Below are 72,089 nucleotides of genomic sequence, written 5' to 3'. Positions count from 1 at the left end.
CGGTTCTGTTCCCCTCCCTCCTCAGATCTATTTCCTTTGCACTGGCACCACTTTCAACTAGACTATTCCTTCTGTATGGAAATTAGACTTTCAAGAATTATACTCTATATTCTTAACAACCTCCAGAAGCAAAAGAATACTTTTTCTCACATACTTCCCAGAAGACAAACAAGCAACACAAAAATCTGAACACTCCTTGGTTTGAATTGACCCGGATAGGATCTCCTGTGCAAATCTGGAACTCCATTCACGCCAAATGGATGCAGAAAGGGCTCCCCAAGCAGGAAGAGGGTCCACTGGTACCCTAAAGGGAGGTGGACGCTAGAAATGCAAAAATCACAGAAAAAACTTCTGGTCGGATCACTGCAGTTTGAGGATGAGTGGACATGAAAAGCATAAAAGAATTTGCCTTGGTTGTCTGTCCAGCTTCTCTTCTCTGTCTTTCAGTAGCAACACCATTTTTATTGTGCAATATGGTTTAGTGGAACTGCTGATCATGGCACCCTGACCACAGGGTGAACATGTGACTCAAGTTAGCCAATCCGATCTGGTCTCCTGGGAAATGTAATCTTTAGCGCTGAGGTACAGAAGGTGGTTGGAGCTGAGTCAGCCAATGTAAAGGGATGGCCATGAGTGTTTGTTTCTAAGATATCCAAGGTACCTTAGAGGCTTTGGCTCCTGCCTTTTCAAAACGTCTAGATGCTCAAATTTTCCTTCAATTCTATGGTCTACCCAATGTCCACTCATTGTTTTTTTGGTTTGATTTGGTTGTGTTTTTTGCCACTTACATTAATCAAGGCCAGTTTCTGTTGAGTGCAGCCCCACTCAACTACCACTGAGCTAGCTGTGTAGTCATGCATAGTTGTACACAGTATCTGAGATGTTGAAGACTGAAGGCACGTTTTTGTCAAATTCCATGTCCAGCCCTGAATGGAAATAATCCAATAACACTGTTGCTTCTTTGTAGAAGGAGGACTAGGAGAGTCTTTGGTCCCCAGATGTAAAGTATATTGACTGACCTCACAATTAGACTTGTGCTGTAAATTTCTTTTGATATATTTATTCCTTAGTGTGCTGAAAAGGAAACTTAAATAATCAGAAATAGGGCAAAGCCCTCAGTCTTTTTCTATTCATGTGATCATATACACATTAATTAGATGGAGTGTCTATTCTATGCCGAGTATTGGGAAAGGCACTGGAGTTGCCATCTTGGGCAAAAATAGACCCAATCTTTAACTCAAGAGGCTTTACAGAGAGAGTCCAAAAAATTTTAAATCATGTACCTTATATTAGTTTCCTAACACTGCCATGATAAAGCACCACAACCTGGGTGGCTTAAAACCTCAGAAATCTGTTCTTTCAGAGTTCTGAAGCCAAGCTCCCTCTAAAGGTTCTAGGACAGAAACTTTCCTTGTCTTTCCAAGTTTCTGACATTTCTTGGGTTGTAAACACTTCATTCAGTCTTTACCCCTGTCTTCACATCATCTCCTCCTTTGTGTGTTCCTGGTGCCCTCGTTTTTTAGAAGGATAGCAGGTATTGTATTTAGAGCCAACCCCAAATCCAGGATGATTTTAACTCAAGATCCTTAATTAATTACATCTGCCAAGGTCCTATCACCAAATAAGGTCACATTCTAAGGTTCCTGGTAGATAATGAATTTTTGGAAGACACTATTCAACCCACCACACAGCTTAATACACAATTAGAAACTAAATGAGACAAGGAAGGGAAAGAATATGATCTTACACAAGGATAAAAAAGACGTGTGAGGTAGAATGTGGATATAGTAGATTTCAGTCGCTATGTAACAAACTACCACAAACTTAGCTGTTTAAGACAGTATCCACTTAATGTCTTAACCTTCGGTAGGTCAGAACTCAGGCACAGTGTGGCTGGATTCTCTACCCAGGATCTCAGGAACTAAAATCAAGGTGTTGGCCAGACTGAGTTTTGGTCCATAGCCTCTGGGGAACAATTCACTAATAAGCTCCATTCAGATGGTTAGAAGATATCTGTTCCTTGTGGTTGTAGGACTGAGGTTCATGTTTCCTTGCTGGCTGACAGCTGGGGACTATGCTTGACTCCTAGAGATTACCCACATCCCTGGTCACCGAGTCCCCTGCCTCTTCAAAGCAAGCAACAGAATATATTGTGTGTGTTGAAACTCTCCTGATTCGAAGCTCTTTCTTTCAGGAGAACCCAGTCCCTTTTTAGGGTCTGCCAAATTTGGGGTAAGCTCACCAAAGTTAGGCTTTCCATTTTAAAGTCAGCTTATTTGGGACATTAATCAGATTTGCAAAACCCCTTCACAGTAGTACCTAGATTAGTGTTTCTCTGAATAATGAGAGGAGGTCCACATGGCAAGAGGACAGAGAATCAGGTGAGAGGTACGGGTATATGGCCTGGGCCATATCATCCAGGGCCATGTAAGCCACAGAAGGACTTGAGTCCTACCCTCTGGGGGTGCACTTTATAGCCATAGGCTAAAAGAGAATCTCTCTCAACCATCTACGGAATTTGAAAATCTGAAAAAGGCCAAACCTGCAGGGATAATAGTCAAAATATTTACTAACTGATTAGGCAGGGTTACCAGCCTTGGGACTGGGCCACACTCCCTTCTGTAGACCCCGCCTGCATTGCCATTAACCTTCTGGTTGTTATTTGTAGGGAGGTCCAAGGGAAGGGGACAGTAGAGGGCCCTTGGTAGAGTGAACACATAATTTATCACCCAAACTAAAATGGCTTTAAGAGTGATAAAAGGTACTCTATTAATAATACCAGGATAACAAATATGAATCAGGATTGTCCCGGGCAAGCAGGAGTTATGGTCACTTCAGTGAGCAGGTGGGGGGAGACAGAGAAAGAGAGAGAGAATCTCAAGCAGGCTCCCTGCCATCAGTGCAGAGCCCGACGAGGGAGTCGATTCCATGAACTGTGAGATGGTGACCTGAGCCGAAATCAAGAGTCGGCTGCTTAACCAACTGAGCCACCCAGGCGCCCCTAAAAAGGAAATTCAAAAAAACATATGTTAACAAAGTAAAGTCTCATCCATGCATATTGATTACATATTGGCACGACACACTCAGTCAATAGGCTTGAATTTGGTAACTAATCTGGCACTAACTGTCACTCTGGGATATTGTTCTCACACCCCAATTTCCCCTACTTTGAAAGTCAGTTTGTGCTATTTGCCCTAAATTCATTCCACGCAAATTCCATTTAACTTGATTTATGTACAAGCATCTCTTTCTTTCTCAATGTGTAAATTGCAAAAATATTTCCCGTGGCTGTCCAACGTGACAGCAGTGGGGAGAAATCCGACAAGACAAATACAAATTCTGGAAGGAACAATGGTGAGAATTGTGTTGAGGGATGCCCTGTCTTCAAGGTCTAAGGTGGTGTTTTTCCTAGAGCGTAAAGCCTGGACTGAGTCTTCGGTTCCTGTGCACAAAGGCCATTCTCTGTAGGAAGTCAGACAGCTGTCACTTAGCTCTGCTCTAGGCAGAGAAGAGAAAATCTCCACGGATTCCACAGGGGAGCATTTCTCGCTCTTCGCCATTCATCAGCTTTTTACCCATTCCTTCTGAGGGGGCTCAATTCCTGCCATTCTTGGGAATTCTTGGCTCCTGAAACCAGCTGGTGGCTCTTTCTCTCTCAAGTTACAGATTTTATGTCTTTTGTGTGCATCACGTGGTGGTTTTTTGTTTTTTTAATCACATAACAGCCCTGTTCAGTAAGTGTCTGTGTTTCACAGTGTCCCGAATTTGTGTGACTTCTCACAACCAAATCCTCGGGTATAACAAATTGAGCTAATCAGCTTGAGCCCCTCACTTTGGGAGGCCCTCGCTGCTCCTGGGACCAGGTGGCTAAAGTTTCACATGACAGGAATGCAGGGTCAGAGCTGTCCACTGGTTAGAAAACAGATTTGAGGCCGGTGTCCATGCAGTTGGTGAATCACAATGACCCTGAGGGTAGCAGCCCCGTCCATGTGTTCCATTAGGACACATACTCTTATATTCTTTTTGCCTGAAAACCTACCCTTGAAGTTCACCTTAACCTCACTATTTCCTAAAAAGCATGGGGAAACCAGGCTCGCTGTGGTCTGCCCTGTGCCTGGAAGTCTTTAGAAATATCTCGAAGTATCATTGCAGCCTCTGTCCAAAGCAAGTGTTGGCAGAGTTTTTCTGTAAATGGACGGAGTGTAAATATTTTAGGCTCGCAGGCCATATGGTCTCTGTAGCGATTGCTTGACTCTGCCATTGTAGTGAGAAACTAACGAATGTGGCAGTAAAACTTTATTGACAAAAACAGATGGTGAGCTGGATTTGACCCAGGGGCCATGGTTGGCTGACCCCTGGTCTCAAGCTCAGTTTAACCCAGTGTCCTACCAATATGTAAGCACGTGAAAACTGCCTGATTCAGAAAAGCTTTAATTTTATATTTTCAAGCCCTTTTCTTTCCTTTCCTACATTAGTAACAACATGTTTTACAGGGTGCTCATAAGTCTGGCCTCAAAGGGAGAAAAATGTATCCCTATTTATCCATAGTTCATACTTTCCTACATCTACCAACATATATATTCTACCAAATATATATATATATATATATTTGGATCCATTTGAAAATGCAAACCTAAGTAGAGAAAATTGCAAGCTTTAAACATGTGTTGCATGCAGTGAGGGATGTAAACTCATTACTGCTGACCTGATTTGCCATGCATGTGTTGAATAATCAGATGAAAATTTGTATGAATGAAAGCTTTGTTTTTGCTGTCTTTTTAATAGTAATTTTCTTATGATGCTGAACTTACGGGACAATCCAAACTTCTTTTCTATAGAAGTGGCTGGCATGGTTTCTAGATTTCCGTAAGTTCTTGTTACTAGATTATAATAGAGAAGCCTATGGTGGATCTTTACTAGACCTCCACGGTGTTGGAGAACATTCTTAGTGTGAGTCTGAGAATCAGTGTAAGTGAATTGCTGACTTTCCACAAAACTCTCCAACAACTTGGTCTCTCTCTTTGTCAGCCTGAATAGCTAGAGATTCCTTGCCATGGAAGTGAAGAATTCCAGGATAGCTTTCCCACACACTGTCTTCCTCATACGATATTGCCCTATTTGTTCTCTGCCACCCTTGACCTACATAGTTTGTCCTTTTACCTTTTCTTGCACCTCTCAACTCCCCGTTTCTAGACTTTTCCCTCCCATATTACCCAGTTCCTGTGAGATGCCTTTCTCCCTACCCAACAGGACCGCCCCTCCACTTGGAGAGCTTTCCTCAAATACCTGACTGTCCTTTAACCTTTTCATCATAACTATACATATGTCAAAATTCTCTGTATTAATTAACAGTCAAGATTGGAATGGGACTTAAAGGGGGAAGAGTGGGAGCCTCTGAGCTACGTGTTGATGTAACAGTGAAAGAACCACACGGGGATTCCATTCGTCACTACATTTCTCACTAAATTAGCCCTCACTGTGGGGGATGCTTAGTCCCAGGGTCAAAGGTAAGACATCCAAGTCACCCCTGCCTCCAACAATCCATGCATATGTCTTCCTGCCAGTGAGCAGGCCAAGCACAGAACCTAAAATCAGCACAAACAGCACCTTCAAACACAAAGCACAAAGGCCAAAGATATTTTGAACTCCCTGCGGGTAAACGTGTTCCTGAGGTCAAATGGGTTTTCTTTTGAACATTGAAATTTAACGTTTCTCAAAAGACATAGAAGAAGTTGTAATATGAAAAGAATTCCATAAATAAAGGTTATTAAAATGCCAGAAAATAGTCAAATGATAGTCATACAAAACAGAACCCTTGTTTAAATTTTAAAACAAGCCGCCTTCACCTTAATAGGAAAAACATGTGTTTGTTAAGCCCATGGGCCCAATTCTGCTTTCAATGAAAGACCAGAATTCCTGCTTAAGTCAATGAAGTATGTGTGTGCGTGCGTGCGTGTATGTGTGTGTGTGTGTGTGTGTGTGTGTGTGTGTGTGTGTAAGATGGGTGTTTGAGGGTAATGATGGAGAATACAGGAACAAGATAATGCTTCAGGGAAGTTTTGGAGCATGGAGTGAGGAGGACCAGCCTGTGTTCAGCCAGTACTCATCATACCAGTATGACCATACACCGGCTGTTGAAATCCAGTCTCCATTCTGATTGGTCAGTGTTCATGCATTACGGTCATAACATATTTTTTATGTCACACTCAAACAGGAGTCTCCTAAAATTTCTTAAGCACCCTGAAGCCTAATTTGTCTACCAGTTGAAATTTGCTAGAGGTCCCAAAAGAGACTTATTATTTAAAAAGTGGTCATAACACCATTTTATAGAGACTATTTCCCTTATTCTCTTTCTGAATCATATATCTGTTACCTTTTTTACACTGTCACTTGTTATGGATCCAGAAAGAAACACTGCGTTTTGGATGTTTAAATGGCAATACCAAAAGTTTACTTGCGTGAGATCAAGGAAGAAGGCGTTTGGAGTAGATTCATTTTATATCATTTCATTTAGGTATTATTAATAGTTTTACATCAATTTAGGCAATGAAAGTTTACATTTTAAGAAAGTTAACTATTCTAAAAATGAGGACGAATATATATGCTGTCTTATATTTAGAGTTGATGCCACAAATATCCTAACTCTCTAAGTAGCTCAGTCAAAAAAAAAAAGGCAGGGCTTGATAGCTTAACATCATCAGATATTAGAAAGGTGAAGGATCCTCTAAGGCACAACAGGATTTAGGTCCGGGAACACAGTCGGTCCTTTCTCTCTCTAAATGTCTCTGCTGGGGGAGCCTCTGCTCTTATGCTTCTCCGCATGGTGGAGACATGAGCACTCACAGCTCTGAGGTCACATGCTTACAGCCTTTGGCCAAAAAGCAAAAATGCCTTCTGTTTCCCAGCTTTAGTTTTCAATATCCAGGGTAAGGATGAATATTGGCCTGAATATGCTCTCATTTCTGGTGTTACGTTTGAAGAACACTAAAAAGACAGCTTTCTGTATTAATATGTAACATTTAACTATTATATCCATTAAACCTCTTAACTTTGAAAGATCTGGATCCATTGGCAAATATTAGTGACTTATCCTTAAACAGTACAGTCCATAGCGAAGGATGCAGAGGAATAGAAGACCTATCTGGAGAGGCAGGATACCAGAGGTTAAAGCAGGTGGCCCCTGGGACCAGACTTCCTGGGTTTGAGCCTTGATTTGCTACTCACTGGGTATCTGACTTTGGGATGGGAGCTTAACCACGATGTTAGGTGATAATGCTAGTTACCCCAAAAAGGGGGCTGTAAGAACTAAATTGTAGATCAGTACTTGATACAGTAAGACATACATCAAAATTTCACACTGAGTTAATCTGCCTCTTATTACCCAATGTAGTGTTAAATCATTTGGTCTAAAGGGTTCCTGGGTGGTTCAGTCAGTTAAGCATCTGACTTTTGGTCTCGGCTCAGGTCATGATCTCACAGTTCATGAGATCGAACCCCACATTAGGCTCTGTGCTGATGGTGCAGAGCCTGCTTGGGATTCTCTCTCTCTTTCTCTCTCTGCCCCTTCCCTGCGTGTGTTCTCTCTCTCTCTCTCTCTCTCTCTCTCTCTCTCTCTCAATAAATAAATAAACTTAAAAAGAAATCATTTGATCTAAAGGAGATAGCCAAAGGCAATAATAGTCCTCTTCAGGATAAAATTTAGCAATCCTTAACAAGCATATAATGCCCATTGTGTTCTGAATCTGCCTCATTTCTCACTGCCCACCTCACATGACCACACCGGAATACTGGCCCTTCTCTGAACCAGATCTATGTTGACTCCAAGTCCCTGGGATTTGGGACCTAAATTTCCCTAGCCTGCCTTGTTCTTCTCTGCCCATTTTCCCCAAACACATCTCTATGTATCTTCGAAGTCCTAGTTCTTGTGACTTCCTTTGGCTTTCCAAAGATATGTGGATTCCTTTCCCTGCTTTATCTGGCTCGATTATAACAACTGTCATCTTGTATTTTAATTGTTAAAAAAAATTGTTTTATTCTGCTAGAATGTGAAAAGAGGCAGTGTCTCATTTAATTTCCATTTTATTTCTAGAGCCAATAATGACCAGAATATAGTAGCTTTCAATAAAAGCTGTTGAATAAAGGGGGAGATTCATTTTCTTTTATCTCAAACTTCACTGCATTGAAGCATGAAAAGTGATGGCATTTTTCCCAGATAGGAAAAATATCACAAGACCATTGGGCCCAAGTTCACTTGAGCACAAAGGTGTCACTGGGCAACAGATGTCATCATGCAGTTACCCTCTCAAAATCATAGCCCTTTCTAGCAGTTCACTTCTAAGGGCTTAGTGCATAATCCCACCAGTCCTAAAGGTAATACACTCTTTCATCCAAGAGGAATTTCCCGCTTTGTTTTAACAAGTGCGATCAGCTCCCTGGAAACATTTGCAAATCCCAATCAGAAAGAGAGCTTGTTACAGCACACAAACAAACTGCCACATGCTTGATATCATGTGTCGTACAAAAAAAAAATTATAGGGCTGACCAGCTCAAACATCTCTGCAGTAATATCTCCAACAGATGCCAAGAACCTTTCCTCTTTTCATAATGTGATTTAGATGAATATGTTATATTATTCCTCAGGGCAAAAAAAAACGTTTAAAACTTCCAAAAGATGGATGTATATGTATGTGTTCTTAGGAAGACATAGATATATGTGTATGCCTATCTTGCATACAATTTTTAGGAAAAAAATGAATGATACTTTGACACACCTACAGCTCCTTGCTGGGTTTGTTGTTTGTTGGGGGCTTTCTATGTCTAAGTTATGTTATGAGTTCTTAACCATTTTATCCGACTTAAACTCTTTGAGAATTTTGAAAAGTGGGCATTTTTATCCCCGTTTCATGCAATGGGAAACTAAAGCTTGGATCATTAAAATAACAAGTCGAAGGTTATACATCAAGTAAGACATAGAGAGCAGATTCGAATCTGGTCTCCTCTCACTTCAAATCCTTTTAGCTCTACATTTTCAAATTATTTTCACATACATCTCATTGGAACCTTTCAATAACTATGTGAGGCAGAAACAAGAGACAAGATATAATTCTGTCTGAATGCACATGCACACGCACACACACATAAGACAGAATACTAGAGTTTGATGGACTTAAATGCTCAAGATTTGATTTGAACCCAGAACTTTCGACTCCAAACACATATCGGCTTTACTAACTACTTAAAAAAATTACACTTTCTTTTATAACAAAATCTATATTAAATGAAACTAATATCTACAGTAGCAGGTATTTTTTTATTCCTTTAAGCCATCTATGAGGCCATCATCTTCCCTATGTCCAACATATATGCCTAGCTTCTAGAAAAGGGTACCTCCTAATGCAGACTTGGAGAACGTCAGCTTACCTTGAAGCTAGAGCACAGGTACAAGATCTAGCCTCCTCCAATCACATGCACCTTTCCTGAACTTTGAATCTTGAGATAGAAAGACAAGAAAACAGGGTCCACCTAGAATCCATTGTGGCTGGCCGGACAATGGGGGTGGTGATGCAGAAGAATCATCACCTGCATCAGTACTGAGGGACAGAAGCTCCCTGGCTACCCTGACTGTGTCCCCTAGTGATAGTTTATGTGTGGTTCTGGGGAATAGTTTGCAGTATTGTTCCTGGTTGCATCCCCCAAAACAGTTCTCTGATCCTCTTAGAGATTTGAGGAGCTGCCACTGATTTCCTAATACATTTCTCTACTATTTAAATTAGTGTATTTTTGTTGCGTGCAGTTAATTACACTATACAATGCACCTACCATTGGTGTAAGTGATAGACTTTTTTTTTTTCTGGGGGTCATATTTTATTACTTAAAAAGGTGTAATTTCTGCGTTACATATACTTCAGAGCATTTTTTTAGTAAAGAAAATGCTTGTGTCACAAGGAACTCTACAAGCTAGGAAAAGAAAGGAATTAACATACCATGAAACAACTAACTCTTATTCAATCTTACAGATCTTCTGCAGATGTTTAATACACTTGTCCGTCATTCCTATCGTAACATTTTCCTGAAAAATATTTTATTTCTGTGGGGAAAACTTTAGGCATGAAATGACTGGAATGACTACAGGGTTTTTTGACATCCTGAAAAAATAACTAAAACCAAGACTATTTTGAAGTTAGCAGTAACATTCAGTCACCCTCCGAGATATCTGTTTCCTTAATCTTCTACCTTCAAAAATGTGACCTTTGATCATCTGCTTTTTATATATGGGTATGTGTTCCTTTGATATTAATGTTTAATCATTGAGGGATGCACTCCAGTTGGAAATCTGGAATTTTCTCTCTTGATGTTTTTACGAGTTTTTATTAGAAGCTGTATTTCCCAGACTGTCCTGGCTGAGAAAAGCATCATTACAATAATTTGGCAATAAAATTTAAATATTTCATGAAGGAAATCAATCTTTATTTTGTTAATGAACAGCAACATCGATATTGTTTTTCTTTAATGAATGATTTAGTTAGGAGGCTTCTGGAAATGTCACTCACTATGAATGACTTTTATTGTCCTTGATATTTTAGCCTTAAATCTTGGATGATTAGATTTTTGTTTGTCTGTTGTGTTCTGTTCTGTTTTGTTTTGTTTTGTTTAGGAAATTAAGGAAAAGAATGAGAAAAGAACCAAAAGGGAAGGAAGATATGCCAGTCAGAGCAGCATCAATATACTTCCTCTTAAAGGATGCCACCAGTGGTCCTAGGAGAGTTTCTGTTCATCTTTTGGCTAGACTCTAATATCTGCAAGACCTACCTTGTTCCACCATCTTCCAAAGCTATATCATACCTACCTCTTCCTGTTCACAGGATGGCTGACTTTGTTCTGCCAGCTTCCCGGTTTTCTTCTTTTCCATGGCTTATATAAATCAAATGAATCTCCTGGTACCTTAACAGCCGCACTCAGCTTAGGGACCCACATTCTCCTCCACTTCTTTTCAAGAGGGACAACTATTTACACATTCTTTGCTCAACACAAGTTTCCCCTCCCTCCACCGTGAGCCAAGAACTATATACTAAGTGTCCAATATTTGATGGTGAACAAAATGGACAGGGTCTTTTACAGAATTTACAATATCATGAAAAAGACAACTTTTAAGTAAAATAATATATAAACAGTTACATCAATATGGATACCTGCTATGAAGGAAAAGAGCAAGACACAGAAGAAATGTTGGAAAAGGTAGAGTCACAGAGGAAGCTTAACTGACATTGGAAGATTAATGAAGACCTATCAGAAGAGATCAAACTTAAGCTAACCTCCAAATGACGAGAAAGCCAGCCAAGTTGTGAGTTCGCGGAGGTGAAGGTCTGTGTCGGGCCAAGAGGTTGATGCTTGGGAATTAAAATAAGCCCAGTGGCTAGAGCAGCAAATTAAAGGTCAGTCCACATTGACGTTCTAGTGTAAAGCCGGGGACATACCACGTAGGGCCTGGTAGACCAAAGTTAGAAGTATAAAATAATGCAAAATTTAATAGGAAGCTACAGAAGGACTTTGAGCAAGCAAGGGATATTATCTAATTACTATTTAAAGACTACCCATCATGTAGAGAATGCATTTTGAGAAGAGCTGATTTATCTGTGAACTTCAAATTTGGTAAGTATTATGCAAAATTCTACCCACTGGGAGAATTTCTCTTCCTTGATTGTCCCTCAGGGCCACCCATGCAGCAGGTGGTAATGCTGATGCCAGAATATCACATATAGTCATCTTAAATGAGGCTTTTTCTCTTTCCACTGTCATTTGTTCATAGGAAACTGCTCTTGAGGCCGTAATACTATTTTGAGAGAGAAGTCAGTATGGTAGAAGGAGGCACCGTGGGTATATTAGCCACTTTGTGCCATCAGGACATGCTTGGATCCAGGCCTGTGAATTCAACTTCATGGGATGGGGGGAGTGCCCAAGGGAACACTTGATTTCATGGCTCAGCCAATCAGATGAGGCTGAATTGATGATGGAGACACTGTGCCTGGATAGCACAGTTATCATATGTTTAGTCTCTATGAGGTTGCAATAACAAGTTAGGGTCCCCTCCTAAAAATAAAAAATTGCTTTTTGAGAAAATATGCTTTTGCTCCAAAACTATGGAGTTTTCCATCAGTTCATACAGCAAAGCTATCTTCCACAGATATCTGTCAGAAAGGTAAGGCCACTGCTATCATAAATAATATCCAATTCTTACTAGTTATATGCCATAAAGATTTATAATTTTTGTCCCATGTGTATAAGTCAATGGAGGCAGTGAGGGAAATATCTTGTGCTCTAAGCTCTTCCCATGTTGTGATTCCTAGAGGTCCTCAGAGACCTCCCCCATTGAGACAGGCTTTAGGGAAAGGGACTTGGAGACAGTTTTGTGGAATAGACCCATAAGTGACATACATCATCCTTATCAATCCTATTGGGTAGAACTCAATCATTGGAGTTAGATGTGGACCTAACCATAGGAAGACTGGAAAATGTAGCCTGGACATGTGACCAGGAAGAGAAAATGTATATGGATGAGTGCTATTCGCTATTTGGCAAATACTTGAGCCCATTAGATCCAATGAGTTTTAAGGGATTGGTGACAACATCTTGACTGGGTTCTAACTACATTGTTCTTTATATCCAATTTTGAGCTTTGCCAAGTCAAAACACATCATTTTATCAAGGTTCTGTTTGTAATAATGAGCAAAGGCTGCAAATTGCTGACAGAACCACATACAGAATAAGATCTTTCCTTGGGCCCAGGGTTCTGTTGGCACAAAAACAGTTATACATCAGAGTTCCATTCCAAATCCTTAGACCATTCAATGCCATTATCTGTCACATCCTTGCCATTGTTGGCTTCTATCCAAAATTCAAGTCCTTTTGTTCTCCATTCCCTGCCAAGCTCTCATGCAAACCCCGTTTCATTCAACTCATCATCCCTTTGAGTCTCTCTTTACAAAAGCTTTTTAGGATGCCCTCTGGAATGCACGTTCAAGTGTAAACTCTATTTCTATCATCACCCTCAATTGGTTCACAAAAGTTTCCCTCTACCTAAAACCATCCCTAAGTTCACATTTCCCTCTATTTTTTTCCTTAAGGTAAAAGTTTTTTTTTTTCTTTAAGACTTCTCCCACTTGCTTTCAGTCAACTCAAGTAGAAGCTGCACGTTCTCCAACTCCATGTTCCCACAAGGCTAAGAGGACAGAGCAGGTATGGAGACCAGGAAGTGTGTAGGAATTATTCAATAATTTCTTGTTGCCCATTGTAACTTATATAGCATTACAAATCTGACCCCCTACAGTGACCATATCTCTTTGGGGACCCTCATCCCTGTCATCAACTTACACTCTCCTTCCTTCTTCATATTACTAATGATTTTTCGCAGTAAATCTGTGGTCTATGTCCAGCATCTTAGATGACCCCATGTCCATTTCAATGGTTCTACTATCTTAGGCAAACTGCTTCTTGACATCCTCAGTAATTTTTATCTTCATACAGTTTCCATAAGCTTTGGTGATATTTTTGTAAAGGTCCATGTAATATTAGTTAAATTCCAATATCCACTTTCCAACCACAAACTCATTATTCCTCTCTCTCTATCTCTTGCCCTCCTAGAGATGGTCTGGCTGTGGCACCCATCAATGTTTCTTAATTGCCTTCATTTTCCAGGTTTACTTCCCTTTCCAGCCCATTTGGTTAGGCCTATGACATAAACACTTCCTTGCCCTTGCTCTAAACCCTTATGTTCTTGCTCTCTTGTTTTTCCTTCCTCACCTGCCCTGGAATAGTCTAGACCTGGAGGAATCTAATTGCCTAACTTGCCTTTTCTGTCTCCCAGACGCTGAATGCTGCTAAAGAATATCACTCAGTGATCTTGATGATGAGAGCCAATATTAATTAATAATTTTCAAGCTCATGCATTAACAACCCCAGGAGCCCTCCCAGTTATCCAAACTCATCTTTTCCATGCTCTTCAGCAGGTGTTCTACATTCCACTTCTTTCCTCAAAACTTCTAACCCATTACCTGCTAGCTCAGTCTGGGAAGCTTTGGACCTAGCTAATCAGGAAAGATTAAGATCTACTATTCAGAAATGCCTGGGTGGCTCAGTTGGTTAAACATCCAACTCTTGATTTAAGTTCAGGTCACGATCTCACAGTTCATGTGTTTGATCCCCATGTCAGACTCCGTGCTGGCAGTGTGGTTGGGATTCTCTCTTCCCCTCTCTCTCTCTCTGCCCCTCCCCACTTGTTCTCTCTCTCTCTCTCTCTCTCTCTCTCTCTCTCTCTCTCCCTCCCTCAAGAATAAGATCTACTGTTCATGTGTAGAACTTTAAGTCTTCTCTGAGAACAGAGGAACTTTCAAACCAAGCTGAAAAATTCTGCCTATCTATTTGAAACTTTATTCCTCATTTCCTTCCGTCTCCGAAAGAATATTAAAACCTCAACTCTCCCTCTCTATAGGATATTTCTCACTTACGTTTTACAAAGAAGCTATTTGACACACAAGCAAACATTCACATAGTCATTGTGATGTGCCAGGCAGTTTTCTCAGTACCTTATGTAGATTAACAGGTGACAGGTGTGACTCCATAGCCACCTCATCGGTCTTTCCAAATTCTAGTATCGCCTCTGCTTTTCTATAATCACAGTCGACACAAAACTCTCCTTCTGCCTTATACCCAGTTCACATTAATTATGTTACACCTAAATGGCTTCAGATTCTGTTCATGGTACCAGCTAAGACCAGTGACCAAAGTCCTTTTACCCGGGACCCTGTCCATAGTTGGTCAATAAGACATATCTGCACAAGGACTAGATTAGACTTTTAGAATTAGAGAAGAGTTGCCTTGATTGGTAGATTCTATCCCCATGAGAGAATACAGCTAATATTGAATGCTTTAGAGAGATTATAAGAATGACTCAAGAGAAATGTCCACTTGAGGATAGAGGAGGTCAAGTGAGGAACATCTAATGTTTGAGGGGCCCACTTCTCCTTGTCCAGCTGAAGGGTAGTTGCATATGCCAGAAAACACTCTCAAACCTATATCTAAACCCCAAACTACTGCCTTAAATTCCAGACACACACATCTAAAATTTCCTGAGCTTGTCTGCTTCTCTCCCTCTGTGTTCCTATCTCAGCTAATGACCCCACCATCCATTCCCAATTGCCCAGTCTAGAAACTAAGGAGCCTCTACTCAAGCAGTCACCAACTTAAAAGTATCCCATCTTTCACATATCTTCTCTTCCTCCTCTTCCCAAGCCCTCATCCCAGTTCATCTGGATGAGTACAGAAGGCTTCTCTCCATTCCTACCTCCTGGATAGGTGGCTTTCCTTTGCTGCATCATCAGAGTGATATTCCCAAATTTCAAATGTGGTGATGCAACTGTGATAAAGTTCTCAGTGGCCTCCATAGGTTTCATGATCAAGTTCTAACAGTCTGGATAAGTGCTCAGAGCTCTAGGTGATCTAGACCAGCCTTGTCTCTTTTTTGCCCCTATTTATGACTCCTTCATTCCAGTTCCTTTAATCAATGTGATAGTTCTTATCTCCACTTTGTTGTGTATGCTAAGTCCTTCAACAGGACGTCTTTCCACACCACCAGTGACATGCTAAGTCTTACTCTTGTCTGAATATCAGATCAGTATCCCCTCCTCTGAGAAGCCTGGTTTAAAGGTTCTCCCTTTCCTCTAATGACACCCTCCTATCATTGCACTTCCCCCATTGTATGTTACTAAAAGTTTAAATGTCTGTCTGCAAGCATGCTTAATGCTTGAGGGGGTTCACTTGCTTTATTCATGTTTATGTCACAAATACTTACAAAAAAGGGTCAGGCACACTCTGGGCACTAAATAAATGCTTGAATGAGACTTTTTTTTGAATTGCCATACCACAATGTCTTCTGGTGAAATTGCTGGTGCTAGGCCTCCCCAAATCTGTATAGTTATCAAAGTAGATAAAAGTGAAAGGTTTTAGAAGTAGAAATGGGTCAAATCAATTATTTGAACCAGGGCAAAATGTCAAAATATTTATTATAGTCCAGTTACTTTTACAAAATACAAATTCAATAATGATACAGCAACTTTTAAGGACCTACAACCTTTTAAAATCATCTCATCTTAACTTCATGTAGGGTTTTCACAGACTTCTACTACCAACACCAACAGAAAACAAAAACATGCACATTTTAAGTCCAGGAGAAACAGGTTGCAAATGCCTTGTGTTTTGTAAGAACTTTTGTTTCATAAAATCTTTGAACCTTTAAAAGGTTAAATCTTTAAAATCACCTGGTAAAAGATATACCATTATTCCTATTTCATAGATCAAGAAACCATGACCAGAGAAATTCGATTTGCACAAAGTGACATAACTAATGCGTGTAAAGTGTACTTCCAGTGTTATTGTCAGTTTTCTGTTGATCATGATTCTATATATAATTTTCTATTACTTATTAAGTTTTCCTCCAACGCACAGATAATTTAGCAGAATGAGCAGTCCAAGTGGACTCCTAATTATTAAAAGCAATAAAATACAGTGGTTAATATCATAGATTGCAGAGAGCTGAGACAGGAAGTGCTTTCCTGGCCATATGGCCTGGACCTTCATCACTCTGTACCACTATGCCCCTATCTACAGAACAGCGATGGTCCCTAGTACCTTGCTCACAGGGCTGTTCTGATTGCTGGATAAGGTAATATATATACTTAAAATGATGCCTGTACAAAGTATCATTATGTGATCTTAAAAACCAATGATTCAATGGAAAGGACGACCTATGAGATTAAGGTGACAAGAAATTGAGCTTTCAGGGTAATTCAGTTTTTCCCAACTAAACGATACCACTTAATTGAAAAACTAATTAGATGCTCTTAATCATGTTTGAATATATATATGCAAAATGGGATCACCTAAGTACCTCATCCAAAATGCTATTGGCATCTACTACGGTTGACCCTTGAACGTACAAGCCTGAACTGCGCGGGTCAACTTACACACGAAATCTTTTCAATGAATGCAGTACAGTACTGTGAATGTATTTTTTCTTCCTTATGATTTTCTTAATATTTTCTTTTCTCTAGCTTACTCTATTGTAAGAAGATAGTATACATGTAACACACAAAATAGATGTTAGTCAACTGTACACGTTATCGGTAAGGCTTTTGGTCAACAGGAGGCTATTAGAGTGAAGTTTTGGGGGAGTCAAAAGCTATATGCAGATTTTTTACTGAACCGGTGGAGGGAGGCAAGGCTGGTGCCCCCAACCCCCATGTTGTTCTAGGGTCAACTGCAGTTTTAAGAACATAAAGACTTAAGAATCTTTATGTTTTTATTTTGAGAACGTTTCTTTTTTTTTTCTGGCTAAGTTGGTAGTTAATATATTGGCTGTATTGGGTTTCAAATATTTTAAGCATGTTTAAGAAAGATGAAAATGCAAAGGTTTCATTTATTGAAATTGATGTTTATGGGAAGAAGTAATTTAGTCATAATTTATGTTTAGATATGATAAATATTATAGACAAAATAATAAAAGGTTCTGTATAATAGTTTTCTCCTTTTCATTGCCTTTTTATAAATACACTTCTAAAAGCTACGTGTTAAGGTTAATATTCTATTTCATTAAATATCATGTTTTCATAATGTTGCACTAATTCATAAAAATGGACAAAGTCAAAGATAATATTATCGTAAAATAATAGAAAACATTGTTTTTATAAAAAGTAGGAAGCGTTATTATTACAACCACACAAGAAAATACTCTTATTACAACCTTAAAACTCAAATGATTGCACATTTACTTAAATTATTAAGCAAAAGTAAGCAGTTTTGGAATGTTTATTTAATTTTATAATATCCACAATCGCTTCTCGGCCTTTTGGCTAAGATCAAGTGTAATTTTATAATATCCACAGTATTGAGTAAATGACAAGGATGAAGAAAAACGAATACCAAGATCATGGCGTGAACAAGTCTTAACTCCTTTCAGGGGGATGGAAGGAAGGTGAAAGCAGCTAAGAAAGGAGGCAAGAGGCCAGAAGGAGTGAAGGGAGCAAACAAATATCTGTTTCAAAAGAATATATGAGCTGTCCTCACTGCACAAATATTTCTACCAAGCAACCGTTGAATTCCCATGAAGTCATGGCCAAAACACCCAGGAGGTAGAACGAAGAAAAGTGAGAGATATTAATCAAGACATTCCATCACCAGTAATGGGAAAACAGCAGCATTTCACCCACAAGAGGACCGAGCATTATGAATAGGTATCCTGGAAATGCTTGCAGAACGTTAAGGCTATGTAACTGGCCAGTCCACGAGCACATTTCTTCACCATAGTGATTCAAGCGCACGATCTCCATTGAATATATGTCTCCCTGACACTCTGGAGTCAGCCATCTAAATCTGGTGTATTAAGAACTCTGTTGAGTTGAACATGAAAAGCAGGTATATTAATTGTTAAAAGAGCATTTGATGTTAGCATTCAGGAAAATGGAAAATGGCCAAGCTAGTCTTCTCATGAACAAGGCAAGGACTTACATGTTTTTTATTTCCTCTTTTTCATCTTGATTGCTTTGAAAACACCATTTCCTTTTGATCAATATGTTCCTTCCACGTTGTCCTGCTAGAAAAATCCTCCTTATTCTTTAAAACGTGGTTCAAATGTCACTCTCTGACAAAAGCCTTGTCTCAGTTCTCAGGCAGAGTTAACTAAATCCTTTTCTGTGCATTGTCTACATTTTTATAAGGACATTTGTCTTACCACTGTAATTGTTTCCAGGTTGATCTGTCTAGTAGATGAGGAGCCCTTGGAATAAAGGAATGAATGAGCAAGGAAGTAAATGGAGGGGATGTGTTGCAGTAGGGGAAACGATTACTTTTGGTTCGTTTAATGCCAAAAAAATAGCTTTCTATAATCTGGGATTTCTAACACTTTGCATTTATTTATTTATTCTTTTTTTTATGAAATAAGTGAGGACAATAGGTGGCTCCAGTTTAACTGAACTACAATTTACTCTTCCAACCCCACATATTCATGTTTCTTTCTTGTCGGTGTCAGTAGTGTGCTTTGGATCAGTAACCCTTCCCTCTAAGAAGGAAAGCTCATTCAGATTTTTATTAAGTCCTGACAATTTGCTCTTTAGTTCTCTTTGCTGTTCTGCTTGCCAACCTTGTGAATAGCGGATGCTATGTTTTTCTGTGAAAGAAAATGCTTCACAGAGCAACCCCATCCCACTTGAAACACTGAGCAACCTTTGCTTTTATGTACGAGAAAGAAAGAAATGTTGCTCAACATGTTCTTCCTCCTGAGTTTAATCCAGTTTAATATGAGAAGAAGAAGGGGTGCTTGGCACTCGCAAAGCTCAAGTTATCCTGAAAAAAAATGCACTTTATGGAAATTTCAACTCATGTAAAAACCAAACCTTTTCCTCCTACTTCATAGGCAAGATATAAAGAAATATCTGCGGTCAGAAACATAGGGAACATTTATTTCCTCTTTCTTAATGCAAAGTGAAAAAATAGGAAGCCTTTTTGGTGAGATTATTAGACTCTCTACGCATGGAATCATAAATTTAAAAAAAATTTAACATTTATTTATTTTTGAGAAAGACAGACAGACAGAGCATGAGTGGAGGAGGGGCAGAGGAGACAGAGAATCCAAAGCAATCTCCAAACTCTGAGCTGTCAGCACAGAACCTGACACAGGGCCCGAACTCACCAACTGTGAGATCGTGATCTGAGCCAAAGTTGGACACTCAACTGACTGGGCCACCCAGGGACCTCGGAATCATAATTTTTTTAATGTTTATTTGTTATTTTTGAAGGAGAGAGAGAGAGAAAGAGAAGGGGGGAGGGGAGGGGCAGAGAAAGAGGAAGACACAGAATCCAAAGCAGTCTCCTGGCTCCGAGTTCCAAGCTCTCAGCACAGAGCCCGACGTGGGGCTTGAACTCACAAACGGTGAGATCATGACCTGAGCCGAAGTTGGACGCTCAACCAACTGAGCCACCCAGGTGTCCCCATAATTTTTTTTTTAAATGCTCCCTTTCCTATTCATCAGAAATATCAGGTTGACTTTTTCATACAAACTAATTTGAATATCTTTTTATGGGGTTTTTCTTAATTCCACTTCCAAAGAAAATGTGTAATGTTTAATACATATAGTGTCAAACTAAACAATGACAAATTTATGTCCTTAAGTAATTACTGGTTCTTTTAAGAATTCTTTTTTTTTTTTTTTTTTTTTTTTTTTTTTTTGCTGAATAGTAATTTACCCAGATTCCCAACTTCATAATATAAAAAACGTGAAGTCAGAAGCAAGCATTGGTCCTGCTTTTCTGGCAACCAATAAAATGAAAAAAAAAAAAATCTAGAAACTAGGTGTGGAAATATTTATTTATTCATTCAACAAATATTTGTTATATTTTTTCCTAGGTAACAGATACATAGTAGACACAAGGAACAAAACAGACAAAAATGGGAAAAAAAATCTTTGATGTGCAACTTACCAACTTACTGAAGAGAAACAGAAAATGAAGACAGGGGTACCTGGGTAGTTCAGTCAGTTAAGTGCCCAATTTCGGCTCAGGTTATGATCTTATGGTTCGTGAGTTCGAGACCTGTGTAGGACTCTCTGCTGTCAGTGCAGAGCCTGCTTCGGGTTCTCTGTTCTCTTCTTTCTCTGCCTCTCCCCTTGGAAAAGCAAATTCTTTATCTTATTTTAAGTTGGATTATTAAAATAGCTTTTATCATAAGAATATGCACAAAAAATATAGTTTGGTCAAAAATACAGGAAGTGAAAAAGCCAATCGTTGTCATCTATTTGTTTTAGTCACTTGAAATCTGGACTTTGAATTTGAATTGCAAAAAGAAAAAAGAAGAGAGGTATTAACGAGTACTTCCGAACACTGCTGATCGCATTGAACGGACGGGAGATACCATAACATGGTTCAGATCTGATCGGGTTCTGACAGTGGATAGGTGCCAGAGATAGGTGTGCTTTTGGACCTGACCTTTCTTTTCTGTGTCATGATGTTAAGTGAAGGCTATAACAGAAAGGAAGATTCCACTAGAGAAGAAAACTATAAATCAGGACGATTTTCTCTCAAAATCAAAGGAAAACAATAATTCAACTAAAATGTAATTACAGATGTCTGCCAGTAGAATGATACACTCTAACGCAATGGGCTTTCTTGACATAAACAATGCTAATTGAATGGAGTTTTCCAAGTTAAAGCGAGAACACATTTTGATCCCAATGCAACCTTTTAAGTCATGATGCTCAACTAATTATTTTACAAAGGAAGAAATACGATGAACAGGATTAAATAATATGCGCATACCATGACACAAACAGGAAGCTGCAGGAGGGAAAATTCTTTCGAACTCCACTTTAATTGCTTTATTGAATTTGTTTCAAGTGTTTGGTGAGTGTCTATTACATACTGAATCCATTGCTCTGAGGATACAGCTGAAACAAGGAGAGTGAAATGTAGCTCTCACAGCAGGTTTCCTGCTACTAACAGGAAACAGACAATAAAAAGGGAAACAGATAAGTAAGATGATTTCAGATATTGACATAAAACAGCGTAATGTGAAAGAAAGTAATGGCAGGGGGCTTCCTAGGAAAGCACTGGAACTGTAGACAGTATTTCATATTTGCGGAAATGACACTGGATGTGAACTGTGCATGAGGGGAAGGACCTTAGTAAGTAAAGACTTAAGGGCACAGCAATCTAGGGGGCATTCTTAAAAAAAGAGTGAAGGCAACCTGTGACTTCACAAAATAATATTTAGCATGCTAACTTTTTAATTATCCCAAGTAAGAATGAACTACTTATTGTCAAGATTTCAAACAACAGCAACCTTTGAGTTAGGTGATTCTGGTTCAAAATGATAGCAGAAGTTTAAAAACAGGGGGAAGGGCATCGTGCCATAAATTTGAAGCTCGCCTGTCTTCTTGTAATTTTTATATGAAATAGTATTTCTGGACCATATTTCTTTTCAGGGAAATAACATGCTTTTAAGCATAGCATCAACATTTCCTAATAAGGAAACACAAAGAATACAAACAAAACAAAAAGCTTAAAGCTGAGCAGATCTGGAGTCTTTGGTATCCAGACATGATTTATGTTACAAACAAAAGCAGGGAGCCTGGGCCACAGTACAGAAGTGGAGCCTGATGAACTCGGGGCATTGTAACTCTCCTCAATAAATCACAATTACCAAAACACCAATGATAAATAGCTAGAATTTCAGAGTACTTAATAGCTCTCCCTGTTTGTTGGTTTGTCGACCATTTGATTCTTTCCTTCCGACATTGCTGTTTGGTAGTTCAGCCCCAATTCATTAATATTTAATCGTGAACCCTTGGAAACATCAGTTAGGAAATTTCTAAAGAACTGACTACTATAAACAAGACCGGAGCGCTGGAAAAAATTCTTTTTACTGAATCTATCTTACAGTTGAGGAGAAGAAAACGTCTCCAAGTTCACTTCAGATCAAAGAAGAGATGTTTAAAACAGAAAGAAGAACGTGCAGAAATAAGGAAAGGAACATTGTTGGTTCAGTCTCAACCCGAATGTCTCCAAAAGAGCAGCTAAATCAACCACTGATGTGTGAAGGGACCATAATCCAAGAACAGGTAAGACTATGAATGCTATCAGTAAATCCAAACAATACTCATTTTGTGTCAGGATAGATAATTTTTCTATGATTGTAACTTTTCATCCATCCATGCAGAAGGACTCAATAACATTTCTTAAGTTGTTCCTTCTAGTACCATCACGAAGCAGCATCAATCTCCCAGGTGATAAAAATGGAGACACTGAGGTTACAGAGGATCGAAATAGAAGGAGGAAATGCCAGAGTCAGGACTAAATCCCAAAATCCTCGTGTTTTTTTTTTTTTAATTTTTTTTAAGTTTATTTATTTTTGAGACAGAGAGAGACAGAGCATGAACGGGGGAGGGGCAGAGAGAGAGGGAGACACAGAATCGGAAGCAGGCTCCAGGCTCCGAGCCATCAGCCCAGAGCCTGACGCGGGGCTCGAACTCACGGACCGCGAGATGGTGACCTGAGCCGAAGTCGGACGCTTAACCGACTGAGCCACACAGGCACCCCCCAAAATCCTCGTTTTGAATGTTTTCTTTATAATTACACTTAATTTTTTTTTTATTTTTTTTTTTATTTTTTTTATTTTTGGGACAGAGAGAGACATAGCATGAACAGGGGAGGGGCAGAGAGAGAGGGAGACACAGAATCGGAAACAGGCTCCAGGCTCTGAGCCATCAGCCCAGAGCCTGACGCGGGGCTCGAACTCACGGACCGCGAGATGGTGACCTGAGCCGAAGTTGGACGCTTAACCGACTGAGCCACACAGGCACCCCCCAAAATCCTCGTTTTGAATGTTTTCTTTATAATTACACTTAAGTATTTCTTTTTACACTGTTGAAACATTTTCATTGACCATAATTTTTAGCGTTGTCTTACGACAGTAATGCCTGAATATAAATCTACACTCCAGTAGAATTTCCAGTTCCTCCAAAATGGAACTCGACACCTATTAACAATTATGCAGCCTCCATAACTTGCCCAGATCAATCCTTCCATCACCCTGGATGGAATTCAATTCATAGGAAGAGTCTGCACACCCTCACTCTAAAATCACTTTCCATTTTTGTCCCCACTGACACCCTTGAGAGCTACCAGCAGGAGAAGGTTTTGAATGAACCATGAATTGATATTGTAAGCTGCTGGGATGTGAGGGAAAAATGCTTCAGATGAAACCAGCTCTGAGGGGAATTGTGAAGTGTGGTGTTTCTTATTATCGCCATCAACTCTGTCTCTCTTTTCTGGTTTGTTTTGTTGGGTTTGGCTCAATTACCAGTCAACTTGTTGGAGTTTTTAAACCAAAACATTGCTAATGCCAACGAGAAGACAAAACAGAACAAAACAAAAACACCTGCAAACAGGATGAGCTTTATCACCAAGCCATTGCCGCATGGAATTTTTACTCCAGTCTCCCCTCCAAGAGGTTTGTTCATCCTCCGGGTTTGCTCCTGAATTTTAACCATGCCACTAAAGATAGCAAGAAAGAATCAAAAGTTCATACACTCCCCAACACAGGTGGCTTTGAATGATTTCTGGTCTCTGCGGAAATGGGTCTCTAATCTACATACATGTCACACTTTTGACTTTATGGTCAAGCTTTTAACTTACACATGAAATACAAATTGCGGATGGTGCATTTGTTAAAATAAAATGTTTCCTTCCATGATATGAGATGCTCACCTCATTCTCTACCCTTTCGAGGACATATAACCCCATTAACTCTCACATGAAAACCCAAGCAATGCACGTTTTTAGAATGTGCGTCTTTAGTTGTTTTGATTTTGTTTTGTTCTGTTTTTTCATACGTCATATAACAATTTGTTATATACTTGTGTAAGTTAAAGTGTCCTTCTACTCCTTCTTTTCCTTCATCGCAACCACCCCCACTAACCAAGAGGCTACTGTTAGATATTCCTGTGGATCCTTTCAGAAGTTCTTAGCCACACACCTTTTATTTTACACAATTGCTAGCATACTATACCAAGCGCTCTGCATTTCTTCTGTTTTGTTCTGGGATCACTTCACTTACATACGTGAAGAGCTCATTTATTCTTTTACAAGGGCTCAAGGGAACCCATTCTGAGAACTGGCTCTTGTCCTAACAAGAAACCAAATAAACACATTCTTACTCATCATGATCCTTCCTGCTTCCACTCCGGTTTCTTAGAATTTCCTTCCCAGGCACTGGCCGAAGTTCTGGCCCTACTTTTACCACCATATCCCACCCCCCATGGCTCAAACTGCCAGCATGCATCTTGGCCCTTGTCTCTTTTTGCTTGTGATGGATGCCTAAGTATACAGCCTGTGAGCCTTCCGAAGTATGCCTGGAGTTGACCCTCATTAACTATGGGATTCTCTGAAACTGTGTGATTTGTTAGCAATCACTGAGTTTGTGTGCCTTCTCTATAAGTCTTTTTCTTGTCTTCCTAGAATATTAACCTGGACTGTCAACTACATTTCATCATTTCTTTTTTATTTTTTTAATGTTTATTTATTTTTGAGAGGGGGGAGTGGAGGGGCAGAGAGAGGGGGAGACACAGAATCCAAAGCAGGCTTCAGGCTCTGAGCTGTCAGCACAGAGCCAGACGTGGGACTGAAACTCACAAACCACAAGATCATGACCTGAGCCAAAGTCGGAATCTCAACCGACTGAGGCACCCAGGTGCCCCTCCATGTCAGCATTTCTAATCTCACTTGTTTATCCTGCACCCATAAGCAGCTCCCTTCCATGATTCTAGAGCAAATCCTAAGATACACAATATATTTTTCTTCATCAGCTTTGCATCATTATGTTGCTCCTTTCCTTCTTTTTAAAATATCATTGTTGGGGCGCCTGGGTGGCGCAGTCGGTTAAGCGTCCGACTTCAGCCAGGTCACGATCTCACACTCCGTGAGTTGGAGCCCCGCGTCAGGCTCTGGGCTGATGGCTCGGAGCCTGGAGCCTGTTTCCGCTTCTGTGTCTCCCTCTCTCTCTGCCCCTCCCCCGTTCATGCTCTGTCTCTCTCTGTCCCAAAAATAAATTAAAAACGTTGAAAAAAAAATTTAAAAAAAAATAAAATATCATTGTTGGCTTTTAAGAGGAATCTCTTCTTTTCTGTCACATACTTAAACAATTCCCAGAGCAAAGACTCTCTGCTCCACTATGAAAATGTTGCTGAGAGAGTAATTTCTATGACTTCTTTCTTTTGCAACTTTTTTTTGATGTAATCCTTCTAAAAGCTTTCAGCACCTCTTAGATGTTTTCTGAGATCATCAGAGACACACAAAAAATGTCAAACAAGCAACCATTTGTGGTAGAACTCTGAGTCTACCTCCCTCCTGAAGCTTTCTACCTCCCTATACTTTATTCCCTAGGAAAAGAGAAAAGGGGGTTTTGATCCTTCCCTTTTTCCTAACACTGTAATATTACTTGTTAATTAACGTATCGTTCTGCTTAGCCTTGAGGTAGCCTCGGGATACAAGCAGATGTGTTTTGGTTAAAGGCTACGCTAAAACTGGAAAAGAACAAAAATCATTGTGGCCTTTTCATTGCTTATCGGCATTAATGGCAGCAGCAAGGCCCTCCCAGTCAGGAGGAGGTAGGAATTCTCCTATCTGGTAATCAGTCTCAGTGCCTTTGCATCTCTGAGGCCAACATCAGGGCCTTTGATGTCTTTGAACTCACTCCTTTTCCAGTCTCGTGGACACTGACCTCCCTCAAATTCCCTCTGCTTCCACCGTTGTCCTCTTTAAATCACCTTCCAGGCGGGCCTCTGAAAAGACGAACATCTACTCTCCCTTGTGCCTTCTTTTTCTTTCCTGCAGGGGGAGGAACACTCATGAAATGAGTCAGATCCCAGGCATGTGCCTGCGCCACGTTTACTAATGAGCAAGGTCACTGCGGATTAAAGATAGGACCCATGGGTATGGCTTTTTCTTCTTTCTCCTTTTATGGACCTGGAATGGCAAAGTGGTCCAGGACTTCTCCCACTTCGGGGAGACTGAGTCATCCAAATGTCTTGCTCATCACTTCTCTTTCGTGTTCATTTCAGCTCACTAAACTCAAAAGTTTCTGTCCTTCCTTGAGGCCAGCAAAGGCGCAGTGCCCAGGTTAGGGTCTAGACTTAGGGACAACAAAGAGGCTCCTTAGGCTTCTAGTCTACAAGCCACATTCCAAGCCCATCTCACTAGAGTTCTCGAGAGTTGAGGACAAATAGTCCAGCTAATAATAAAATATTATTTTGCTTTTCTTTACCTTTGATCCCCCACATGGATATTTTCCTCGACAAAATTATGTTGGTATTTGGATACCAGATCACCAGTCCTAACATTCCTCAGAGCCATAAAAGGCATGGTCCCGTAGTCCATATCTAATCATGCCAGATCCTTCTCAGAACTATCTGATGTTCTGCATCCCTCCATTGGCACCACATAAAATTTAAATGTGTAGAATGTCATTCGAGGCTATCCAGCATCTAGGACTAAGCCTACCTTTATCATTTCCTTATCCCCTTACCCCGGATCGCAAATCCAGTAGCCATTAACTTCCTAAATTGATCCTTTTCATGCCTCCATGTGTGTCTTATACCGTTTGCCCTCCCAGGATGCTTTCTCACACCCTTGACCTCTACCTGTCATACTCAGTCAACTTCACACTTATCCACTGAGTACCTTCTATGCAACAGGCATTAAATCAGATCCTGTGGAAACTCAAGGCAAACAAGATATTCAAAGTCCTGCCGCTCCTGGAAATGTTATCATATCATTTCAGCTGTTAGGAATATCTCCTTCCTTTATGCTCTGGTCTTACATTACTTATTGTGCCTTGGACTACAGAAATGTGCATATATTCCATAGCTCTTCTACTGTATTACATGCCTCCTGGTGGAAGATGCTACTTTTTTTATTCATCCCTATATTCTCCCAATGCCTTAAAAAGAGGTGCATGTATACATGACTTATAAAATTATTCTATGGGAATAATTAACCTTCCCCATGGGAAGGTCAAGCTTGGAGTCTAGAGGTGATGGCAAATTTGTAATATTAACCAACATTTTTACTCCATTTATTTTGTTCCAAGCAAAGATTTTTCCATACACCTTGCATCCTTGAACTCAGTTTTCCCTTACAATACCCCTTTGAGGTAAGTGCCTTATTATTGCCATTTATACAGCTGAGGACATTGAGATATGTTAAATAACTTGCCACATAGTTGGTAAGTGGAAAAACCAGGCCATCAGTGCTTAAAGTGAATGGATCAGTAGGAATGTCTGCATCAGGCATACTTTCTGGAAAACTCCAGCCTGAGTATTTTCCTCACAATTTCTTAAGAGGGTGGATATCCAAGGTCTTTCCAAGCAAATAAATCACACTGTGATAAGATGAAACACCTCTGGAAAAACAAAACAAAACGAAACAAAACAAAAGAGTGCATCAAATTACTGAGCTGTAGTACAAAGAGCCCTTAACTAGCATCCAAAGGACTTAGTTTTCCCTACAAAGTGGGTAATTTTGCATAGGTTACCCCCTGATTCTTACTTTTCTCATTGGGAAATGGGGATAATTATACCTGTTTTGTAGAGTTGTTGGGAAGATTAAATGAGACTCTAAACGAGAAAGCATTCGACACTAGAAGATTACAGAATAAACTGAAGGAACCATTGTTGCTTCAGTCTCAAAGCAGGACTGCGCTGGCTGGCAGGGTAATGAACAGGGGGTTTGTTGGGAGTCCCAGCGAGAAAGCTGTAACGTGGGGGGTTGAATTCACTTCTACAGTCTGTGGGGATTTGATTTTTGCTCTGCTGAGATAGAGAAGGCGAGGGTGAGCAGGGCCTATTTTAACTCCTGGAATTTTGAGTGGAAATTTTCTCCTTATTTTCAGTACTGCTTGAGAACCTGTTCCAGTGAATAAAATGATTTGCATCTAAGTTTAAAATCCAAGTCGATATTTTGTTCTTTTTTTAACTCGCAAGACTTGGAAATCACAGGCCAGAGCTGACAACATTCAACATTCTAAGTAAGGATCTTCCTCAGGGATTCAAAAATCTCCCTAGCAACTTCTTCCAGCTCCTCATTTTGAACCCAAATCCCTCTAGCTGCAGGACCCTGTTCCTCTGGCTTATTTAGCAGGGAACAGCTGGTCTGCAGTCTCCACATAATATCCATTCATGGATTTATTAAAGCATGATGCATATTAGCTGTGTTACGTATTCTGAAAGTAGCAGGCTCTTAGCATTACCAGCAGTCATTTTTCAGTCCTGTACAAAATATACCCCTGGGAGCTCTTAGCAGATGTTTGGTAAAATTATTGAAAGAAACAAGAAACAAGACATTCCCTGGTTTTAAATCCATGGTGAGTAAATCATTCAAAAACAGCCACCAGGCATCTCAGAGTCTTTCAAAAATTAGGAAAGATGCTCTTTCTGTCAATATCCTTGTCCAAGCAAACACATCACAAGGTGAATCCCAAACGAAGCTGCCATCTCACCCAGGAGAACATGTTTCTAGCACAGCAGTTATGCCTAGGGCACATTAAAGTACTGTTTTTGAAACTCAGATTTTATATATCTTTACCTCTAAAGGAACAAGGAGAATCAGAATTTATGTAACAACCTAAATCAGGAAGCGAAAAGAGAGAGAGAGAGAGAGAGAGAGAGAGAGAGAGAGAGAGAGTAAGAATAAGAACAAGAAAAAGAGGAAGGGAGAGAGGGAGGGTTGGAGAGGTAAAGGGAAGAGGGAAAGGAAAAAAAGGAAAAAACAAACATAAAAACACCCTCTATTCCGTACTCCTAGAACACATATGGCTATTTTACAACATTTTATTTCTTTCTATTTATTTTCTATATTGCACTATGTAAAACCTGTGCTGGAAGAAATCTTGGAAGGAGTGGATCAAAAGAAAAAGGGTATATGGAATCAGATGAAGAGAACAGTTTCCCTGGAGAAATACGAGGCATTGTAATCTTGCATTGTATTCATCATTGAATGAGTTTCTGTTCCTAGTAACTCATAATTCCTTTTCTAATGTGATACACATGGAAACTAGGATCTTGCTATTGTCATTTCTCTGGAAATCGACACTTTCTCCTTCTACACAGTGATGCTCAAATCCTTTCTCATACGTATCCCCCTGGGTATAAATCAATATTCATGCCTCAGCAGTTGGGAAAGACTATGGGCCACAAAATTCTATGCTTTGCTTAGAGCTTAACATGTTTGCAGTTTCCAAGAAGAGAAGGAAGTTTCCAAATTATGCATAGCTATGAATGAAGCATTTTAGTAAGTAATCATCAAGGAATAACAAAAGAAATCAATTCCCATTGGCACCCTACAAAGGAAGAAATTGAGCTTTTAATGTTGTGCTCCATAATGTGTGTATGCCAAAGAAACCCAGGACTGAGATTTTGAGAACGGGACAGAGCATGGTGAAGCATTTTGTGGGAATAAACTTCAGATACGTCCATCATTGCATGGCACTATGTGCATATGGAATGCTTTCTTCCTCACCACATGAAGGGCGCCAATGTTGTCACTAAAGACAAATATCTCTTGTATGAGAATGCTTTTAGTGTTTCTTCATAATTATAAGTAACACATAGCCAATGTGGACAATTGAAAATATGGAAATTATAAAGAAAAGAAATAAAACTCCCCTTAACTCTGCTACCCCAAGAAAAACATTGATCACACTTTGATGTATTTTCTTACTCGAATTATTTTTTTTCTTTAAACCATGGAAATGCATTGTTTAGTAATTCTGGAGGCTAGAAGTCCAAGATCAAGGATTTGGCATGGTTGGTTTTTCCTGGAATTTTTTCACACCCAGAAAAGTTATTCCTTTCTTATAAAATTCTGATGATTCTGTAAATACAGTATCTTTCATTAATTGTCAGAAGTATCTTCTATGTCATCAAACGTGTAAAAAATTGAATTGATGTATTTTATTCCATATTATTACCATGATATCATTTGTTTGACTATATTCTATCATCAAATCGTTTTCCAATATTACAAATAAATATTTAACAGGCATCTTTGTACATAATGCTTTGCTTAATCTCTGACAATTTCCTTAGGATAAATCCCTGAATAGGAAATTACTAAATCAAAGGGAAAATAAATATTTTATGGCTCCTGTCCTAAACTATCAAATTGCCTTTCTAAAATAGCAAGTCAATTTACAGTCCTACCTGTTGGGTGAAAAGTGTCCATTTCTTAAACCCATAGAAATCAGTGTGTATTTATCTTTGACAACTTCAGAGTCATGACATGGTACATTACTGTTAGCTTTACATGCATTTTCTTAACAATTAACATGATTGAACACGGTGATTTCTATTGATCAAGTAGTGATCAAGCCAAGATGTAGTTACCTCAGACCCTCTTGGCCCTTTCCTCAGAGACAAATGGAGGAAACAAGGTGTACTTGAATCCTGGATCTGGTTTTTTTCCTCTCATTGGCAACACTTTCATTCATAATATCAGCTTCATTCATGAAATCTCATTATCTAATCAGGAAGTGAGATATTTACTTACAAGTGTTGACTACAGTGAATCATTGAAGTGTGTAAACATTATAAATAGATTCTCGTGGATCCTAAAAAAGATGTTTTTAAGCTTAAAAATATAAAAGAAAGCCTAAGTCAGTCAGATATGAGGATAAGCCTGCAAATTCTCATATGGCTGGCATGGTTAATGTTGGTTTTCAAGAATCTAATGTCAATATTTATATTTCAAATTAAGCCTTTTATTATCTTGTGTGTTGGCTATCGTTAACAATTTCAATAACAAGAACAACAGTTACTAACACTCACACACAGAATAGTGTAGTAGGTCTTAGATTTAAAAAGAGAGAGAGAGAAATCGATGCTGTTTTTAAAGACTGTTGGAGGGAAAGTAGATATCCACTACAGTAAAGTGCTAGATATACCCAAATTATATTTTTGAAATATATCAACTGATTTTTATGGATATTCATGAGTTTTTACTTCTGTACCCTATCTTTTCCCTTTGTCCAATCCAACCACCTAAACCTTCTCCATTCATTTTCTCATGGGAGGCATACAGCAGGCCAAAACCAAAGGTACTGAAGACCATTCACTCTCTTTTCTATTTCAAAAGAAATACACTTCTTTTCTTAACACACTTCTATTTCTATTCCACTACCCTAAGGGAGTGGAAACTCTCCTGACTTTAGCTTTTCTGAGGATTTAAGAAGTGAATTCTTCAGCCAACACCTGTTCCTCGGTAGTTGAAAATCTTCTCCCTGGGGGGGAAAAAAAGGAGAAAAGGGAAGAGAAAGGAAGTGGTGAGAAATGGATTGATCCAAATCATAGTGGCCAACTGGCCTCTCAAGAGAGCCCCCAGTATTAGAAAATCCAAAAGCAGCAGGCAGGAAGCAAAACCAAAGAAAGAGAAAGAACGAGAATAGCTACACAATGTAAGTGTCCTAGGTATCCAAGGCAAGAGACTGCTTTCTGGGTTCTCGTGTTCTGACATGACACAGCAAGAGCAGAATAGCTCTCGTGTGCTTTCATAGGACATCCCCAAACCTAAGGGACTATGCACGTGGCAATGATGGCATCTTCATAGTTACATAGGAAAGTGGTAACTAAGGACCAGATGGGATGATGGGTACCTGCTGATAGATTACATCAAGGATCAAAGACATTATTATACATCCTTCATTGCAACTATTTTGGCACAGCTGAGGTCAGATCCCCCCCCCCCCCATAAATAGATAAGAACAACATCTCCTGATGTGATACACGACAGCAACAGAAGAAGCCTGCAGCATTGAGCTTCTTTCTCAGTGGGAAGAGATGTAAAATACAATACTTTGTCCCTTTCTTTGCAATTTCACAGTGTATGCTAGACCATTAAAGCCCTACGCTTCACTGATGGTGGCAGGCTCTTGAAATTTGGTACCGTTTCTCTCTCATCACCTGGAATACATGTATGTTACAAAGCACTCCAAAGATCTGCTATTTATGCTTTATCAGTTCAATTAACATTATCTCGTCAATATATTGGACTAGGTTCTCCAGAATATCCAATTGGTCCAGTCCGTTTGGACTATACTGTGACAAAAGTTGGGAGGATGAATTAGCCCTGAGAAAACATAATAGATCTATACTATTTTTCCATCTCATATAAAGGCATGTTGCACTGAACCTGTTTCCTGATAAGGATGGAAAAATGTATACATTCACCAGATCGATCACTTCACACCATGTACTGAGGCTGTGTTAATCTACTCTAGCAAAGTAACTGACCTGGCCCCAGCAACCACAATTGGGGTTATCACTTGGTTAAGTTTGAAGTAGCCCACTCTCATCCACCAGGACCTATTTGGTTTCTGATGGGCCCAACTAATCAATAAAGTCTAGATACAATGCACACTTTAAGTCTTTAAAAGTGACATGAATATCTTCCATTTCTCCTGGCATGTAACACTGCTTTTTATTTACCGCTTGGCTGGCATAGTGGTGTGGAGTAGGGACAGGGACAGTTTCAAAAATTTCTCTTTGGCCTTATATATTATATGCTAAGACAGTTCTACTCCCCCACAGGCCAAGTGACAAATATGAGGATTATAGATCCAGAAATCGGGTGAGGAATCGTGACTTTCTTTGGCATAGCTGCCCTCAGCCTCCTGATCGCCCATCCTTTATTTTTTTTTTTACTATGCAGATTGAGCAACATCTTTATTGGCCATCCATCTATCTCACTCCTAGGATACTATGCTCTGTTAACACCCTGGCTCTCGACACGTCAGGCTTCTCCACTGCTACCAACCTTGACCCTTATTACAAAAATTAAACCCTCTTTTGTGCAAAGGTTAAGCTCTATTACTTGGTCAATCAACTGATGAATGGGTAAAGACTATGTGGTTTATGTATACAATGGAATACTACTTTGCTATTAGGAAGCCAAGTTGTATTACATCTCCTATCATTAGCCCCACCATACAAAGTACAGCCACTACTGAACTTCCCCATAGAGTGAGTGCCCCCCTCACCATCATATTCCTTGTAACTTTGGTAAAGGAAGAGTATTCCAGACCCTCACACAAAACAGAGCTAGCTGGTGGGCTCTCCAGCCTTCCTTGAAATATTCAAGGTACCTCTAGCACACCCAGTCCTCTAAGCTTTTGGTATATTACTCCATTGTCTTCCATGGAAATTCTGACATTTGTATTTCATTTTGCACAGACTATTTCTTTTTCTCAAACTCATAAAAGCCCTCCTAGCCATATTAGTGCAGTCTCCCAGGATTCTTGTCAGCTGATAAATTCTGTGTCCTGGGAAAGTATTCCTATATTGATCAATTTTTCTTTGTCCAATTTTATAGTCCAGTGCTCCCATAATCATCCCTATATTTGCTCTCATGGATCCTGCAGGTACGTGTTAGCTAGACCATGTAGCAGTGCCAGCAATATAGCCTTTTCCTTCCTTAGCAGGATAGCATTTCCCTAGCTGGATTATATCCTAAATTTATCCTAATTTGGTGTCTAGGAAGGGAAGTGTGGGGGTGGGTTACACTATGGCAAGTAGAGTACCTGTTGTCATACAAGCTAGAAGCTACTGAAACGTCTTCAAGTGAGAGGGAGGCACCATCTTCTGACAGAAATGAGAAGGCCAATTCTGTAGGCCCAAATTTTTAGAGGAATCTTGTTTCAAGGTTCTTATGTGCATCAGTGTAGATATCTTTATTATCAAGTCTCACTGTTTCATGCATTTCTCTTTTTTCAATATAATTTATTGTCAAATTGGCTAACATACAGTGCTTAAAATGTGCTCTTGGTTTTGGGGGTAGATTCTCATGGTTCATCGCTTACATACAACACCCAGTGCTCATCCAACAAGTGCTCTCCTCAATGTCCATCCCTGATTTTCCTCTCCCCCCTCCCCTCCCCATCAACCCTAGGTTTGTTCTCTGTATTTAAGTATCTCTTATGGTTTGCCTCCCTCCCTCTCTGTTTGTAACTATTTTTCCCCCTTCCCTTCCCCCATGGTCTTCTGTTAAGTTTCTCAAGATCTACATATGAGTGAAAACATATATCTGTCTTTTTCTGACTGACTTACTTCACTTAGCATAATACCTTCCAGTTCCATCCACATTGCTGCAAATGACATGATGTTATTCTTTCTCATTGCCAAGTAGTATTCCATTGTATATATAAACCACATCTTCTTTGTCCATTCATCAGCTGATGGACATTTAGGCTCTTTCCATAATTTGGCTATTGTCAAAACTGGTGCTGTAAACATTGGGATACATGGTGGCCTTATGAATCAGCACTCCTGTATCCTTTCTATAAATTCCTAGTAGTGCTATTGGTGGGTTGTAGGGTAGTTCTATTTTTTATTTTTTTGAGAAACCTCCACAATGTTTTCCAGAGCAGCTTCACGAGTTTGCGTTCCCACCAACAGTGCAAGAGGGTTCCCATTTCTCCACATCCTTGCCAGCAACTGTTTCCTAAATTGTTAATTTTACTCACTCTGACGGTATAAGGTGGTATCTCAGTGTGGTTTTGATTTGTATTTCCCTGATGATGAATGACGTTGAGCATCTTTTCATGTGTCGGTTGGCCATCTGGATGTCTTCTTTGGAAAAGTGTCTATTCATGACTTCTACCCATTTCTTCACTGGGTTATTTGGTTTTTGGGTGGCGAGTTTGGTAAGTTCTTTATAGATTTTGGATACTAATCCTTTATCTGATATGTCATTTGCGACTATCTTTTCCCATTCCGTCAGTTGCCTTTTAGTTTTGCTGATTGTTTCCTTTGCAGTGCAGAAGCTTTTTATTTGATGAGGTCCCAATTGTTCATTCTTGCTTTTAATTCCCTTGCCTTTGGAGATGTGTCAAGCCAGAAATTGCTGAGGTGACTGAGGTCAGAGAGGTTATTGCCTGCTTTCTCCTCTAGGGTTTTGATGGTTTCCTGTCTCACAGTTAGGTCTTTCATCCATTCTGAGTTTATTTTTATTTATGGTATAAGAAAGTGGTCTAGTTTCATTCTTCTGTATGTGGCTGTCCAGTTCTCCCAGCACCATTTGCTAAAGAGACTGTCTTTTTTCCTTTGCATACTCTTTCCTGCTTTGTCAAAGATTAGTTGGCCATACATTTGTGGATCCAATTCTGGGTTCCCTCTTCCAATCCATTGGTCTAGGTGTCTGTTTTTGTGCCAATACCATACCGTCTTGATGATTGCAGCTTTGTGGTAGAGGCTAAAGTCTGGGATTGTGATGCCTCCCGCTTTGGTTTTCTTTTTCAATATTACTTTGGCTAGTCGAGGTCTTTTGTGGTTTCATACAAATTTTAGGATTGTTTGTTCCAGCTTTGAGAAGACTGCTGATGCAATTTTGATTGGGATTGGATTGAATGTGTAGATTGCTTTGGGCAGTATTGACATTTTAACAATATTTATTCTTCCAACCCATGAGCATGGAATGTTTTTCCATTTCTTTATGTCTTCTTCAATTTATTCATAAATTTTCTATAGTTTTCAGCATACAGATCTTTTACATCTTTGGTTAGGTTTATTCCTAGTTATTTTATAGTTCTTGGTGCAATTATAAATGGGATCAATTTCTTGACTTCCCTTTCTGTTGCTTCATTATTGGTATACAGAAATTCAGCCGGTTTCTGTATATTGATTTTGTACCCTGCGACTTTGCTGAATTTGTGTATCAGTTCTAGAAGGCTTTTGATGGAGTCTTTTGCATTTTCCATGTAGAGTATCATGTCTGCAAGAAGTGAAAATTTGACTTCTTCTTTGCCAATTTGGATGCCTTTTATTTCATTTTATGACTTGCAACACTATGTTAAACAACAGTGGTGAGAGTGGATGTCCCTGTAGTGTTCCTGATCTCAGAGGGAAAGCTCTCAGTTTTTCCCTATTGAGAATGGTATTAGCTGTGGGCTTTTCATATATGGCTTCTTATGATGTTTAGTTACGTTCCTTCTATCCTGACTTTCTTGAGGGTTTTTATTAAGAAAGTCTGCTGTATTTTGCCAAATGCCTTTTCTGCATCTATTGACAGGATCATATGGTTCTTATCTTTTCTTTTATTAATGTGATGTATCATGTTGATTGATTTGCAAATATGGAACCAGCCATACAACCCAGGAATGAATCCCACTTGATCGTGGTGAATAATTCTTTTTATGTGCTGTTGAATTCAATTTGCTAGTATCTTGTTGAGAATTTTTGCATCCATGTTCATCAGGGATATTGGCCTGTAATTCTCCTTTTTTTGTGGGGTCTCAGTCTAGTTTGGGAATCAAGGTAATGCTAGCTTCATAGAATGAGTCCAGAAGTTTTCCTTCCGTTTCTATTTTTTGGAACAGCTTGAAAAGGACAGGTACTAATTCTGCTTTAAATGTCTGGTAGAATTCCCCTGGGAAGCCATCTGGTCCAGGACTCTTATGTGTTGGGAGATTTTTGATAACTGACTCAATTTCTTCACTAAGTTATGGGTCTGTTCAAATTTTCTATTTCTTCCTGTTTGAGTTTCAGTAGTGTGTGGGTGTTTAGGAATTTGTCAATTTCTTCCAGATTGTCCAGTTTGTTGGCATATAATTTTTCATAGTATTGTCTGATAATTGCTTGTATTTCTGAGGGATTGGTTGTAATAAGCCCATTTTCATTCGTGATTTTATGTTTGGGTCCTCTCTTTTTTTCTTTTTGAGAAGTGTGGCTAGGCATTTATCAATTTTGCTTATTTTTTCAAAAAACTAGCTCTTAGTTTTATTGAATTGATCTGTTCCACTGGTTTTTTTTCCCCCTTTGGATTCTATATTGTTTATTTTCTGCTCTGATCCTTATTATTTCTCTTCTCCTAGTGGCATTGAGGTTTCTTTGGTGTTCTGCTTCTAGTTCTTTTAGGTGTGCTGTTAGATTTTCCATGTGGAATTTTTCTTGTTTCTTCAGTTAGGCCTGGATTGCAATGTTTTTTCCTTTTAGGACTGCCTTTGCTGCATCCCAAAGGGTTTGGACTGTTGTGTTTTCATTTTCATTTGTTTCCATATTTTTAAAAATATCTTCTTTAATTGCCTGGTTGGCCCATTCATTCTTTTGTAGGATGTTCTTTAACCTCCATACATTTGGAGGCATTCCAAACTTTTTCCTGTGGTTGATTTCAAGTTTCATAGCATTGTGATCTGAAAATGTGCATGGTATGATCTCAATTTGTTTTATATTTGGCTGTTTTGTGACCCAGTATGTGATCTATCTTGGAGAATGTTCCATGTGCACTTGAGAAGAATGTGTATACTGCTGCTTTAGGATGAAAAGTTCTGAATATATCTGTGTCAAGTCCATGTGGTCCAGTGTATCATTCAGGGCCATTGTTTCTTTATTGATTTTCTGTCTAGATGATTGGTCCATTGTTGTAAGTGGAGTATTAAAGTCCCCTGCAATTACCACATTCTTACCAATAGGATTGCTTATGTTTGTGATTGTTTTACATATGTGGGTGCTTCTGAATTGGGTGCATAAACATTTATAATTGTTAGCTCTTCTTGATGGATAGACCCCGTAATTATGATATAATGCCCTTATTCATCTCTTGTTATAGTCTTTGGTTTAAAACATAGCTTGTCTGATAAAGTATGGCTACTCCAGCTTTCTTTTGACACCCAGTAGCATGATAGATGATTCTCCATCCCCTCACATTCAATCTGAAGGTGTCCTCAGGTCTAAAATGGGTCTCTTGTAGCCAGAAAATAGATGGGTCTTGTTTTTTTATCCATTCTGGTACCCTATGTCTTTTGATTGGAGCATTTAGTCCATTTACATTCAATGCTATTATTGAAAGATAAGGATTTAGAGTCATTGTATTATCTGTAGGTTTCGTGCCCATAGTGATGTCTCTGGTCCTTTTGTGATCTTTGCAACATTCCACCCACAGAGTCCCCCTTAGGATCTCTTGCAGGGCTGGTTTACTGGTGATGCACTCATTCAGTTTTTGTTTTTCTGGGAAAACCTTTATCTCTCCTTCTATTCGGAATAACAGGCTTGCTGGATAAAGGATTCTTGACCGCATGTTTTTCCTATTGAGCACATTGAATATTTCTTGCCACTCCCTTCTAGCCTGCCAAGTTTCAGTAGATAGGATAGGTCTGCTACTATTGTTATGTGTCTACAGTTGTAGGTTAAGGCCCCTTTGTCCCTAGCTGCTTTCAGAATTCTCTCATTATCTTTGCATTTTGCTAGTTTCACTATGATGTGTTGTTTCATGCATTTCTAATCAGAGCCTTGACCTTGGCATAGCAAATTGCCAGAGTGGAGAATGAGACCTTACCTAGAATGCCACCACACCTATAATAAAGACCTATCCCCATCATCAGGTTTTTCTGGCTTCTGAATGCAAGAAATTAAAGTGTCATTGAGTGGAGTCAAGGAGGCTGAGTTTCATACTTCACCCTCAGTTGGTGATGAACCATTCAGCTTTCTGCAACGCATTCATAGCAGCCAACAGCAGCTACCCAATTCCATAGTCCTTATAAGTAGGATTTCCCCCTGTATCTCTCAAATTCCTGAGAAATACTACCAGCTGATGCATTCCCTTCCACAGATCACACATCTCCATTTCACCTCCAGTGACAATGTTAACACTAGCACAGCCCCAGTATGCCAATGACTGCTTGTGTTCCCACCTATGGCTGAGTTCTTGCTGCGAGTAGTGTAGCTCCCAAATTTCATTCTAGAGTCTGACTTCCTAGGTCTTCTCTTGATACCTACTGCCTTAGGTCAGGTCCCCTGGAGGAGAGAATTGGGTGCTGGAGGTTTCTTTGTTGGGAAATATATTTGAGAACACATGTAAGGAAGTGAATGAAGCAGTTTGGGGCAGAGGAAAAGGCGAATTGCAATGCAATTATAACTGGGGTCTCAGACAATTCTTTAGGGAGCTCTGGACCAGGCAGGACTCTCAGAATTGTCGCATGTTGAAGCTGGGAGCTGAGCCTTTGTACCCCCTTTTCAACCATCATTGGATGTGCCTTGCCTTCAGGAAAAGGCTGTAACCTGGGGTACCTCTTTTCAGCCAAGGTCAAGTCCCAGGATGGAATGCAACTGCCTGTGAGCTGTGGATAGACAACACTCTTGGGTACTGGGGGCATGGATACCTCCGTGCTGAAAGGGGAATCTGGGAAGAGTACCGCTGTACCCATTTTACCTGGGTCAGGCCTTCAGTTCATCCTCCAAATGTAGCTACAATGTATATGAAAAGCATAAGAACACCTAAGTTGACAAATTGTTTTTCTACCACTCTAGCAGGATAAAGACTCTAAAGATAAGTAGAATAATATTTGTAACTATAGTGATAATTACCTTAACCTCTTACATATGGAAAAATACAAAAGCAACACCAGAAAATTAATTTACATTCATAAATATCCTACTTATTTATTCAACAGCATTACTGAATGCCTTGACTTCTGTGTCTAAGATAACTATAGTTCAAAATACAGAGATGAATGATAAACAAAGCCTGACTTCATGAATGTCAAACTTACAAGGGAGGTTTGGCACTGAAGACAGAATGGGGTACCCAATTTTCTAGCCAGAATTATCTAGTTGGTTCTAGTCTGAACCATGGCAAGTTTTACCTATTTGACAGCTATGTCCAGTTCACTTATCGCCATTGAAGTGTGGACCCCAAGAGTATCGGACTGCCTGAGCTGGAATCTGAACTTCATCACTAATGACTTACAACAGATTATTTAACCTATTGTGGTCAATTTCGACATGTATCAAATGGTGATTATTGTAATATGCAAATCATACAGTTGTTGCAGGGATTAACATTAGAAAATTCACACAAAGTACTTAAGCTGTGCCTGGCGCATAGTAATCACTACATAAATATCAACCGTCATAAATTTTTCCTCCCTCATAAAGTTAAAATGCAATTTGATTTCTTGAATTTTTTTCCACTGTTTACAGCGTATGACATGAGGTGTATACTTAGGGTGTGATCAGGCAGAAATACAAGTCAGGGTTTATTTTTATACCACCAATTCTGTCCTTGGTTACAAATTATTAATGTAATTTGTAAATCAAATCCGTAATTATTAAAGTAGAGCAGTTGCTCAGCTATTGACTGATAAATTTCATTTTACTTCTAGTCGCGGGGCTATCCAGAATTTAGTAATCACGCATACAAAATGACTTCGCCAATATTTGTGTTTTTTCACCTCTAGAAGACGGACTAACTGCTAATCCATTCCCTTATCTATGTACCTGCATGGGCTTCATGTATTTTTCCTTCGAGAGTATCTTCTATCACTATACTTTTCCTACCATGACAGAAATTCAACAGTTATATAAGGAAAAGACATTGTATGAATACAATGGAAATTGCTCTTGCTCATCATGGAAAAGAGAGGCTTTCTCTGCCACATCCTCCAGGACCTCTTGGCCACAAAGCAATAATGCACCACACAGGCTGGGCTTCTTGCTTCTTTTGATACCCCTGGGATTGGCTTAGCAGGGAAAACAGAGGCAGCGCATCGGCAATTCACATTAAAGTGATATTCTTGCTACCTGCGAGACCAATTGGGAGGGTTGTGTGGGAGAGTTACAGCCAACCTCCTGGCTTCCCAAACAATGACACAGTGCCTATCACATACCTAGAGCGAAGAGGCAGCTTGCAGAGGCACGAGCTCACTGCCGCAGATGCTTAGCACCTGGCTGTGCTGTGAGCTGGCAGGCATGCTCACCATATTCTGTGCTGCAAAAATCACAGGAAGGGCTGTTTATAAACCTGCGAAAGGAGGAAGCTTCTTTAAAAGGAAAAGCCTTTAGAAGAAATCCAGCTACCTGGCACGTAATCTGTTTCCCCTGCCTTCGTCTTCCCGGGGACCTTGCAGTAAGTAATGCAAAAATGACCATTGTAGTTTAGAAAACATGACAGAGAGGTCTTGGCAGCCGAGGCAGTATAGCCAGTTTATGGGAGGCTTCAGTTGGGAGCTGGTGGGTGCATTTCATCCTAAATTGCTGAATATCTAGACTCTAGGTGAAAGCGATCAGATGAATATCTTTAACCCCATTTTGCCTGCAGCCTTTTGGGCACTCTGCAGGTACTTCCGTGCTTAATAAAACATGTCAATAAGGCAAAAGAAAGGATTGTGCTGAATTCTAATAAGCTCAAAGTCAAACATTTAGTGCAAATTCAGATGGATAATGCAGAGCTCAATCACAGTTCCAAATCACAGCCATCAGATACTTTGTTGATTTCGTGCAATTTACCAAGATGAAAAAGATCCACCACACCGCAGTGTAACTCTTCTGCATACAGAAAATCTAATGAAACCACAGGGGAAATTAGTTTTAACAGTAGCGCCTAACTGTAAATCTTTTTATGCCTAGTCACAAATTTAATCTTTGGCTAAGGTCTGGTTTTCAGCCTGTCCATTGTTTTGCCTTGCAAAGCTTAGCGTGAATCTGAATTATTACCAAAAATGATCATCGCTTAAATTGAACTATATTTTCTGTCTCTCTCTGTCTCTCTCTCTGTCTCTGTCTCTGTCTCTATCACCCACACACACATACACACACACACACACAAAATTCATTTGAAGCAAACATCAACCAAAAGGTTTTACTCCCAGACACCTGATAGAGTGAAAGAGAGAGAGACAAAAAGAGAAGCAGAGAGAAAGAGTACAGAGTCGCTCCTGGCAATCTGTGAACAAATGGGTTTTCTCTCCACCTCCCTCCTTGTCAATGCATTACGAATACTACTTTCTAATGCTTTTGCAGGACTCCAGAGATTATCACCACCATGTTTCAGAATCACACATAGATTTATAATTTCCATGCTAAACCAAGGGTCAGCCTGAACCCCAGGATATGCCTTGTTCTTGCTCCTTCCCACTATTCAAGAAACTCCTAATGTGGAAGTCATTGGAAGCTTGAAGGGACCAAACACAAAGCCACACTGCTTTTCTCCTCCTAAACCCCTCCCTAAGAGTCACCTCTAGCCAATTGCTTTTACCTACCTCGGCCTCCTCCAGACAGCTTAATCCCAACCTACAATATTGAACATTCCTGACTCCTACATTCCACTGACCCCCTAATCCTTTAAATCTCTTCCCTACTCCCCTTTTCTACATTCCTTGGATTTATCAAACTTTTGTAATTCAGGATTAGTTTGCATATTTACTTTGGGTCACTCTGGGATACACAGAACTATTCTAGTGTTCAGTTGAGTTTGCATACCCTGAAGAAGTTAGAGATAGGTGACCTATAAATCAGAGATTAGGACACTATCAAGTGTCCTAAATACTCAATTTAGCATGCCAGATTTGGCAAATAAAAACACAAGGTATCCAATTAAATTTGAATTTCAGATAACCAACGTCTTTTGTAGAAGCATGTCCTTTGCAATATTCAGGGCATACTTAGAACCAAACTGTATTTGTTGTTTACCTGACATTCAGGTTTATCTACGCACCCAGTATTTTATCTGGCAACCTTAGCTGAGTCTGGACATGGTGAGAACGAAGTCAAGACTCAATTAACCAATAGTATCGCAAAAGCACAGCTCAACAAAATGGGAGAGGATCCATGTGTGCCTTGCCTCAGAGCTTAGAAGAGAGTCTGTAACAAGAAGGGCAAATCAAGGCATGAAGCTTCTCTTCCCTTGCCCAACACCCATGGCCAACATCCTTGATCAGTCAAGACACCTTTTTCTGGCTTCAGCACAGCCCCTCAGGCATCCATTACAAATCAATCAGATCTTGCTTGTGAGATGAAACATTTTTGTAATCCTTGGCCTAGACAGGACTGAGAATATGGAGGTACACAGAATTACTCAGGCTTAGTTCGCAGGCAAATCTCAGTGCATTTTCTTATGTTCCCTGAAAAGCAGGGGTGGGGAGGAACCTATCACCTTAAAAAGCTATAAAATTCAGATTTGTCACTAGATAACTCAATTGGGGCCTTGATAATAAATGATTCTCTTGTAGTGGCTCTGAAATATGGATTACAATCTACCCCAGCTCTCCTGATAATGCACATTCTTTGATTCTTACAGCCAAATGATGCATAATTCATATACTGTCATTTTTACATACATTGAATGATCACATGTTGGCCACCTGGTGAAGGAAGGCATGAGTTAAAGGTACTAAAATAGTGTATTTCCAAAATTAAATTCTTGTTTCAGTAGAGCTTCCTGATGACTCTAATTCAGGGTCCCACATCACCATGTGGTGCTAGAAGGTTGCACAACTTGTAGAATTCCTGCAGACTTCAGGAAGCATACTTGGTTATCGATGTGGTCTTAACGTGGTCATGGTTTCCAAATGCCTTCTACTTATGAATTACTTTTGGCTTGACTTCTCCATTCACAATGAACTTTGTTGTGGATTGTTTGGTTAACCCCAGTGTGTATAGTGATATATGCTTCTATCAATGGTACTGGAAGACCATAATTTTGCAGTCACTAGACTTTAAGTCATGTATACATTGTGATTCAAATCTGAGTCATCTCTACCACTCTGCTAAGGCAAACCACAAAAATTTGCTTATACAGTGACACGTTCCCTATTATTACTATATTCTTTTCCCCCTGTAGAGTGAGAATGGATAGGATAAGTGGGCTTTGGGGTCTTTTGCCCTGCCAATCACACTATAGAAGTTGCTGGAGAAATGTTTTTCTAGAATAGTGATTGTCAACTGTAATCAAGTGATACTAAGTACTAATACATTAATGATATCATTAGGTCAAATTTTTCAAATCAAGAAAAATGTCATAGCAAGAAACATTAATTTTATGATAATGAAATTTCAATCAAAATCATATCGCTGTTTTGTTAATTAGACTAAGCGTGATTGACTCTAGTTCATTTTCCACGAATATTTGTCTCTCTTTCCTTTATTCTTATGCTTACAGACAGTTGCTGGCAATCAAGGATGGTGAAAGCCAGATCTGTTTTAAAAATATATAGGAAAAAATATCTTTGAATTGACGATCTGTTTTCCAGGTAATTTACTTTTCCTGAAAACTGGGAAAGTACTTCCTGTATTCTAATTCAGGGCTAGGCCTCTTTGGTTTCACCAGGAGCACAAAACAGATATCACAAGCTATTGGTGACTTATGAAATCAGTGGAATAAGTATTGACCAGTCTTTTTTTTTTTAACTTTGTTTATTTATTGAGGGGGGGAGGGGCAGAGAGAGAGAGAGAGAGAGAGAGAGAATCCCAAGCAGGCTCTACACTGATGCGGGGCTTGAACTCACGAACCATGAGATCATGAGATCATGACCTGAGCCAAAGCCAGATGCTTAATCAACTGAGCCACCCAGATGCCCCCAGTATTTTTCTTTTCAGAATTGGACATAATGGGACAGCATAGCATAGACCACATACATTTTTCACCCTGAAAATTTTTCTTCAGGTGCATGTGCATGCATACACATCTTCCAGGTCACAATATAGAATGAATGTCTTGCCATGTGGGAGGGTTTGGGTTAAAACACCTGAAAAACATTATTCTAGAGTAGTGTTTCTCAAACTCAATGCATAAAAATTACCTGGGAATGTTGTGAAAATGCAGTTTCTGATTCAGTAGATCAATCGTAGGGCATTACATTTTGCATTTCCAGAAAAGTCTGAAGTGGTTTTGATGCTGTTGGTCCAGCGGATCACAGTTGGAGTAGCCACAGCCTAGAGAAAGAGCCACAAGCCACGTGCAGAGGAAGACTAGCCCTCTACAGGAAGAGCGAAAGAAACCCCATTTCCCTATATACCCCATGGGGGATACCCAGGTAGCATGAGGAGGTTCCCACCAAAGAATCTGACTAAGGTAGTTCTTTCTACCAGAGCCTAAGCCTGCTTATCTCCCTCCTTCTGTTTTCTCCTCCCCTCTCCTCCTACTGTGCGTCACCAAAAAAAAAAAAAAAAAAATATATATATATATATATATATATATATACACATATATATGTATATATATATATATACACATATATATGTATATATATATATATATATATATATATGTGTGTGTGTATATATATATATATATATATATACACAACGGAGTATTACTTGGCAATCAAAAAGAATGAAATCTTGCCATTTGCAACTACATGGATGGAACTGGAAGGTATTATGCTAAGTGAAATTAGTCAGTCAAAGACAAAAATCATATGACTTCACTCCTATGAGGACTTTAAGAGACAAAACAGATGAACATAAGGGAAGGGAAACAAAAATAATATAAAAACAGGGAGGGGGACAAAACAGGAGAGACTCATAAATATAGAGAACAAACTGAGGGTTACTGCAGGGGTCGTGGGAGGGGGGTATGGGCTAAATGGGTAGGCAGCACTAAGGAATCTGCTCCTGAAATCATTGTTGCACTAGATGCTAACTAATTGGGATGTAAATTTTAAAAAAATGATAATAAATAAAATTTAAAAAAAATAAAAAAATGTGGAAAGATTGTTGATGCAAGTCACTGACATGAAACAGCTCAGCAAGGAGCAGTGCACAGTTGATGAGAACTCTGAGCTAGTCACCCCACTATGTGGTTTCCACCCCGTCATTCAAGTGATCTGTCCAAACACAAACCCGACGGTCCCACTTCCGTGGTTCCTCGCCATGTGTGGACTGAGTCCCCTCTCAGGACATGCTCTGCGTCCCTCCAGCCTTGTCTTCATTCACTCCAGTTCCCAGAACCCAGCTGCCTTTTCAGGTCACCTGTCTGTTCTCGCACCATCTGGGTGTATCCTCTTCATCCTTCAAAATTCCCCTTTGAATATTTTCCTAACTATTCGCTTCCGGTACACACACGCACACACACACACACACACACACACACACACCTCTGGTTAGATAAGGGCAGCGGTTCCCAATCCTGGCTGCATATTGCAATGTCGGTGTGACTTTTAACTATTTTTACGCCTGGCCCTACTTTTAGAGATTTAACTGGACCTACCTGGGTGTGTGCGTGTGCGCGTGTGTGCCTTCCAGCGGGAGCTGTGTCCCTGGTAAAAGAGAATTCCAAGTTCCCGCATTAGTCGTTAACTACCTTTACAGGGTTTACTGCCTGTCCTGGTACTCTAAATATACTTGCCACTGGAGCATTTTCAGTTGACATCACGTGGTGGTCAATGATATTTCTTTCATTTTAGGATATATTTGTTCTTCAAAAACTGTTCCAGCTAGACATCAACACCTTTCTCGGTGAATTGCTGATTTGCCCTAAATAGAAGTGTTATATGTCCCCTTTAACTGCTGCCCTATAAATGTTTGGACTCTGCATATTATGTTTTCGGTGTTCCCAAAGCCATCCTTAAGCTCTTGGCTATATCTGGGTCAAGTGAGAAGGTAGTCTAACAATGGCATTATTCTTATAGATATTATTCAGGATTAGTGAAGAATGATTTGACAAGCACCCAAAACATATTTTCTCCTTCGATGATATAATCTCAAGATTTCCAGAACACCAAAAAAGCTTCCTTGTATTGGAACTCTGTCAATAACTACAGGGCACTGGGTGATTACTATGGTGTTTTATGAGAATTTCTCATTTTGCATGTACACCTTCCAAAGATGTAGAAAAACTACCATGGATTCATCTGCGAAGAATGAGTTACATCCAAAGAAGTTTCACAGCATGGAAGACAGGCTACTCCTAGAGCAAATTTTTCTATTTTGTTACCTGGCAGAGATTATGTTTCTGGAACTTGATAGGTAAATACTGTTTATTTATCTTTCCTTAAAGAGCTTAGAGGTGGCTAACTGCTAGCTGAGTATTATTGAGAGACTCTTAATTCAATTAATTGACTTATTTTTATGACATGCCGCTCGAAATCTCCCTTCTGATAAAAGATGTGATATTAAAAAAAATAAAAAAAAAGATGTGATATTAATACACATCATCCTTGTCCATTAAACGTTTTTTTTTTTTTCTTTTCCTTGGACTCTTCTGAGTTGACCAACTCCAAAATATTTTGCCGGAGGATGAGCATAACTGTCTAGTAGAAACTCATTGTTTTTAAGTCACTCATTGTTTTTAGTTAGATGATAAAAATCCTATCAGTCAGTTTCCTTTATTAGTCTCTCTCTCTCTCTCTCTCTCTCTCTCTATATATATATATATATATATATATATATATATGTATGTATATATGAATTTGATTTTGTCAAAGTCTCAGTAATCATAGAACAAGGTTTTTCTAAAATGCTAAAAATGGCTTAGGAAAGATTCCTCAAAGACCCACTAAGTCCCTGCTGGCACCACCTAATTCTCGGTTTCATAACAAAAAGAGCTAGAAGGAATAACAATTGAGTAGAAGGAAAAAAGAGGCTACAAAAAAAATTTTTTTAAGCTCTTCAAATTGCACAATTAGGACACATCCGGAATAACAAACCTTGGAAAGACAGCATTGCAGTCTTGTTTTGCAGAATAGAGCTCTAAGAACTGGTTTGTTTACTAGAAGCTTTTGCTGCTGCCATCATCCTTTTATAAATAATGTGTTCGCGTATATGGAGACAAGTAGCTTCCTGTATTAAAATTGTGCAACTGTTCCCTGGCTCTAAAAGTTTCATTGTCTGTATGAATGCTGATACATGTAGCCTAGAATTCTTATTAATGTGTGATTTACATACCTACCCCCGGGAAATATTTCCCCCCTGCTCTTCTTTCGAACACTCAATTGCATATTTGTCCTTGTGTCACGTGGGAGAAATCTGAGAGGAATTTAGGACTTTTGCCAAATTCTCTAAATTCTTTAATTCAAACAGTTTTAGTACGATGAAACAGGACATCCGAAGGGTATCCTCTGAGCAGAAAGACACCTCCTTATCAAAAGAATACAGTAAAACAAGCCCTTGTTCCAGGGCACTTGACTGGACTGTGAGAAGGATGGCATGCTGGATTGTTACAGAAAATTCCTTCCCAAAACAACTTGAGCCAACTCTAAATATCAGTCTCCATCACATGGCTCAGCCAGGAAGTTAGTTTGTGCAGAGAGTGGAGCTGAGATGTCCTGTACCAAGGGACCTAGGTTAGTGCTATTGAAAGTTTCCTCCAGGGGCTAATGTTGGTCTACAAAATGTCTATTACCTGTCCATAGTACCATATGCATGGAAATTGAAAGTATTCAGAAACTTTTTAGCCAATGACTTGCCTAATCAACAGACTTATGTTTGCAGTCTTTTCTTTCCTTAGAAATAAACCATAAAACCTCATCATTCACCATGTATAGTGTGAAAAGCCATGATGTGGGTGTTCCTTAAGTCACTTCTAGATTGTGGCCGTCAAGGGAGTCATTGGTGATGGATGGATGTAGCTGTGGAAAGAGCCATTCGAACACAAAAAAGACAGCTGCCTAGGGTGTCCCCCACTATTTGAAATCTTCCCATAGAAATCATTCCCTGGTGAGGAGGGATACCATCACTGTTACCCAACAAACATCAGGAAGACTGTTGGAGCTTTTTTGTTTTTTGGTTTTGGGGGGGCGGGGGGTTGACATTACACCATGGAAAAAAATGAAAAAAGAGTAATTTCTCACGAGGAAATGGTACTGGAGCCTGCCCCCCCTCAATTAGATGGGGGCTCAAGATAATTAGCAACAAATTCTAAACTGGTAACCGGTCCACAGAATTTCAGCTGAGATACAGTAATATAGTAAAAGATTATTCATTCTGCACGTTCATTGTCCAGAAGAATTTTAAATAGAATTAAGAACACAGTGGATTGGCGTATCTGTTATTCTACCAAAAAGTTAGATGAACTTAGACTTTCCCAGAATCTGGGAACTATCATAAAAGAATTATGGCTCAGGGATAGTTCTTCAAATCCTGTTCCCTTCTTAATTGCATGAAACTCAAAATAAAATATGTATAAACTAGAAATATCCAAAACTACTAAGGCAAGCCGTTTCAGTACGGTCTGTGACTGGCAGAGTCTGACTGCTTGTTGAGAGCCAGGCCATTTTCAATATTAATCGATCAGTGAACATTATATGGAATGTTGTCAGAAAAAAATGAGAAAGACTTCCATTTGGCCCCATAAGGCATTTTTCAAATTAGGATGACACTCCAAGTAACTTTAAGGACATCTCATACCCATTAAAGTGCATCTTATGCCAGTTTATTTGATTTGCAAAACTAATCGGTGCTGCCCAAAGGTGAATATTTTAATGCTTGAGGTTCTCCATGATATCCTTAAGCATCTGAAAAGGAAAGGATGCTGAATGTCATATCTACTCAGACTTATTGGCACTAGTTGCCTGGAGATATCAAAGCTAACCATAGGAGGAAATATCTAGAAGTCTCATGGGCACTGACTTTCTATTTCTCAAAGTAGAACATCAATAAAACGAGCTGTATTCCATTTTTTTTCATGCTTATTTTTGAGAGAGAGAGAGAGAGAGAGAGAGAGAGAGAAAGAGACAGAGCATGAGCGGGGGAGGAACATTTTCTTTTTTTCTTTCCTTTATTTTAATGCTTATTTATTTTTGAGGGAGAGAGAGAGAGAGAGAGCGGGGGAAGGGCAGAGAGAGAGAGGGAGACACAGAATCCAAAGCAGGCTCCAGGCTCTGAGGTGTCAGCACAGAGTCTGATGCAGGGCTCGAACCCATGAGCCCTGAGATCATGAGATCATGAGATCATGACCTGAGCCGAAGTCAGGTGTTTAACTGACTGTGCCACCCAGGCGCCCCAGTGAGCTGTATTCTAATGATTTCAACTGAATGCATTTTTGAGGATTCCATGAACATGTTGCCCGAGTCTACGAGAAAAATGTGTATTTTGCAACTTTTTGTCTAGGCAGGACTTTAAGAGCTACTAGGAAACATTGAGATTCACCATTCCCATCTGACCCCCATTAGGACAGTTGAATAGCACTACATGAAATCTGCCAGAAACGCACCTATTACATCCCCCAAAATAACATTTCAGAATTGACTCCCAATTTTTGATGTTTGACTGAGAGCCTAGGCTGAGCACTTGTGTGTGTTCTACCATTAACGGTAAAGGTTAAGATGTAGAGTTTCTACTCAACATGCCAGGAGGCTAAGACAATAAAATCCCATCTCTCCTGTCTGCCTCTGTCTATAGATACAGCCAATGTTGAATAGAAAATGTCACATGATGAAACGAGTGCACATTGTCCAGAATGTTACAGACGCATTTGGTAGTTACATAAAGTGGACACATTCATAGCAAACAGCTGGAAAGCTACTCCTTACCAAACGATAGGAGAGAGATTTAAATAAAGCCCCTGCTAAAACGCAATTTACAAGAACTTTTACCAATAAAGAAACTGGTGAGGCCAATAACCAAAAGATCTCCAGTTGGATAGATGGATCAATAACTTGAGCATCAGTAGAATTTTTAGCCACAATAGAATAATCCCCCTCATCATAAATTCAAAATCTCAGCATTACATTGTAGAGCAGGGACACCAAAGGAAAAGAAGCCGTCTGTGATTAGACGACCTTACCATCCATTCGTACTGGAGACACCCCCGTGAACATATTTACCTGTTATTCAAATACAGTTGTGGTTGAACCTGCATTCAAATATTTGAAGTGTTTTCTTATCCTAGAAAAAAGATGATAACAGAAATAAAGAACTTCTATGATGTTTCAATTTTGCCAAGAGACGTGTTTATCTTAAGCAATGTAAGAGAAATATTTTCCCCCCCTTCTCTTCTTTCTCCTCCTTCTCTAGCTCTTCTCCTCCTCCTCCTCCTTTTTTTCTTCTTTTTCTTGTCCTTCTTATGTATCTTTTCCACCTCAAAAAGATGTCAGAGCCAACAACAGCAGCCTTAGAAGTTTCCTTGGGGGTGGGGGGGAAGGGAGGGTGGTGACATCTGTTGAAAATTCCACATTTAGAAAATAAAAGCGACTGTTCAGCATCAATTGGGAACTGTTCCCTCTCCAACACCAAGCCTAAAGAGTCCCCCTGCTGGGCCGCCAGTGAGGATGGCTGGTTCCCTAGGACATCTTTGCAACCCCCTTCACTTTGTAAACATTGTGATGACTGGTAGCAGACCCGGGACCAGACTCTTCCTTTCTTCCCTTCCTGATGCCTTCTGTCCAGTAACGAAATTCACCAAGAAAGAGGAAAACAATTAGACAAATATTACACTTTAACGCCATCTCCCTCTAGATACAGAAAATTTCTAAATGTCAGAGAATGCCTTTAATCCCAGAGAAGGCTAAGAGGAAGGGGCAGGAGTAGAAAGCAGTGAAAGCTTGTGTTCTAAATATGAATATCAGTTTCGAAAAGCTCTCTGTTCCTGAACTTGAATAAGTTCATTTAACCTCCCTGCTCGCATTTTACCACCCAGATTGGAGGGGCTAATTCAAAACAGAACCAATCTGAGCACCCCACTGAGGTTAGCATTTCTAAAACGCTTTGCGCTGTATAAAAGGGGGATCTAGGTGCCAAAGGCTATTACGGTCCACTCCTGCCATGTTTCAAATTGACCTCTAACCTTTGATACAATGGAGTGTGAAACCAGCTTTAAGATCTATGTAATGCCAAACTGGCTGCAAGGGAAAATAGAAAAAAAATGAGCCTGGCTGAGTAAGCTCTACTATACCACAATTTCACCGTTGAACCAAAAGTAGTACAAATTCAAATTGTAGGGTGTAGAGAGCCTAAACTTTGAAGTCCGTGCCCTGGAAAGTGAAAGGGAGAGCTCGCTTATATGTGCGAGTTAACCCTTAGTTAAGACAGGATCAGGAAACAGAACTCCTGCTGCTCCTACAGGCACATCTCTTGAGTTATTGAGTTCAACTAACTGTAATAATATTCATAATGATGACGGTTGCAGTCCCGTCTTAATGATTCCTATTACATACCCTGAGGTGTGCTAAATGTGTGGCATGCATTACCTCACATGCACGTCAGGACTCCACAATAAAGGAGGGTATCTTATTACTCCCATATTACACAGAAGGTATATGGAGGCTAAATACATTGTTTGGAGTCACTTGGAGAGTAATCAGGGAAGCCACGATCCAAGTTCAGGCCACCTGATTTCCTGGAGCACCAACCATGACCGAACATCTATCCTGAGGCAAAAATATTTGGTTGGGAACCAGCGGACGGGTAGGAGGACGCCGTAGCACACTATTTCTCTCAACACTTGCCTGACGCTGAAAACATTTACCTTTCAACGTTCCATGACTCTCGGGGCTGTAGCCTAAAGGGTTTTACAGGAATGTGCGGGCTGCAGATGAGTCTCTAGTCCTTGCCATATCTTCTTTGCAAAATTCTCGTTTAAGTCTATAATACTCTCAGCCAGATCCCTTTCATGTTGTGAAGGTTTTCTTTAGAGAATTTTATTACATATGAGTCCCCAAGCCCACAGGGCCACTGTCCTCTCTAATCCTAGTTCTTGTCTTAGAGTTAGAGGAAGAAGGAGAAGATATTTTTTCCCCTTGAGAAGAAGGACTGGCTTCAGAGTACCTTTGGCCATTGGACCTCTATGCCACCTACCACAGCCATGGCGCTCCTCATTACACTCTTGAACACACAGATGCCCTCCCTTTGCGTCCCCAGGCCACCCCAAACACTCCTGATGGTTTGGAAAATTTCCCAAAGAAACACAACACTCTGCCTTAACTTTTTTTTTTTTGGCTTTCACCTACTTTTCTCCTCCTCTCTAGACCCTACATTTTATTTCCAAAAGGTTCTGGAGAAAACTACTTCTAGGTAATTAGAAATTTGAGAAACATTTCCAACTAAAAGCCAAAAAAAATGTTTTTATTAAAAAAAAGTTCCCTGTCAGTTTAAAGGGAGACATTATTTTTTATACAGTGACTCACATTTCTGTGGTCAAAATCTTCTTTCCCAATCATGATAATCTCCCAACTCAGTGTCAGGCGTTTGAGATTCTCTTCCTTTCCACAGCTGGATTCTAGTTATGACAGATATAAAAATCGGAGTAAGTGACTCTTTATATTCTGATTCCTTATAAAACACTGCAAAGAAATTATGTGTAATGTGCTATATCATGAGTTGCTTTGTTTCTCCTGTTTTTTTAATGTTTATTTCTGAGAGAGAGAGAGAGAGAGAGAGAGAGAAGGTGAGGGGCAGAGACAGAGGGAGACACAGAATCTGAAGCAGCCTCCATGCTCTGAGCTGTCAGCACAGAACCCGACACAGGGCTCAAACCCATGAACCATGAGATCATGACCTGTGCCGAAGTTGGTCACTTAGCCAACTGAGTCACCCAGGCGCCCCTACCTTGATGTCTCCTATTAAAGCATCTTCTTCTACATTAATGAGGTTTACCATTGTCTAAGTATCTATTCGTAGTCACGAGAAACCAACAAGAGAAAAACCAGAAAGGGCTGAGATAAAACCTGGCAAGGTCAGTGAGACCTGGCAGAGAGTCCTGCATACCTTACGAGGACCTAAGTGTAGGAGTGAAGGTAGAAGGAGTGGGTAAGAATAGAGGAATAATAAAATACTATTGAAAATCCAATTTGGAGTAACTGGGCCAATCAAACAGAATGAGCAAAGCTAAAAGAGCTGAATTCAGGAGCCAAGTCCAGAAGTCCAGGCTGAGCAGAGGAAGGGCAGAGGTCAAACCTAAAACCTGCCCACATAGCTAGAATTCTGGAATTCAAATGAGAAAGGAGAAAACTGGACATTTCAAAAGACTTGAAAGCACATCTCAACAACTAGAGTGGGAAGGTTCAACCAAGACAAGCCTTGTCTGAAACACCATACTACGCTGTCCAACAGGGGCTAATGGGAGGTGTCCCTCCCACAGATGGACAATGCTCAATGACTGAGCAAAGGTAGAAACCCAGAAACCCAGATCACCTTCTCAGGGAATGTGTTGTCTTCTCGCAGGCAAATCTGTATAAAGAATAATAATGTATCTATTGACTAGAACCAAAGAATGTAGAGTCAGTAAATGTAAATGGCCTCCTTTTTAGTACTACTATACTTACATTAGAAAGGAGTAGTGTTCATTTATGACACTTTTCCAGGTATCCTACAGACGGAACATTTTGGTTCTGAACTGATTCTGTAGAGCTGCTCTGAGAGATGATGCTCAGGCTTAGGGTAAGGCTCCTGACCATTTATCCAAGCAATATCCTTTTCACTTCTGCCAAGAGCAGCTAACCTTTGCTAATCCAGTTCAAGAACTCAACCTCTGCCCCTCATTAATAAAATCTGAGAGGAGGGGCGGCATGCTAGAAAGAATAATAACCCCCCAAAGATGTCCAGACTCTAATCCCTAGAACTCAGGAATGTGTTCTGTTACATGACAAGGGAGAATAAAGGTTGCATATGGAATTGAGTTTGCCTATCAGCTAACATTAAATGGAGAGATTATACCAGATAATCTGAGTGGGCCCAATGTAATCACAAGGGATTTTTTTAAGTGGAAGAAGGGGGCAGAAGAGACGTCAGAGTCAGAGAAAGAGACGTAATGCTGAACATAAACGTTGGAATAATACACATGAGAAGGACACAATACCCCATTGCTGGCTTCAAAATTGGAAGGGAGCCACGGGACAGGAAATGTCAGAAGCCTCTAGAAGCTGGAAAAGGCACAGAAGCAGGTTCTCCCCTACAATTTCCAGAAGGGAACACATGCCTGCCAATACTGTCATTTTAGCCTAGTGAGACCCACAACAGATTTCTGGCCTACAAAACTGTAAGATAATAAATTTATGTTTCATAAGCTATAAGTTTACAGTGATGTTTTAGGCTTCTGTAGAAAACGTAATTTTCACAATGTACCAAATAGTTCTGAGCCATCAATGAAGCATTCTGATGCAAGACAGGAGGGTTTCCCATGCAGAGAAAAGTTCCCATATTAAAGATTGCAATTGGGGTCTTCCCACATGTATAAGATGACAAGGCCACAAATGCCTTTCGGGTACAAGGAATGTGTTGCTATGCAATATAATGGCGAAGAATCTAGGTTGAGAAGTCAGACAAAACTAGTTAGCAAGCATTGCCAACATATAATTATCCAGAAAGGACTATATATATGCTGTTTATTCTGGGATGTGGATTGTTTGAAGAATGCAACTTTTCTACCCCTCCTTGCTCTCCATCTCTCAGACATAGAAAGGGGAAAAAGACCAATTTTTCCAATTCAGACTCACAACTCTAAGACTGTCAAGAAGCAAAGAGTCCTAGGTGGAAGATGGCTTTGTTTATTGCTCCCGAAATTCACTCATGGCTTTTAGTCAAAGGGTCAGGTATCCCAAATCCTTGATATCAGAGAAAAACGTAATTCCCAATCCATGTAGAAACGTGTCCATTAAATATTACTTTTAATATTGAAGAATACTGTTTCTCAAGCTTTGTATAAAGAACACAGATTTCCAAAGATAGCATCATTTCACTTGCCACTTTTCCTGATGGAAGGGAAAGAAGAGGTCTTTCCAAATCAGCTATAATGGAGCCCACTACTCCTGTATGCTTCCTACTTATAAGATAAAATTATTTGGAAGATAATTTTTCTAAGCGAACATTGGTCAATTCTACCCAACAAAAGTTCTCTTTGTATCACTTTATTAAACTCTTTTCTTCCTAAGAAATATAGAGCAAAGGAAGTAGAAAAACGTGTTGTAAGAAAGCTGAGAAAATAGTAGAATATTCATAGAAAAGAGAGATCATGATGCCACGCAAGCTGCATAAGGCCCCTTTGTACCCCGGGGGCATCTGGGGGAAGCCACATGTGTATGTTGCAATGGAATCACGTCATCATTTCTCTGAATCTGAGGGGAGGGTTTGCTCTATATAAATTGTGGTCACAGAAGCTAACTGAGCTCCCTTCTGTTACATTTGTGGCCAGGAGAAGAATTGCACGTAATTATGCATCTTTGTTGACCACGCGTGGAAACAAATCCTGGAAATGAAACCAACTCTTCTATCAAGGTCTCCAAGTACAAGTCCACCAAATTTACCAGACCTCGAGAGGATGAATTTGGAAGAATGGTGCTTCCCTGGAAATGGTTCTCCAAGGTGCGTAGGTCAATAGAGGACGGAATCTCGCGCCGTGTGACAGGGAGCCAGGAGAGAGTATCTGGGAATAACATCGTAAATGAAGGACCACTTCGGCCACCTAATACATCTGCGGCAGCTGTTTTGGCACCCAGTTATCGAGTTCACAAAGCCTTATTTAACAGTGCAAACACACAACGCGGTGTGTGTATCTGTGTATGTTTTTAATGACCTACACACAGGCTACTATTTTATAGTGACTTCCAGCAGAGAGAGGAAAAAAACAAGATTCAACTATAGAATCTGTCTATATTTAATATTTCTGTTAGTTTTCTGTCTGCCAGTCTGGCAGATTGGCCCGATTGGAAAAACAACATCTATGATTGCTGAAGCAGTTCCTGGCTACATTTGGCACCCTTAATCCCTGTACGACACAGAAATCCCTGTCTGCAAATCTAAGGCAAAAGAGGCTAGCCTTTGTGGGTCACCAAGACTTATCTGTTCGTCTTTATTTCAAAGTCCAAATTCTAGTGTCATTCCTCAATGCGATAGCATAACAGTGCACAACATTTCACAAAAACAACGCACACTCTATGCAAATCCTCGGGTTGACTGGGTGTCATCCGTCCCGGGTCACCATAAAAAAAATGAATCTGTCTCCTGTTTTCTGCTTTTTGTTTTGTTTTTCTAAGACCAAGAAGAAGAAGATGAAGAAGAAAAAAAAACCAAACTTTGGTTCATTTCACTCGAACTCTATTATTTTTAACAGGAGTAGAATTAAAGTAGTTTTTCTATACATTGATATACGAATAAGAAAAATTCAATTGACATCATGTGCTTTTGATGCTGTTTGGCCAACAAAACTCCAAAGTGCGGTGAAAATGTTTAAAAAGTACTGAACCTGAGATTGGAAGTGCCAAGTCTGAAACTTGGTCCTGACTCTTAGGAGCTGGGAGAGATTTGACAAGTCACTCAACGCTCTGAGTCACCCAGCCTCACATTATTGGCACATCAGATAGGATTCCACGTCTGGTAAAAGACAAAGTCCCATTCAAATGTAACATGATATGCTAGAAAATTGAGAGAGAACACATTAGTCTGTAGGTAGTATTTAAATCGAAGCTTACCGTCAAATAAAGCTATAACTCTTAAAAAGAAAAAAGGCTGAAAATCTTATTTCCAACCTTCATCAGTGTTCATCTGTGCTCCTGTCGAGTGAAGAAACTGGAATATTTGGTCCCACATCTAATTAGGTCCTGGAAATGCAGCAAGATGTGAATGGAAGTTTTGTTTCTATGCAAGAAATCCTGGCAACTAGAACATCTTTTTTTTTTTTTTTTCTTCAGCACATCAACATTCCATACCACAAATTACTGGCATAGATGGCCTGCAGAATCAGCTACCTTACCTTTAACCCTTTGGCTGCCAAAGGATGGGAAGTACACATTATTACCAGAGACAATGGCCCAGGGGACTGGCACAGGGGAAGACTGAGAATATCTTGAATGAGGCTTTGGATTGGTTATATGAATAAAGCATGAGCTTTAAAGTCAGACTGTGGTCATTTCAATCTTGATTACACCATTTTCCTTTTCCCATCTGTAGACTGGCATAACAATAATCCACAGGATAGTCGTGTCATCGTGAAGTTTAATAAGATAATTTCAGATGAGTGCCCCAAATGGCCAGCAGCACTCAATAAAGGGGTTGCTATCATTCTTAATATCAACGGTGAGCTAATGTTTTGAAATGTTTTAATGCCCACCCAAATTTCCTATGCCTGAAAAACTGTTAGTTATGAAACAAATGAAAATATACAATAGTATCTAAATAATAGCACATTCACATTTATTTTTTTAGAATAAGTACATTTTTGCAGGGAAAAGAGCTCCACTCTTCCCCCTTCACACATGCATTAGCTCAAGCTGGAAAACTAATGTATTCTAACTTTTTTTTCTTTAATCAGCTTTCAAATCCTGTCAATCTAATCTCTAAAACCCTCCCTCGGAGGCCCCCTCCCTGCTCTCCTCCCCGCCCTGGACCTCACCACCCTTCTTTCCAACCACATCTCAGTCTCTTATTTTGTCGCCATGCTTCCAATCTCCTCCCAGACCCATGCTCTATACTGCCACCCGTTTCTGGATTAAAACTGTGACCTGACCCCTGGGCACTGTGAAGACTGATCTTCCAATAAGATCTCATTAACCAAAATATTCAAATTCCTGAGTGTGATATACAGCTCGCTTCACAAAGTGGCCCTAGGTAACCTTTCAGGCTCATATACAGTGGGAAGTTCCAATGGGAACTTCTCCCACCTCAGCGGACACTGGATGCCAAAGAGGCTGATGTGGGTTAGCAGAGGTAGGCAAAGGAAATAAGGACCCTGAGTGCCTTAACCACCTCCCCCGACCCTATGTAGAATAGTAAAATGGGCCTGAGTGTGGACAGAGGGAATCTTGTGGAATATTTCTACTAAGGAGGCTGTTGCCAAGCAGAGTCTTACCCTTACCTTTTTGGAAAGGTACGGGGGGGATCCTACCTCCTAAACTTCTCCATCAAGAAAAGACTTGCCACCCCAGCTGCTAGGAGGGCTCATGGGACACTGCTTTCAGCTGTCAGCCCTTTCAGGGACTCCTTCTAGTGCAGATAAAAGCCTATTTCAGGATCCCACCCTGTCAGGATGGCCGCATCCAACGAAGAAGCCAGTGATGTATAGAACCACGCTATCTCAGTCTATGAAGTCAACTCCAAAGGGCCATTTTAGCACCAGAGCTTCTCCTGTGCTCACCTGAGGCCACCTGAGGCCTCCTTCACAGCTGGACAACTCCCTCTGCCCAATCCTACATCCCCTTTCCTTCAACAGGGGCTAATCCTATGGACCGTTCCCATAAACATTTTACATGTTAAATTTCCCCTGAGAGCCAGCTTCCAAAGGAATCAAACCTGCAATAGCGTGTTCTAGAGGCTTGTTTTCAAACACATCTGCCTGGAAGTCTGTATGTCCCTTGAGGGCAGAGATGGATATTAATGCATCTTTGCATTCTGAGAGCTGGCACCTGAGAAGCGGCACAGGACTTTTTTAATTAAAGACATCAAAACCAGGATGAGAAAGTGAAATGCAAACTTTCAAATCAGCACAGGAAGACTTTTCTATGAAGGAGTTCTTTAACAGGAGGAGTTTCTCATTTTTTTTTAAGTTTGTTTTAAGAGAGAGAGAGAGAGTATGATCAGAGGAGGGCCAGAGAGAGGGAGAGTGAAGGAAACCCATGCAGGCCCCATGGTTAGCACAGAGCCCAATGCAGGGCCCAAACTTCCAAAGCTGTAGATCCTGACCTGAGCCAAAAGCAAGAGTCATGTGCTTAACTGACTGAGCCACCCAGGTGCCCCAAGGATTTCTCATTGTAAAAGAGAAATGTTTGTTTGTTTGTTTTCTATTATCATTTCTATGAGAACATATCTTCCCAACGCATTCATGGTCTACCTGTAGGCCTCATTCTTAGCTGTAGAAGTGAGGTAATTTACCTGGTCACTTAGGTAACCATATGACTTAAGGATACTCATCCATTTGTATTTGCATGTGTAGAGAGACGTATTTATTTTATTTATTTATTTATTTTTAATATATGAAATTTATTGTCAAATTGGTTTCCATACAACACCCAGTGCTCATCCCAAAAGATGCCCTCTTCAATGCCCATCACCTACCCTTCCCTCCTTCCCACCCCCCCATCAACCCTGAGTTTGTTCTTACTTTTTAAGAGTAGAGAGACATATTTAGAATAACACTCCTGGATTTTCTCCACCCTCATTTTTCCCCAGTGGAGGAGACTGACTTACCAGCTAAGTCTGGTAATAGGAAATGAGCCTTCCTCTTCCCCAGCTGATTTGGAGTCTCCCTGCCTAACAAAAGCCATTGTCCATTGTCCTCTCTACTTCTGCAAGCTGTACAGAGGAGGCCTCCAAAGATGATGTAGCTTCTAAGCACTGCCAGAGAGCAGGTGGGTATCGTCGTCTACTTTAAGGGTAGGTTAGCAAGTCCACTTGGCAAACACACTTGTGTTAGTTATCTATTGCTTAGGGAAATATTGTCCCTAACTTACCTGCTTCAAACAACTTATTATCTCCCAGTATCTATGGGTCAGGAATCTTGACATGGCTTCACGGGATCCTCTGCTTCAGGGTTTCTCAAAAGGCTGCAATCAAGGTGTCAGCCAGAGCTGGGATTTCATCTGAGGGCTCAGCTGGAGAAATATCTGCTTCCAAGTTCACCTGGCTGTGGATAGGATCAGTTTCTTGCACCATATTGGACTCAGGGCCTCAGTTCCTCACGGGCTGTTGTCCAAAGTCTGCCCTCGAGTTCTTGCCACTTGAGTGTCTCCATCTTGCTTCATCAATGCCAGTAAGGAAGAGGATCAAAAGAGATTCTACTAGTAAAATAGAAGTTACAATTATATGTATATAATTATGTGTATATATACACACATATATAAAATTATATATAATTTTATATATGTGTGTATATATATATATATATAGGCATAACTGTCACCATATTCCATTTGTTAAACAAGTTACTGGGTCTCAAGGGGAAGAGATCGTACATGGATGTGAATTCCAAGGGGTGAATGTCATTGGAGGTCATGTCAGAAGCTGCCAGCTGCAACCCCTAAGGCCTACTGTCCAGCAGTTTTATCAAAAATCATAAAGATGTGGGGTGCCTGGGTTGCTCAGTTGGTTAAGCATCTGACTTCAGGCCAGGTCATGATCTTGAGGTTCTTAGGTTCAAGTCCCGTGTTGGGCTCTGCGCTGACAACTCAGAGCCTGGGGCCTACTTCAGATTCTGCATTTCTGCCTCTCTCTCTCTCTCTCTCTCTCTCTCTCTCTCTCCCTCCCTCCCCCACTCATGTTCTGTCTCTCTCTAAAATCAATAAACATTAAAAAAAAATAAAGATGTTATTTTTATTCCCACAGGTCTGATTCTAATGCCCATGTCTCTATTGGCTGCAGTCTCAGGAGGGGAAGAAGAATGCCGTTTATTGCCCGTTTATTGTTGCTCACAGCTGGGCAACCTTTCAGTGGCAAGGAAGGTTGATCTCTAGTCCTTTTCTTGACTCTGAACATGTATCCCAGCATAAGGCAGAATCTTTCTGGGAATATTTATCTTACTCTGTAGCAAATATGCACTACGCTTACCCTTATAGAAACTTGAAGGAAATTCACCCCATATTCCCAACTGGGCCAGTGATCTCACACAACCACATGCTAAGGCGAAATGTATACTTGTCATTCCAGCTCTCAGGGGACAGAAATACTAAAGACTCATGTGACTCTGGAGAAATCGCACTTCTCAGAGAGCATGTGATGCCAAAACCCAAACCACGTCTGAGTCACAGAGAAGCGTTGAGAAGTGGGCCATGTACGTATCACCGTAAAGGTCCTGTCCATATTGAAGCCAATCCAAAGGATAAGATTGACTGAGTTACAGAAGTCCTTCTGTGCTCAGGAAGCATTCTCAAGTGCCATGCGTAAGATAGTGACATTTATACACTGGAAACGAGTTTCAGAGCTAAGCTGGAAGCAGCTAAGCATGACTTGGGACATTTGTATACCTTGCTCCTCTAAGACATTGAAATTACTAGGCTCTAGTACAATAGGGCTAATTGAGTGTAAAGGCAAAGCTACATAAAGCCCACAATGAAAGCTGAGTCTGGGTTATTCCCTTTCCATCAGGACCTATATATGGCAAAATGCTAGCAATATGTGTGTATAGGTTGTTGTATAGGTATATGTTTAGATGTTTGATTCCTAGGCTTCTGTTGTTTGTTGTTTGGCTACTAACTGCCTTTCCAATTCTTGGCTTTTACCTACATTACAATATATGTGATTGCCACATAAGCATTCTAGCTAGATAAGGAGCTACAGTTTTTTAACTATTTGGTAAAAAATATCCCACAAGAATACCAAGATGAGAACCACAGCCAACAACGGAAACAAAGGACTAAATTAGATGAACATTTCTTGATAGGGTAGGGTAACAAGTGCTAGACATCTTGTGTTCAAATAGGAAAGGAAAATCTCAAGAGAAATCTCACATAGCTTAGATCATACCATGGCTTAGTAAATGCTAGGCGTTTTCATTACGTTCCTTCTGAAGATACAGACCATTTCTCTGGGAAGTTGTGCTACCTTGAAATTTCAAGAAGAAGCCATGCCCTGTTTACAAACTTCTAGAATCTGTGTTTTGCCAGGATCTCCAGGTGATTTGCATACACATCAGAATTTGTGAAATGCTTCTCTAAAACATTTCTTTGTAGGGCTGGCTCTCAAAGGGAATAGAACATTGGAGGAGTTGTTGTTGTTGTTGTTTTGTTTGTTTGTTTTTGAAGAGAGAAATTAGAGAATGCAATATTACTCTAGCACCCTTCCTAGAGATATACCAAGACAGAAGGATGACTCTGGAGTCCTGTAAAATGTGATCTATATTCAACCTCATTCAAACGAGACACTCTTTCTTTTCCATTAGGGCTGACTTCACAAGTACATTCGGTAGAAGGGTACCAAATGGGTAGAAGGGTACACTGGCCCTAGAAAAAGGCCTTTGTGCCGCACCCAAAAGCTCCACAAAACTTCTTGCCATTGAAATTGGTTTGCCAATAAAGATCAAGGCTCAAAAATTTCTATCCTAAAAAAACTAATATGAAATTTGCACTAAGCTAGAAGAAACCACAATGTTAGTTATCAGAGCACTAAGTGTAATAAGGAAGGGGTGAGAAAGGACACGTTTCCCAGAACTTAAAATGGAAAGGAAGGAAAATGGCAGAGGTGAAAGAAGAGACAAGAAAGGAAAGCTGATGTTCCATGTAGCGTCCCATACAGGCTACGATTCTGGACTGAGAAAGCCCTTGTGGTCCAGAGTCGTAGTCTACAGAGAGTGGCAGCAGTCACTCTGGTAAACTAAATTCCGGGAATATGAAGTACCTGCACTAGAAAGGTCTGAGTGCCTCCAGGGTACCTATACTTAATTATTCTTTGACACAGCTATTTATACCACCGCCTAAATTGTCATTGTCAGGAACACCAAAGCGTTCCTTCTGTAGTGACCATTTTTGTATTTGTTTGCTTGTTTTCAGACTCTGCAGGCACATCCTCTATTTCCAATATTAGCTCCATAACTGGGGATTCACCTTCCGGTCGCTCTTGGCCAAGCGTGTCACTACCTCCACTCAAAAGCACAGAATACGGCAAACGCAAACCATTAGCCTAATGATGGGGATGAGTCCAGAGAAGTGCGCATAAGTCAACGAAAACAAAATAGGAGCATGGACCTTGGCAGGAACTTCCAGCAAAAAGACCCTTTATCATTTGAGTGGACTTGAAACTGTAGAGCATGACGCTAAGCAGCCATTTTGATAGTACAAGGAGAGCACCTGCACAAGTCTAGAGACCGAAAAGAAAGATGCCACTCTTTTGAGGACCCAACTCAAGTCTCACCGAAAGCCAGTCCTACACACTGTAAACTGCATAAATCAATAGATTGTTTCTTTTCCCTCAAAAAAACCTGGGTTTAAATACTTATCTCTCGGAACCAAGTAAGTCCTAACAGATAAAGCTACTCTCGAGGGGAAATCCCAGGAGGAAGAAGAACAAGTTAGCTGAGGGTCCAATAAAATAAAGGAACAAATGAAAATGCAGCGCTCTAAATAAAATGTGGCATACGAGTACTCTTGTGAACACTAAGCTTTCCTACTTTCTTCTGTAAATAAGTATATAGCCCACAAATAAATTTACAAAGCAAGCTCTTTAGTAAACATTAAGAAATTAACTTGTAGTGATGAAACTCCACTTGTTCCCATTCCTTTATGGCAGGAATACCGTCATCCGTCACTTAGGTGAAAAGGCACCAGATTTCCAAAGGCACAATTTAACTACTTGGTATCTCTACTTCACAGATTTAGCGCAATTTAATTTTAATATACAAACAGCAGTAGAAGTTAAGGTGCACACTCTCAGCTATCTTGTCCTCTTATTAAAATCTTACTTCCGTAGAGAAAGCTATGAGAGTAGAAGAAATAAGGAGAAAATACTTAATGGATTTCCCTAAAATATTGGAAACAAAACGTAATTATAGTGAATATAATGAGTGTATGGCCCAGGTTAATATGTCTGGGTTGTTTCTTATCAGTGAAACAATGTTGGGAACTGAGTTAGGAGTCTATTTCATATAAGATACTAGATGGTGTAAAAGACATAAGCAGCAATAATAAATCAGTGTCAGGGTTTCTGACAGTGCATAATGTAATACCAGGCATAGAGTGGCATTCTATCTTGAGCCACTTAAACCACTTACACCCCTAAAGGAAATGCCAGTCACGTGTCCCCAATAACAAGTTTCCACAACACCAGAGATTTCCAGCATGCCATTGCTTTTTAGAGACAATATGCAAAAATGCTTCTGAACGTGGATTCATTTTAATATGAATCATTTTTAGAGGGAGCTAAGCATTCTGTATCAAATCAGGAATGAGAGTTGCAGCCAATGAAGATGGAAAAAAAAAAAAAAAAAGGAGATAGCTTATCCCTTACTGCTGGCAAAGCCAATTAGGCGTATCTTTGTTTCATGACAGCTATATAAAGAGTTGGGAGTTGGGAGTGTGGGCATTTGATATGGATGTGCAAACTAATTCTTTCTGTTGGCTCACATAAATAACATTTAGTGGATATCCGGTAGATGTTTTTTGGCCTCACTTCCCCAAACCATGTAAGGCAACGCAATTTAATACCTGCAGTGGGTTTTTTTGTCTCTTATCCAAAAAATTACAAGCACTTCTTCAAATAGAGTATTTAAGATGTGTTGAGATATCAATCCTGATTCATTGGAATATTCAAGCCGAAACCAAGATCAGGCTCACATTTGCATTATGTGCTTGCTGACTTTGACTTTTCTTTCTGCATTTCTGCCGTGTCCTAACTAGCAAACCGGTAAATGTTCGGTGTACAAATTCAGCACCAGCATGAATTTTCTGATTGTAATTGAATTTCTTTTATTATGCTTAAATCTTTGCAATTTGTTTATCGGTCTCTTCCGCTAAACTGTGAGCTCCTAGAAAATAAAATCGTCACGTGTGTTGACTCGGGGTTCCACTATAAACACACAACTGAGAACTCGACGGCTTGTGAAATAAATTTAGTATTGGCTTCTACAGAGAAGTATATTAAGCATTTTCCTTAATGTTTTATTAAGGAAGCCCCACAGGGAAGGTTAAGTAGGATTCTTCTGGCCAGCACTCATTTGTCTTTTACAAACACGTATTTTTTTGAAGTTCTCTTAAGCATAAAACCTGTGGCAATAGCAGTCAGTATTTCCTGACTTTTGAGTCCCGTAAAATGCCAGACCCTCTCAATCCTTTATTTCTCTTCTTTTCACAACTGCTTTCCATGGTAATGAACTTACTATTTAAATATTATAAATAAGGAAACTAATACTTCCTTAGTAACTAGAGGACTTAGTTGTGTTCCCAAGGCCATGCAATCTGAAACTTCCATTCTCGTTCTTAACTATTTTACTCTGCTCCAACCATTAGGTTCCGTATTCTGATGACCATGAGAAGTAATAGGGAAACAGGCATGTGGAAACAGGCACGTGGGTAATTAACTGTACTATAACCTCTGATCTTTCTTCCTTTTTGTTTCTTAGTTTCAGGAATAAAATCAACCACATAAACTCATGCAATCCCAAGTGTATATATGGAAATAGATCACAGGAGATTTTAAATCAGAAAACCGTTGGACTCCCACAGGTTGCTCTGTTCTCAACGATCGTAGATGCACAGAGGGAGCAATGAGTCTTGCAGCGGTCGGGGATTGATGGGTCTGAAAAGTGAGTTTAGCATGGGATAGCAACATTTCCTGTTGTGTCGGTGGCTCCTTCTGTTTCAAGAGATGTAAAAAGGACAAAGGAAAAAAACGTATGAGCATTATCTATGACAAGTGGAGAAGCTGGTCTAGACAGGCAAATAATTAATAGTGACTAAATATGCATTTGAACACAAAATGTTACTTGATATTTTCATATAAAGTTACAATCATTTTATTAACATTAAAGAGTATTTCTGTCAAGCAAAATAAGGAAACTGATTCCTCAAAACTAACACTAGGAAAAAAAAGTTCATATAAGGTTAAATTCATTTTGTTTCTTTTATAAAGAATCTATATTGAATTCAAGAGTTAGCAAGTAATGTGTGAGACCAATTAGGGAACTACCAGAATGGCTGTGTTATTGAATATTCTAGAAACCCCAGTCTGTTTTTCTGAGCCCTTTTCAATAGACCAACAAGGGACTGAATGGATAAAAGTCAGAGTAGGGAGGAAATTAAAGTCAGTTTTCAAAAACCCAATAGTAGGAGATACTTTATCAAAAATAACTCATGACTTGATGGGAAAAAGTGTCCTTTTCTTCAGTCATGTCTAGCTTTCCAAATATTTTCCCTGCCAAAGCCAACCATCAAAAAGTAAGAGAATAGCAATCTTGGAAAACATTGCTGCTGAGATTTGAAGAACTCTGAGCTAATTTCTGAGCTCCACAGTATCCACATTACATTCCCAAATATAACGCATAGTAACCATTGGTGAAACAAGCCACAGACACCTGAACAGAATCAATCAGGACCACAGACCCCAAAATTTGAATACAGTTGTAAGACAAAGCATCCAGAGTCAGTTCTGTGGCTTCTTCTGTATCATGGTCCACAGTCATATAAACTATATTTATGCCCAATACTTTACAATGCTTTCAATCATCACAACATCTTTGTAGGGTATGCAAATCTTGTTCTCATGCTCAAGATGAAGAAGGTGAGGCTCAGAATGTTTCGGGGATTTCCATGGCCACATAGACAATGTAGAGAACCACGATTCCAACTTTTTCATGCCTTTTCACCAACCTAGGCAATGTCTCAAATATGTTAACATGAAAATGCTCAGATATTTCTAAATGCTTTGGAATGTTTCTACATTGAGGATATATTGTTTTCCTGTGTCAGCGATCTATATAGATAATAATTCCATTTATACTATCAAAATATTGTGGTGCTATTATGTATAATCAGGCAATCTTAAACCAGGATGTAGTATGTTTTCCATCTGGTCAAAATATATACATTAGCAAATATGTTTAAAATATAAGCATATTATAGAATATGCGACAAACACTGCAAGGGCTGAAGCTGGAGTCAAAATGTAGGTTTTAAGTCAGCTGCATTTCAAACTAAGTAACCCTGGGAAAATCCTTTGTCTTTTTAGAAGTTTTTTCCACCTATGAAAAGGGGAGCTGATTGGTCCGCTCTGAACCAGCTTGGGGGTCTCATTCTTCTCTCGTTATTGTTTTAACTATTTATTTGTCATGGTTTTTCAAAGTAATGTACACATTCACATAATATATTAAAAATCAAAGAGAAAAGAAGGTTTTCAATGAAAGGTATGCCAGTAAGCTGGAACTGCCATAACAAAATATCAGTGGCTGAGAGGATTGAATGACAGAAGCCGATCTCTTCACAGTTCTGGAGGCTGGAAGTCCAAGATCAGTGTGCCAGCATGATCAGGTTCTGAGAGAGCTCTCTTCCTGGCTTGCGGAAGGCCACATTCTTGCTGTGTAATCCCATGGCCAAGTAGAACAGTAGAGGGTGAGGGGGATCTCTGTCTTCTTACAGGCCACCATCTTGTCAATGAGGGGTCCACCCTATGACCTCATTAACCTTTATCTTTTAAAGATGCTATCTCTAGATACAGTCACATTGGGGTTTAGAGCTTCAACATAGGAATTTGAGGTGGGGACACAATTCAGCCCATTGCAAAAAGTAATAGCTTCTTCTCTGTATTTAATCTATTTATAATAGCCACTTTTAAAAGTGGTTTTATTCTTGCAAAGGGATTTTCATATCTTTCCTACGTGTATTGCGGGGCTCTCAGACTTACAGGCTCTTTGCCTTTTTCGGGCAAGTGGCCTCTGTCCTGAGGGCCCAGATAATAAAGTGTGGAAGCTTTGCTCTGAGACACCATCTCTCCCCACACCTGCCATAAAGTTGATTCTATATCCTTAATAAAAACTTCTGTTTGGGAGAGCGGATTGCTCAATTGGAAAAAAAAAAATTCCCTCTGGAGGTAGGAGAAGAAAGACGATTGGGTGGGACTAATTCATCTATATAAAGAACTTAAATTATTCCCTACATTTCCGACTGCCTTCTCATCCCCGTGTCTCCTCACCCCTGCAGACTCTGACACCTGCATTCTTGGTTGGCTGCATCTTCCTCTGAGAGTGGTCAAGTCTATGACTGTTCTGAAATATAGAACATATAGTGGATGTTCTGTATTTCATTATCCAAGAATTTTTTTGAAATATCTTGTTTGTTTAAGCTTGCCCCAGCGAGATTTTTTTTTCTAAGTTAATATTTGATTTTTATTCCTTTATTATCATTTTTATTCAGTCTCTAGAGGCAGAAAAAATTAGTTCATGTGCAGAGTTCACCATTTTCAATGGGAAGCCTGTTTATACTTAATAATTGAAAATTTACTTAATTAGTTATCCATACCGTACTCAACAAGAATTTATTGAATATTTTCTAACTAATAAGTATTGTCCTAAAAGCCTAATAAATATATTATTCATACATTTAATATTGTGTTTTCAATATGGCATCTTCTATGTGCCAGGCATTGAGAAGAAATTCATAGTTTAATGTCCCTGGATACCAAAAGAAACAGCCAAGAGTGGCTCTAAATTGTCTATTCTCAAAAAGCTAAAGATTAAGATAGTTATTTATTTCTCTCAGAGTTCTGAGCATAACAGCATCTAGAATCTCTTTCAACTCAAGAATTCTGAAGAAAGCAATGTATAGAAAAGCTAGTTGATCTGGATAACCATCTTACATTGTGAAGTGAGGATCGTTAACTATCTCCCTTTATTAGCTCATTTCTTCCTCTTAGTAATAGTTTCTTCCTTTAGTTTTGACTGGAATCATGAGCAACCTTCTGAAGACTACATTTTCAGCTTCTTTTGCAATGGATTTGAGTGAAACTCACCTGTGTACAACTTCCAAATTGTTTATTTAAAAGGAAATGCCAGGGTGCTTGGGTGGCTTAGTTGGTTAAGTGTCCAACTTCAGCTCAGGTCATGAGCTTGTGGTCCATGATTTCGAGCCCCATGTCAAACTCTGTGCTGACAGCTCAGAACCTGGAACCTGCTTTGGATTTCCTGTGTCTCTCTCTTTGCCCCTCCCCTGCCCACCCTCTGTCTCTCTCTCTCAAAAATAAATAAGCATTAATTTTTTTAAATAAAAGGAAATGTCATGTTCCAAACCTCTTCTCTTCCCCCTTATCATGAGCTATAAATATGGATAGATCAATGCCCAACTTTGATCATGCAGAAAAGGATTGTGACCCAGTGGGTGGAAAAATAAAATGTATGGAGATCAAGTCCCTTAAATGACTTCAAGCAGTTGGGTTTCCCAACGAGGCTAGACTAGACAGATGTTGCATGAGGAATTGAAAACTTTTCCCTTTCAAACCACTATAATTTGAGGGTTTCTTTAGGGTATATTAAACTTTGCCCTAATCTAATAGCTTTATTTCACCCAATAATTGCCAACTTACTATTCATTTTCACACATATATTAAAACTATAAAAGATGATGCCAACCATAGTTTCCAAGTGTTCAGAGTAGACTCAAATAAAATTTCAGGTGCTACATTTGTAAATAGCAATTCAGTGGGCAGAGGCACAAAGTAGCAATTCCTCTAACCCTGGGCAAAGAGAAAGAAAGAGTAGTGGAAGAATCATACAAGGATCATTGTACAAGCCTGAAGTTTCCACTCACAACAGTCACTTCCATCTACATTCCATTAGCTTGTGCAAGTCAGTACAAAGCCTGAATCAATGGGATGGGGGTACATACCATGCGGGGCACTGTGGTTCTTACAATAAAGGGTAAGAATATACAATCTTCCTACAAAGAGGACAACAATAACGAGGAGCAGTAACACAATCTCTGCCATAAGCAGAACAAACTTTACATAAATATCAGCTACAAGCCAAATAATTTAAATGGGCTTCAATTTTATTCTTATAACTTCATCTTCTTTGTGCTAGTCGGGTCTAGCACTGTATTTATTTAAGACAGACTTTGGAGAGCCTTTTGTCAATAATATTCTGGTCTTGTAAACTCCTCTAAGTAGAACCTATGATCAGACATTCAGGTATTTATTGCCTTATTTCCTGATATTCTTACCTCCTCTGCTCTAAACTCTGTACGACAAATAAAAATTTATTTGCTATAGAAAGGATTGCTCTCATTTTATATGAAACTTATCTTCAGCTACTGTAAATGCAACCTTAATCAATTTACAAATTCCACTGATCAAAATTTAAAATGAAAATTTCAATTCCATCATAGAATAAAGTTTGGCTATAAGGACTTAGAAAATCTTCTTTTGCCCTCCTAAGGAACTTTGTTTTTTCTCCTCTTTAATTTTTACTAATGTGCAGTTAATACAGCTCTGACTCAGAGTTTTCCTATTATAGAGGGAGAAAACAACTACCTTTTTTTTTAAATTGCATTTTGGGAGAGGGAGAGAAAGAAAAAGAGCATGAGCAGGGAGGGGCACAGAGAGAGGGAAAGAGAGATAATCCCAAGCAGGCTCCACACTGTCAGCACAGAGCCCCACGTGAGACTTGACCTCATGAACCATGAGATCATGACCTGAGCTGAAACCAAGAGTCAGACGCTTAACCTACTAAGCCACCCAGGTGCCCCACCTCAAAAATATTTCTAAAGAGGGACCATGAAACGTAAATTACTCATTTTATCACCCTTTACATATAATTTCTGAAATTATTTACACATTGTTATTGCACAGTGAGTATATTTCCATATTCATAAAAATAAGCCACAAACATAATTAAGATATCTCAAATGGTCTAAGGAAAATATTAAAACACATAATTTTTCTTTAAAATCCTGAAATACAATATGAGGAAAAGCAAACAAACAAATAAACAAACGAAAAAAAACAAAAATGAAAACATGAGATAAACTTAAACCCAAAATGATTCTCTTAAAAAAAATAGGTTTGAGAGAGAGAGAGAGAGACCATGTGTGAGCAGGGGAGAGGGGGGAGAGAGAGACAGAGAGACAGAAAGAGAGACAGAGAGAGGGAATCTCAAGAAAGCTCCGTGCTCAGTGCAGAGCCTGACACAGGGCTTGATCCCACGACCCTGGGATCATGACCTGAGCCAAAATCAAGAGGCAACACTCAACTGAGTTGAGCCACCCAGGTGCCCCATCTAGAACGAAAACCTTTTCTAAGCTTAGTTTAAACCCTGTGTTTTCTTCATGCCCAGATCCTTTTTTTTTTTTTTTAATTTCAGTTCATCTGAGGAAACTATATATTAATATGGACTTTCACGGCCATATGAACATAATTGCTCTGCATCTGTGTTCTGAGGGTGCTACCATCCCATCCAGCCAACCAAAA

At 39.7% G+C, this 72,089-nt stretch overlaps 1 long non-coding RNA gene across 1 annotated transcript; it reads right to left on the bottom strand.

Annotated features, from left to right (window-relative positions):
* Positions 1 to 49,721: 49,721 nt before the first annotated feature.
* LOC131492753 (uncharacterized) lies at positions 49,722 to 53,499 on the bottom strand. Its single transcript, XR_009252274.1, has 3 exons — positions 53,414 to 53,499; positions 51,116 to 51,176; positions 49,722 to 49,804 (listed from the first exon to the last, which is right to left on the bottom strand). It is a non-coding gene; the product is annotated as an uncharacterized LOC131492753 (long non-coding RNA).
* Positions 53,500 to 72,089: the final 18,590 nt, after the last annotated feature.

This window comes from Neofelis nebulosa, chromosome 2 (assembly GCF_028018385.1).
Source record: "Neofelis nebulosa isolate mNeoNeb1 chromosome 2, mNeoNeb1.pri, whole genome shotgun sequence".
NCBI lineage: Eukaryota > Metazoa > Chordata > Mammalia > Carnivora > Felidae > Neofelis > Neofelis nebulosa.
This window is presented reverse-complemented; position numbering and strand designations above follow the sequence as displayed.